The sequence below is a fragment of the Nomascus leucogenys genome, chromosome 20 (assembly GCF_006542625.1).
Source record: "Nomascus leucogenys isolate Asia chromosome 20, Asia_NLE_v1, whole genome shotgun sequence".
Classification (NCBI taxonomy): Eukaryota; Metazoa; Chordata; class Mammalia; order Primates; family Hylobatidae; genus Nomascus; species Nomascus leucogenys.
The window spans coordinates 27,585,890-27,657,978 of NC_044400.1; positions in this window are offsets into that span (position 1 = coordinate 27,585,890).

A 72,089-nucleotide genomic window follows, 5' to 3' on the forward strand; every position below is an offset into this window, starting at 1 on the left:
CAGTATTATATTATTAAAAGGCACAGGAAATGGCACTAGGCAGAGATAGGTCAGAATTCTGTGTTCCCTACTTCTGAGCTGCGTAATATTGCTCAGGCTATTCCATGTTTCTCAGCCTGAGTGCAGTCATTTGTAAAGTAGTCATTGTAGTCAAAGTGATTGGAAAGTAATAATACTATTTGGGGTTGTGATGTGGATTAAAGATAATGTATATAACTTGCCTGACTCTCCAATTCTGTTTGCTTTGATATATTCTTTCCTTTGACATATTCTTTCCCACTACTCCTGAGAATGTCAAATTTAGGACCAGCACTTCCTGCAGAATTTTAGTAATATGCCTTCACCAAAAGCAGGCAACATGTATTTGGTGGCTGGTGCATGAAATGTGAAAGACTCTCTTTCCTAAAGCAGACACGTTCATAATCTAGTGGGCATCTGTCAGCCAGCTACAGTGTTTGAAAGTGGGAGGAGTTTGGACTTTGGCTCCAAACTTTCTTGGTGCTTCTGCTCAGTCTCCCATGGGACAATTTTACTTCCACAATTTTGGACTCTGAAGCCTGCAAAGAAGCTTCTGGCTGCCATATTGTTTTGCCTCTCGTTTCCAAATTGAGTCTCTCATGCAACTAAACTCAATCGTATTCCATCAGAGGCAGCAGAGATTATTTGAATCTGCTTGAAGTTTCCATTGTTTTCTTTTTTACACTCTGATATCTTTTTGCCTCCCTCTTTTGTGGAAGTGATTTTTTTCCTGCCCTCTGAGAAGGCTTTCTAGCTCCAATCAATTTGTGTTCTGTGTTCCCCAGGATGCTTCAGAGTTTCATCCAGCGTTCCTGATATGCCACTGATTTTCTGGAATTGTCTTTTTTGGTTTTCTTTTTCCCTTCACTCTCTCATAATGTATTCCCTTAGGGTGGTCCCATGAGAAAGAGTTCTGTCAGGTATAAGTACCAGGAATAGCTGAGCTTGCCCTGAATATCTGGCTGAGGTTTTATCGTATGGGTATTTCTGGATTATATAGCACTCTTTCACTGGCTGCCTAGAAGCTCAGAAAGCATATTGGACTTTCCCCAAGCAAGTGCACAGAACCCCACAGAATGCACTATGTATAATGTTATCCTTGACTTTATCTTATTTTTGCCATATCTATTTTCTCACATTTATTTTTTAAACTTACTTTCTATGCATTTTTTGTTATACTGCAGCAAGTCTTTGTTAGAATGTGATGATATATATAAGCATCCAAACTAAGAGACTAGCAGCAGAAAATCATTTGCCTGCAGAGGCAAGACAGGCCAGAAATAAATGTAGTTCCACAGAGGCTGAGGTAACCTGCAAAGGAGAGAGCATCATGCTGGAGATTTGAGATTAATCAGGTCATCTCTGGGATGTTGCGAAAGTCCATGATTGAAGTCAGTAAGACATTTGTAGTTTCCTGCAACCCTGTGTGTTCTTTCTGGACCCTGAATTCTAAATTGGATGAATCACAGGACTGACTTCACATGGCAACAGCTCTGATGGATTTGAGCAGTTGCTTTTGTGGATCCCACAATGATTCATGAACCTTGGAGAGAGACATATAGACCAGTATCAAGTCTCAGCTCTGTGGTTTAGCACAATATTCTGAACCTAATTGAGAATTGTAGCCGTGACATTTGTTGCTCGTCAAATATCCATGTGCTCATGTATGTGTCACAGTCTACTTCCTTGCACTGAGGTAGGGATTGGTTCTTTTGTGCTGAAGAATAGAACAGGCATGAGGAAACTGTGCTTGACTTTTGCTGCCTGGATGATAAGGAAGCCAGGGTCCCAGATGGTGAATCTACAAGAGGGTGAAGCCTCCATCTATCTGGGTCCTTGAGTGAGTGACAGTGCAAAGCTCCCACCAACCCATGTTGGACATTACATGAACAAGGACTAAACATCAATTTTGTGAAAACAGTGAGATCTTGGGGTTACATGTTACTGCAACAGAGCCTAGCCCAACCTCACTAAAACAACCCTCAGTATCCATGGTAGTAAAATGAGAATCATTATCATTCCCTGACTTATTTCTTTTTTGAAGTTTAGCAGTACTATGAATGGAATCCCTGGCACCAGCATCTGACCTGGAATAATATTGCAGATGTTATAATAATGAACATTTTAAATTAATTTCTTCAGCAGAGTCTGGAGATGAGGTTGAATAGGACATGGATGCAGGGCAGTATAATAAGATGGAAAAAAGATAATTTTGGGGATCAGACAGACCTGGGGTTATAACCCAACCCAACACTTACTAGCCATGTGATTTTGTGCAAACCATTTAATCACTCTAAGTCTCTTTCTACAACTGTAAAATGTGAATAATTTTATTTAACTTGCAGGCTTATTGTAGAGATTAAAAGAGCCTGTAAATGGTCTAGCAAGTACCTTGGCACACAGATAATTCCTTTCTTTTTGCTTCCCCACATGTTTCCAATATACATTTGGTCTTTGCCTGTTTCCTGGTTTCTTGGCATACAACTCCTAAAATAATTGGAATCTTCAATGTGCTGAGTGTCTTTCTGCATGCGAATGAGTTGACTGATGGCTGAAGCCCCTAGGTAGCTTCAGGATGGGAGCTGGTCACCAGGAAAGACCAAGGCAGGATTAGAGTGATGGGACTTTTAGTCCACCCCTGAACCTACAGGGAGGGGAGAGGGGCTGAAGGTCAAGTTGATCGCCAATGGCCAATGATTTTGTCAATCATGCCTATGTAATGAAGCCTCCAAAAAATCCAAAAGGATAGACTTAGGAGAGCTTCCAGGTAGTTGAATGCCTGGAGGTTCCTGGAGGGATGTGTACCCAGAGGGGATGGAAGCTCCATGCCCCTTCCCACGTAATTTGCCCTGTGCATTTCTTTTTCTGTGTCTTTTGTAATATCCTTTATAATAAACCAGTAAATGCAAATAAGTGTTTTCCTAAATTCTGTGAGCTGCTCTAGCAAATAAATTGAATCTGAGGAGGGGGTTGTGGGAACTTTGATTTAGGTCAGTTGGTCAGAAGCACAGGTAAGACAACCTGTGGCTCGTGACTGGTGTCTAAAGAGGGGCGAGTCTTCTGGGACTGAGCTCTCAACTTATGGGATCTGATGCAATCTCCAGATAGACAGTGTCGGAATGTAATTGAATTGGAGGATTCTTAGCTGGTATCTGCTGTAGAACTGCTTGCTTACTTGTTGGTGGGGAGGAACCCCAACACATTTGCTCACAGAAGTCTGCTTTGATTGTTGTGGTATGAAGGCAGAGGAAAAACGGTTGGTTTTTTTTTCACAGTTTGTGTTTTCCCACTCATTTCCATGATAGGCTGCCTCAAGGAAACCCACAGGCTCCTTCTCATGGAAGTGGCTTCCTTTAGGAACATTGGCTCTGGCCATTCAGCGAAGGACTAAGACAACCATGCTGCCTTCCTTAAGGCTAGGCTTTGCTGATCTCATAAAGACTGACTGTGTCGTGAGTTGTGCTGACTCAAGTTAGTAGGACTTTTGGGTCATGCAGCAGCAAGTCAAACAGATGTTAGCCAGGTGATCTTAGTAGGAAGGTGATGAATGAGGATGGGAGGCAGCAGCAAGCTTTGATGGAGACACATAACGGAACTAATACAAGCCCCTCTCCTCCCCTCCTGTTCTCCCTGTCAAGAGGTGAACGGCTCATAGAGGACTAGAGTCCAGGCTGCAAAACAGACCCCAGGGTCCATGAAAAGGATCTGAATCTGTGATGGGAAGGAGAAGTTCAATTAAAAGATATCAAAGGGCAAAATGTTTCCAGGCTAGTGTTCTTAAAGTCCCTTACATTTGTCTTGCTCAAATTGCCTCCTCTCTGTGCAGGGTTCAGCCTGCCCGGAAATGACCTCTCCTGCCTCTGAGCTCCTCCTGTGTTGGCCAACCACTCAATTCATTTAACGATTAATCATGTCCTATGCTGTGGCATCTCTTCTACTGCTCTCCCAAAGTCCTATTTCTCTCTTGAATTCCTGTTTGAATTTTCAAGTGTTTGGGTCTTAAGTTACACTTATGTTGCAAGTACCTGGATTTCCATGCGTCCCACCATGCCTGGAGTGGTGCAAGGAACAGGTTTTGGGGAAGACCAGGGAACATGATTTTCTTACTGGTTATTTTATTATGCCTTTGTGTACTTCATCTCTGTTTCTGCTTTTCTCAATTTATCTATTTCCCTGAAAGCAGATCCTTGTCATGTTGGAAGTTTAGGTCTTGAAATCTTTACCATTTCTTGTGAAGACTGCTGTTGAAGCACATATATATGTATCTGTATAGACACACACACACATGTGTGTGTGTGTGTGTGTATACATATGTGTTAGTCCATTTTCATGCTGCTGATAAAGACATACCTGAGACTGGTTAATTTATAAAGAAAAAGAGCTTTAATGGACTTACAATTCCACATGGTTGGGGAGACCTCACAATCATGGCAGAAGGCAAAAGAAATGCAAAGGGACATCTTACATGGTGGCAGGCAAGAAAGAACCTGTGCAGGGAAACGCCCCCTTATAAAACCGGCAGATCTCATGAGACTTATTCACTATCACAAGAACAGCATGGGAAATATCCACCTCCATGATTCAATTACTTCCCACTGGGTCCCTCCCACGACATGTGGAATTGTGGGAGCTACAATTCAAGATGAGATTTGGGTGGGGACACAGCCAAACCATATCAACACATATATATATGTATATGGTGTGGGTGTGTGTGTGTGTGTGTGTGTGTGTATATATATATATACAGGGTCCTGTTCTGTCACCCAGGCTGTAGTGCAGTGTACAATCATAGCTGAAACTCCTGGGCTCAAACAAACCTCCTGCCTCAGCCTCTTGAGTAGGCAGTACCACAGGCCTGCACCACCATATCAATTTTTTATAGGTCTAAAAAAAAATTAGAGTAATTTTTTTAGAGGTCTCGCCATGTTGCCAGGTTGGTCTCAAACTGCTGTGCTCAAGTAACCCTCCTGCCTCAGCCTACCAAAGTGCTGGGATTATAGGCATAGGCCACCATGCCTGGCCAAAGCACATACTTTTTATTGGACCATTTCATTCTTTCTTCATTGCCTTCACCAGCACTTGCAGTTGGCTTTCTTTTGGGTGTCGTTTTCCACAAAGAAACAAAGTGGGTTGGGTGTGGTGGCTCCTACCTGTAAATCCAGCCCTTGGGAGGCCCAGGTGGGAGGATGGCTTGAGCCCAGAAGGTTGAGACCTGCCTGGGCAACATGGTGAGACCTAGTCTCAAAAATCAGCCAGGCATGGTGGTGCATGCCTGTGGTTCCAGCTACTTGGGAAGCTCAGGTGGGAGGATCATGCTTTAGCCTGGGATGTTGAGGCTTCAGTGAGCTGTGATCATGCCACTGCATTCCAGCCTGGGTGACAAAGCAAAACGTCTCAAAAAAAAAAAAAAAAAAAGGAAATGCTCATTATTCTCAAAAATTTTTATGTATGTTACAAAGAAAGGCTGAGTAACAATCTTTTTGGAAGAGAAAGTGTTGGCAGTCTGCTCTACCCATTAACTTAGCCATTTTCTCCCTCAAAGCAGCCATGTGGGTGAAATATTCCAATTTATGCCCCAGAAAAATGACAAATGGCCCCTATGTCATGAACCTGGTAAACAGCAAAACTGTGAGGGTAGTTGCCATGATGCCAAGAGCCTCTCAGGTGTCTTTCAAGGTTTGGCTTAGCTAACTTGTTCCAAAAGCAGTTCTAAAACAATCTGATTATTCATTTTCCATTACCTATACTTCTTTTTCTGTTTTCAACTACTTTATTGAGATGTAATTCACATACATACAATTCATCCATTAAACATAAAATTCAATGGCTTTCAATATATTCATCCAGTTGTGCAGCCATCAGCACAATCAATTCTAGAACATCTTCATTTCTCCAAAAAGAAACCCTATGCCTATTAGCAGTCACTCCCCATTCCTGCCCATTTCAATGCCTCCGGCTTTAGGCGGCCATGAATCTACCTTCTATCTCTGTAGATTTGCCTCTTGTAACATTTCATGAAAATGAAAGCATACAATGTGTAGCCTTTTGTGATTCACTTGATTCACTTAGCATAATGTTTTTAAAGTTCATCCATGTTGTAGGATGTATTAGAACTTCATTCCTTTTCATGGCCAAATAGTACTACTCCATTGCAGGGATATGCCACATTTTATTTATCCATTAATTAGCTGATGGACTTTTGGGTGGCTTCCAAGTTTGTCTGTTATGAATAATGCTTCTACAAACAGTTATGTGTGTTTTTCTGTGGATCTCTATTTTCATTTCTCTTGGGTATATATCTAGGGATAGAATTGTTCTGTCATACCATAACTCCATGTTTAACATTTGAGAAACTGCCAGGCTGGGTGCGGTGGCTCACGCTTGTAATCCCAGCACTTTGGGAGGGCGAGGTGGGCGGATCACGAGGTCAGGAGTTTGAGACCAGCCTGGCCAACATGGCGAAACCCCGTCTCTACTAAAAATACAAAAATTAGTTGGGTGTGGTGGCGGATGCCTGTAATCCCAGCTACTAGGGAGGCTGAGGCAGGAGAATCGCTTGAACCTGGTAGGCAGAGGGTTGCAGTGATCCAAGATTGTGCCACTGCACTCCAGCCTGGGCGACAAGAGCAAGACTCCATCTCAAAAAAAAAACAAAAAACAAAAAACAAAAGAGAAACTGCAAAACCATTTTCCAAAGTATTGCACCATTTTGCAATTCCCCAGCATGTGAAGGGTTCCAGTTCCTCCACATCCTCACTAATGCTTGTTTGTTTCTTCTTGATCTCCTTGAGTCAATTCCCTGTGTCTCAGTTTCTTCAGTTTTCTGCTCCTCTCCAAGATGGCCATTGCTATGGTCTAAATGTTTTTGTCTTCCCTAAGTTCATATGTCGAAATCCTAACCTCCAAGGTGATGGTGTTAGGAATTGAGGGCCTCTGGAAAGTCACTAAGCCATGGGGTAGAGCCCTTGTGAATGAGATTAGCACCCTTACAAAAGAGTCCCAGGACAGACCCTTTGCCCCTTCCACCATGTGAGGATACAGCTAGAAGGCATTATCTATGAAGAATGGGCTATCACCAGGCACTGAATCTGCCAGTGCCTTGATCTTGGACTTCTCAGCCTTCAGAACTGTGAAAAATAAATTTCTGTTGTTTGTAAGCCACTCAGTCTGTGATATTTTCTTACAGAAGCCTGAATGGAGTGAGACAGCCATGGAGTGAGGTGAGCTGGGAGGAGACACTGCAGGAACTAGGAAGGGTAGGGATTCTGGGCAAGGTGTTCTTTGGCCCCTGAGGCCTCTAGTTATTACAAGGCAGATTGCAGAGCCACATGCTGGGAATCACACAGATCCCGAAATACAGTCAGGGCTCCCCATGCGAGCTGAACACCTAATCCTGGAGAAAAAGGTGGGGAAGAACACCCAACAGTTTTGCTTTCTTGCAATCTTTCAGGCTGTAACGGGGTGGAATTTAATTCTATTCCTCCCTTGGAGCAGCAACTCCGTGACTTGGCTGTCACGTGCAGTAGGTCTATCTTCCCTCACTGGTGGGGGCTGTGGGGGTCTCCATGCCATGGTCATTCTAGGCTTTGTTCTTGATATACCAAGTCAGAGCTAAAGGAATTAGAAGCCTTTCACTCTCTACCACATCCCATCTTTCAAGTGTATCTCCTTGCTGCAAAATCGTATTTTGCATGCCAGAAGCAGACTACTAATTTCCTCATTTTTTTCCTTTGCATTCTTTCTGTAACACACGAGTCCTGAATAAATGAATAAATGCAGCTGACTGGCTAGGATGAAGAAAATACATTCAGGAAGGCAAAAGAGAAAATTAAATATTTTTCAAAATATTATTCCTATTAAATTGCTATCATTTCTGTGTTTGTCAAATTCTTTAGCCTATGACTCACTGCCTAAAAAGATTTTTGTCTAGCTTTAATACTTTAGTTTGTATTATGATTATAAGGAGTTACTTTGTTTTCCAAGCATAAGACTATTTAATATTCCTAAAGTATTTTAAACTATGCAAGTATTTAATGATCGTATTATGATTGTAAATAAAGTTTACATAAAGCTAATATCTGTCTTCTATACCACCCCCAAATCCAAGACCTCTGAGATAGCTGCACTTATCTCTAGTGTGTATCTTTCCAGATCTTTTCCTTTTGCATTTACATGTGGACACAACTACCTACGGAAACATGTAGGTTTACTGTCTTTCTACTTAATTGTTATTATTCTTTGTGCACTGTCTTGAAGCTTGCTTTCTTTCGACTTACGAAATGTCTTTCCGTATCTGTACAGATAGCTTTACTTTACTTACTTTCTTTATTTTTTTTTTTGAGATGGAGTTTTGCTCTGTCGCCCAGGCTGTAGTGCAGTGGCTCCATCTTGGCTCACTGCAACCTCTGCCTCCCAGGTTCAAGCGATTCTCGTGCCTCAGCCTCCCGGGTAGCTGGGACTACAGGCGTGCACCACCACGTCCAGCAAATTTTTGTATTTTTAGTAGAGACAGGGTTTCACTGTGTTGCCCAGGCTAGTCTTGTACTCCTGACCTCAGATGATCCACCTGCCTTGGCCTCCCAAGATGCTGGGATTACAGACATGAGCCACTGCACTTGACCTACTTTACTTTCCCTTAACAGCTACTTAGTAGTCCCTAGTACAGAAACACCCAAGTTCTTAAGCCAGGTCCCTATGAATGGGCATGGAAATGGGTTCTTACATACACATTTTTATTGCTACGAACTATGATTGAGGGGACATTCTGGTACACGCCTCTTTCTGCTTATACACAAGAGTTTCCCCAGTGAGAGATTTAGATGAGGAATTTTTGGGTCAAAGGGTATTCACATTTAACATTTTAATATGTGCTACCAAATTGCCCTGCTGAAGGTCTGAACTGAGGCTATGCTATTGAGTGTGTCTGTGGAAGAATTTCACATGTCCTCAATCTTGTACCTCTGGAGATGATGACATACTCCTCCACTCCCTCGAGAATCATTCATTCATATTTCAGTGTGAGCATAAGCACTGTGTTTTCTCAACCAGAGAAATCTATGTTAAAGGCTTGCTTCTAATTGTGGAATAAAGCATGTTGTTTGCTGCTGAAGTAATTTCAGGCACCAGTGAGCAAGCAAGGGAGGAATTACAGGGTATGCAAGCCTTTCCGTGCCCCTGAAATTACTCTATCCCAGTAGTTGGCTACCCTGTGGGGCCCACATAAGATCTGCTCTCCTTGTTTGTTTGGGGGAAACTGAATGCCTGGGGGAGCTGGGTCCACAGCCAGGGCTTGGTTCAGAATGGGAAGACCCTCAGAGATTAGATTTTTACTCTTGAGTTTTGGTTCCTCTTTGCAAAGGGCTGTAGTAGACCTGGCCAAATACAGGCCTCCAGGACCTCTGTGGGAGAAGCCCAGAGCCACTGAGAGCAGATGCCATCCCAGCAGGTCCTGAGAGTCCCAGTAGAGGAGGAAGGGTGGGGTCAGACAAAACATTATGTGTGAGGAGCTCAGGCTGAGACCATCCCAAGAGGCTGCTGGGAAGCAGAGCATGAGGCTGGCCAAGGAGGAATGGGCTATGACCAAGATGCTAGCTTTCATCCTTGTGAAATCCTGGACACCTGGCTCAAGGTAGGCTGCTGACTTTGGGGCTCTAGAGTTGTGAATGTGGGTGGATGATGGGGAGTCGAGCAGGGCTGTAACATAAAACTAGAATGCATAGAACTCTCACAAAAACTCTGAGCAATGGATCTTAATGTTGTCCCATTCAGCAGGAGACAGGCTGAGATGTTAGCATTCTTGTGGGCAGAGTCACAGCTTGCCTTCAGATCTGTTAGACACAGAGACTCATGCTCAGCCCCAGGGAGAGAAGGCCACTGCAGGTGTCCATTCATCCGAATGTCTGTCCTGCTGGCCGGTGTGCATGGTTCCCAAGGGCACACAGTGGATAGTCAGCATGTGTTTTGTGAGTGACTGAAACAGAGAACCAGAAGAACTCTCCAGCCATGAAGAGGCCCCATCCGCAAAGGGTGACAGTTGAGGAATTGCCTTCATTCCTATAAACGCCATCTTGAAATTCTTCTCCCAGGGACAGTGCTACTCATATAAAGCCCACTCATGAGAAGCCTCCACCTTCTGATGAGAGCGATTGATCTCCTACAAGTGTGGAGAGCCCACTGCCCTCCATAAGGGGCAGAGCTGGGGTTGGGGAGCACTCAGCTGGGGTATGGGTGGGGGGCAGGTGTAGTGCTGGTCTGAGAGCCGAGGACCAGGTGTCTCCTCCTTTAGAGTTTTGTTAGGAATTAGTCCTGAAACAACATTAACAGCTTCTCTTCCTCCTCCTTTTCCTCTTTTCCCCACGTCCAGGTGCCACCTGCTTCTGCTCCCCTGACACCTACTGTGGCTGCACACATGGTCACCGGCCCTGGGGCATTTGCATGAGGAAGCAGCAAGTTCACAGTGGAGGACGTCGAGGCTCAGAGGGGCAAGTCCCTTCCTGTAGCGTGCACAGATAATAGGGGACTGCACTACCTTTCACCTCCCTCCTGCCAGACTGTGGAAGTTCAGAGTTCTCTGAAGATCTGGTATGAACTTCTGGGTTCTGAGAGAAAATAGAACTCTTCTGGAGGAGCCATCGCTGGGCTGTAATGATGAAGTATATTAACCTCGAGGGCCAAACCTTGGATATAAATCACACTTACAGCCTCATGCCTAGTGACTGTATGAGTAAATGACAGCATCACATTTTCCTTTAGAAATCCCGAGTGCATGCATTTACTTCTGAAAAAGAAAGCTTGCTCTTGGCTCAGGATGGGATCCAAAGATCTGGAATTGGGGAACTCCCTTCAAAGGGAACTAGAGAATACTGACAGTTCAGGGCTCACCAGAACTTCCGTCTCAGGAGGGCAGGGGGCTGGGTTAGAGTTGGCTCTTCCCTCCATCCCTTCCCAGGCACTGAGAGATAATGACACCTTTCATTCAATAGATGATATAATGACACCTTTCATTCGATAGATGATATGACACCTTTCATTTGATAGATGATATAATGATACCTTTCATTCAATAGATGATATAATGACACCTTTCATTCGATAGATGATATAATGACGCCTTTCATTCGATAGATGATATAATGATACCTTTCATTCAATAGATGATATAATGACACCTTTCATTCGATAGATGATAGATTTGATAGATGGCTTCCTGATACTTCTCATCTTGACCAAACTCCTCAAGATATAAATTACTTCCCCCATTTTACCTATGAGTAAACTGAAGTTTGGTGAGATGAAGTGCTTCGCTCAAAGTCACACCATTGATAAGAGTGGGATTCATGTCTTTATACCAAATTTGGCTGGCTCCGAAGTTTGAATGTTAGCCACTAAGCCTTGAAGCTTCATTAAAGTCCTGCTGGTTCTTAATGTTATAGGATAATTTCAAACTCTCCATAAAGGTCAAAGTACCTGGAAGGAAGAGAACTAACATTTATTGAGTGTCTACTATGTACCTTTCGCAAATTTTTTACTCTTCTTTACAACAACCCTTTGAAAATGTCATAGATCTACTTCACTATAAAAATAATTGCCTCAGTAGGAAAAAGGGTTAGAAGTCAGAGAGTTTCAGACTTGCTATTGCAAAATTATTTTAAAAATATATATTTCAACCATTCAGATGATTTTTAATGGCGATGAATGTAAAAGCTATGAACTAAAAGCAACAGAAATATCACCAAGGCAATCCTGAACAGCATATTCAAACCAAACCTAAATTGCAGCAGAGTTCACAAACTCTTAACATACACAAAAGCCTTTTTTATCAGATGGTTACTTGGGAAACAGTCTGTGAGCTCCTAAGCTGCCCACATAATTGATCTTCTCTTATGCCCTAGTGTCAGCCTCAACTGTGACGAAATTATAACAATGAGAGTCTTCATGATGCAAAGTGTGCTTCCTAATAAACGAATTCCCCATTCTACAATTTATGCGGGGAAAGTTGGTATACCTACGTTGATCTTTAGGTCCCCACTTCCTCTCTGGGAGCAACAGCCTAGCTGATGATTTGGTCTGAGGCTTATGACACCTTTTCCTGCTGGCACTTGCCAAACATACCTGGGTTTCCCAGCAAGCATCAGACTCCAGACCATGGGCAGGTAGAGGGGAGAGGCAGCTCTGGAGAGCAGTTGCCGTTGTCTCCTCTGCCTTTAGACGTTTGTTAACTCCTTTCTGTGATCCTTTGATGTGTTCCAACTGAAAAACAAATAACGACAAGAAAAAAATACCCCAAACTCTTTTGCCCTCTTGGCCCTCAAGATAATGTGATTAAATGGGGCAGAACTGGCCGCCAGCTATACCAATAACATCTTGAAATTTTGCTCTTTAACCCATTAGAAAACACAGTGTCTCCGAAGAAAATGGGCTCATTTATCACATCTCCCCAGAACGTTGGCACTGACTGGGCCAGTGAGCAAAGCTCACTGCAGAGAAAGGACAGGAGGAGGAAAACCCTGCACACCTTGTAGAAGCAGAGTCTGTGTTTTCCACTCAGCAATTAATCTCCTTTGGCTCTGCTAGATTATAGCACAGGCAGGACAGCTCTGCTGTAGGAATATGACGGGGACAGTGAGCCCTGGAGCGGAAGGTGAAGCAACCTTGCAAATAATGCCGAAATATCCCAGAGGGGCCCATCCCTGCTGCCCTGTGGCACTGCGCGGCCCAAGGCATGATGGCAGCAGTGAGCACGAGCCCTTGAGGGACATGGGGGGCGGGGGGGGTGGGTTGCACCGCCTCCACACGCCTCCTTCCGTTGCTCTCCACTCTTCCGGGCAGAGCACGCACAGTCGTTCCTCTGTGTGCTCTGATCCCTTCCATCTCTGCTTGATCTGGTGCCTGCCTCTCCTTATTTATTAAGCTTAGCCATGCTGCCTTTCTTTCTGCCCTGAGCACACCCAGCTGGGCTCCAGCCTCGGGGCCTTCACCCTGCTGTTCCCTCTCTCGGTTACCCTGTCCCCAGATCACCACATGCCTGGATCCTTGTCATTCAGGAAATAACTCAAGTCACCTTCACAGGGAGGCCTCCTGGTCTTGACCAGCTGATAGAAGCCACATGCAGCCCCCAGCCCCAGTCTCTGTCACGTCACTCTTTTCACCTTCGTTCCCGCTCTTCTCACCATCTGAGGCTTTCTGCTGAATTTCTTGCTTGGTTGTCTCATCCCTCCAGAACACAAGCTCCTCGAGAGCTGGGGTTGTGACCTGTTTGTTCACTGTGTACACCCAACATCTAGAATAGTGCCTGGCACGTCGCTGAAGCCCATCAACTATCTGTTGGATGAATCTATTCTATGTGCAAGGTTGGATGACGTGGATCCAAATCAGGTGAGAAATGGAACCCAGAGCTAGACTGACCTGGGGCTTTCAGCAATTCCCTCCCCACCCTCAGGCAAGGCATGGGCTACATCAAGGCCTCTTCCTTTAGTGTATCCACGCACTCCTTTAGTGAGTGTCTCCTCTTCCTGTTCCAACTTGCCTCCATCCATTCACTTCTCATTCTTGTCTCTGCTCATCAGTTCACAACATTTTTGTGCCTCTTTTGCTTAGGAAATTGTCTCTGGTTCCCTTTTGCTCCTAACGCTGTCTACTTCCCTGCCTAGCATGGTCTCAGTCAGTGGCCTTCTGCTTGTCCAGGACAGTTTAGACTTCCTTGGGGGGACATTACCCTGCCTACCTCACTCACTTTGCAACTCCTTTGCTTCATATAATAGTCCCAAGCTTGTTGACTATTTTTCCAGAGAGGGAAAATGAACACAAGGCTAGATGTTTGTCGTTCTATTTCTTTTCATCTCATAAACTTTAGAGCATCACTAAGAAGTGGGATGTTCCTTTCATCGTCCATCTCTTTGCTTCAAACATATGTAAAGAATGAACATACGTGACATCTCTTAGTCCATGGCCAGTGGGCCAATATGGTCTCCCCTTGGTCATCCAGTCCAGATGTCACCTGAGCTTCCTGCCTTTTGGAGATGTGGTTGAACCTGACTGAACCTAACTTCTTTGACCTGTGTCAGCCCAGAGCCCTCCTCCCCAGCGCTCCTCCTGCAGATTCCCATGGTTTCTCTTTGTTTCGGCAACTCTGCTCTGCAGAAGACCACTCCACCCTGCTCCCACTCTGGATGCAGAACTCTGTTTCTCCCTAAGAAATCCATGTACACCAAGCCTTTCGTGGTTTTTTGTCAACTGCCATTGACACTTTGGGGACCCCAGGGAGGGGTCATGCTGTTGGCTGTCTTTCCTTTCTCATCTTACCTGCCCCACTTGCCTTCTCTCCTCTCTGCTTAAGCCTCCTCCACTGTCCCTTTGCAACCAAGACATGTCTCTGTTTGTCTTGCACAAGATGGTTTTGGCCAATATGGGAGGTCCCTTTTTGGATGGACACTAATTCACCAAAAGTCAACTCACTGGATGATCAGAGTCCAGGATTATAAAGTGGCATGGCAGAGGTTGTGCTGTGGTGTTTGTGTGGGGATGTTGGACGTCAGTGTTTCATGCCTTTTACATTCCAGAGGCTGAGCTCTATGCTGGTGACCAACAACTTGCACCTGAGTGGGGCGGTTTGCCATCCTCGGGCATACTTATGCCTAAAGCAGACCCACGTACTCTATGTCTGTTACTGAAATGCCAGGGGTTCAGTCTGGGTCCTGCTGCTCACTGCATAGAAAACCAATCTCTTGCCGGGCATGGTGGCTCACGCCTGTAATCCTAGCATTTTGGGAGGCTGAAGTGGGCGGATCACCTGAGGTCAGGAGTTCAAGACCAGCCTGGCCAACATGGTGAAACCCCGTTTCTACTAAAAATACAAAAATTAGCTGGGGATGGTGGTGCACACCTGTAATCCTAGCTACTCGGGAAGCTGAGGTAGGAGAATTGCTTGAACCTGGGAGGCGGAGGTTGCTGTGAGCTGAGATCACACCACTGCACTCCAGCCTGGGCAACATAGTGAGATTCCATCTCAAAAAAAAAAAAAAAAAAAAAAAAAGAAAAGCAATTGCTGAGTCAACGAGTATTGCCAGGGAAGAAGGCTATTTAATTGGGTTCTGCGGCTGGGGAGAAAGGGAGATATCTTAAATCTGTCTGTCTCACTGAATGGTTAAAATTGGGGGACTTGTATAGCTGGGAAGGCAGGAAAACAAGAATTAGGGAGGGATAAGGAAGCAGTCATGATGGATGAGGGGTCTGGCATCTCATTGTCTGGATGAGGTGACCTGATGAATTTCAGTTCCTTGCCTGAGGGTCAGTTTCCTGAGAAAGGAACTCAAATAAGACAAGTGTAAGTTTCAAGTTTTAAGACCAGGGAAGGTCAATTTCTACATTTATTTTAAAAACCGTTACTATGAGTTCTATGGGACAATTGGGTTGGTTTTCTGTCTAGGGTTGCATGGTGTGCCTGCTTCTATGTGGCAGGCTGAGAACACTGTCTATACAGTAGAGAGTAAAGTGGATAAAGTGGTGAGTGAGCAAAGCCATTCTTTCACATCTGGAGTATTAAACAGTTTCAACAACCAACTATCTGCAGTGTGAACTGTGCTTAAAATATTCACTTGATGTAGCTACTTCACACCTCCTTGGTTTATGTGATAGTGAGAAGTCATAGGCCTGAGTGAAAACATGTTAGCAGTCAGAAATCTTGTTCCATGGACCATAGAAGGCATCGCCCAACACCTGAAATCACAGCAATGAGAAATTCTCATCCCCAAAGGTCATGAGACCAAACTGTGGAGAAAGCCGCCAGCACACTTCACTTTGGTAGGATGCAGAGAAACAGCTGTGGCAAACTGCCGAGGGCCAGTTGTACGGTACTTGTCTGACAGTTGGGCAAATTGGTCATTCAGTGAATTAAACATTCAATTTGTGTTTTGGAGAATTAACTTTCTCTGAATTGGCTTTTGGCAAATACTCTACAGCCCATAGCTTCTATCCCAAGTGGCTTACTAAGGAATTTCTTCTAAATAAGTACAGGGCAATCCCTGTAAAGAATTCCTGTGAACACAGTTTGTACCTAGTTCTTTAAACAGGGGGCTTTCCTGCCCTTACTTTCTTTGGTAGGTGCCAGATTATCCCGAGCTTTGGCCTTCCTGATGAAATCCCTTTCCGGATGAAGTCCCGTCCCTTCCCTTCCCTCCCCTCCCTCCTCTCCCCTCCCTCCCTTCCTTTCTTCTTTCCTTTTTTTTTTTTTTTTTTTTTGACAGTCTCCCTCTGTTGCCCAGGCTGGAGTGCAGTGGTGCGATCTTGGCTCACTGCAACCTCCGCCTCCCGGGTTCAAACGATTCTCCTGCCTCAGCCTCCCGAGTAGCTGGGATTACAGGCATGCACCACCTTGCCCAGCTAATTTTGTATTTTTAGTAGACACAAGGTTTCTCCATGTTGCTCAGGCTGGTCTCAAACTCCCAACCTCAGGTGATCCGCCCGCCTCGGCCTCTCAAAGTGCTGGGATTACAGATGTGAGCCACTGCGCCTGGCCCTGATGAGATTTCTTTGATGCCACCTGCTGGGGACACTCACCTCCTGGTTTTTAAGGTGCTCCTTTGGCGAACCCCTTGTGTTTGTAAGACAGCAGCCCCTCCTCTCCCTCAACGGGAGACTTGGAATTTTATGGTGAAAACGTCATTTCTTTTAGCTTCCCCCTTATGTTGTTATGGAATGAAAGCATCTCTTTCCCCGTAGTTTGGAGTGGATGCTGCTTTGATTGGCTTCCCTGTTCCCCCACAACAGGGCTCCGGCATGACGCTGTTATGTTGTCACTTCTTCTGAAGGCTGCCATCACTTGCTTTTACAGCCTGGTCTCTCCTGTCAGGGGGAATTAGGTGGCTTCGCCCCACATGGGCCCTCTGTGTTCATCACTACGGCCTTCGAGGCCAGCCAATGATGGATCTGGTGCTGGCTTCACGGCAGCAGGAGACTGTTGGCTTGTCTGGGTCCCCTCCCTGCCCTTTTTGCTCTGAGCCACTTAGTGGCCTGTGTTAGGAAAGCCTTTGTGAAGGGTCCGGCGTAGGGGACCCTCCCACAGGGCGGCTGCTTTGTCCTTCTCCTGTTCTCCGTGCTGCTGCCTTTAGGAAGGCAGTGCCCTCTGTATCCTTCTAGCGGACCTGCGTCTTTACAACAGCACTGGGCTTCCACTGTGACCCTCCCGTTGTTCAGTGCAGGCCCACCGTGAAAGAGTCAGACCGACTCAGAGTGGGACCCGATTGGGCTCAAACCAAAGACACGCTGGTCGTGGTGACGAGATTTTATTGGAGGCACCAAGGCGACACCAAACGGAGGAGGAGAAGGAAGGAAGAAGGGGCGAGCTGCTTAGGTGCTGGGTTTTTATACTCAGTGGGGCTACGTGGGCATCGGTGATTGGCTTAGGGGTGGGGTTTGAGTAAAAGGCAGGAGATGTTCTTCCCTGATTGGCCTTCTCTTGGCGGGCTCGCGAGGTGGAGAACCGGGAACCGGGGGTGAAGAACCCGGAACCGGCGCCATCTTACTGTGCCCATGTTACCTAACACACCGAGCTTTATTACTGATGAACAGAAGTTTTTTTTTAAAATTCTACCTATAAACTCCACACTTCATTCAATATTTATTGATGGCTTCTTGTGTGCCCAGCACTGTGTTCCATGCTGTGAGAGACACAAAAGAGGATAAACTGGATTCAGTCCAAAGAGGTGACTGTCTCAGTAGGGACATGAGACTAATGGACTGGGGACGTGGAGGTGCATGGAACAGGAATAAATAACGAGCCACGGGTGGAGGTAAACACTGAGGGCTTCAGAGAAAAGGTAGCATGGTAGGTTGTGGGGATCATGGGGATCCTGGAGGCCTGGTGGGGAGGGGGATTGGATTTAAACTGGGCCTTGTGGGAGGGAAGGGATTTGGGTACACTAAAGAGAAGGAAAGGCGACAAGCAGGAATCGGGAGGGTGGCAGGAATAGCCTTGCAGAGGTAGGAATGAGTGTGCCAGGTCATGTGAAGGACTGGGCAGAAAACAATTTGACCTGATGCAAGCTGCTCTTCACAATCATTTGGCAGTGATGATGATTTCGTCGAAAATACATGTCATTTTTTTTTTGCAATTTTTGGTGACATTTGAACATAATTAGGGTAGTTTTGCAACAATTTGTGTGTCCCTGAGAATTTCCTGATTTTTTTCACAATTTTATTTTTCTTACTTTTTTTATTTGTATTTATAGTAAATCTTTAGCCATTCATTCCCTCCTCTGTATTCTTTAGAACAGGGATGATTTGAGTCACTGTAGATGTCCAATGAGAGGCGCTGGAAAAATCTATGAGATAAAAATGGATGCACATATCTGTGAAAGGAAAGGACACATTCCAAATGCTTTACTGATTGTCTCTGAGTGGGTAGAATGAGGAGTATTCTTTATCTTTTCGTTTTGCTTTTCTGTGTGTTCACATTTCTTTCATAAAAGTGGATGGCATTTGTAAAAGGAAAACAACAACAAGAAGAAAGCCAATCAGCAAAAGAAATTGCAAAAGAAAATTATCTGGAATTTTTCAGGGCTTGGAGTTTCTTGTCATACAGTTTTGAATTAATTTAAAGCCAATTATGCCTGCTCTGCTGCTTTGGCCATGCTTTCAGTTTTGTCCACTGTTTGAAGGATTTAAAACTTGCATTCTGGCCAGCCTGCTTTCAGCCAGATTGTTTTCTGCCCAGTCACCAGGGCTGGTGATGGACAGCTAGAGCAAGCAGCCAGGAATGGACAGAGCGGTGGCCACTTCTGCGATGCGATTGGAAAGGTCTTAGTGGGACACAATTCTGCCGTGTGTCAGAATCACCAGGGGATTCCTCCAAGCCCTCAATTGCCTGGAGACTTGGATCCACTAGTATTTTGGGGGATGAATTTTTTAAAAAGGCCACCTAAAGGATTCCCACATGCAGCCAAGGGTGAGACCCACCGAGCTAATTCCTTTCTGGCCCATTCTTCAACTTCTCCGTTGGATCAAACCATTCTGCCTTTTCTAGGGTGAATTTCTCAGTGTGCTGCAGAGACCTTTGCATAGAATCGTCTGGGAAGCCTGCCCAACAGGCAGATCCTTGTGTCCCACTCAGACCCACTGAGTCAAGACCTCTGGGTATTGAACCCAAGGATTTGAACTTTAAAACTCCTCAGTAATCCTTTTGTGCTGTCATTGAAAACTTGGAAACTTACTATAGTCTCCTGTCTTTTACTGGCTCCCTTTTCAATTTTTTTTTTTGCTCTTTCTGTTCACATCCATTTCTACATAGCACATTGATTTTGTCTGTCCTTTATGGGATGAGCATTTCCAAGGCCCAATTTTACATCTGGTAACCACTATTTTTTAAAACCACTTTTCTTCAAGACGCATTATAACAATGTGAAACTGTGTAAATTGGATAGAAAGATATGTTTTTTTAGATTAATATATCTATTTTATAATTGAGGCCATTATTGGTATATATTTCCCCATTATAAAAGTAGTATGTTCTTATTATAAACATTTGAAAAACACAGAAAAGGAGAAATTGGAATGAGAAAATTGCTCACATTCCCACTGCTCAAAGACAACAACTTTCTACAATTTAATGCATTTCTTTTTAGTCTTTTTCTGATGCATAGAACTTCTTTTTTTTTTTAATCGTGATCGTATTGTGGAATTTGGACATTATGGGCTTATGTTTATAGACTGACTTTAGTTACTGAAGGTAAGCTATAATTGTATCTAATAAGAAACTTTGTGAACTTTTACTGTGGTGTTATAATTGCTTTTCTCAATAAGATAGGAGGGGTATTCACACCATTAAAGTAGAAGAAATGAAGACGTGAGTGGGGCACAGGCTTTCCTGGGTCAAGATCCTTCCCACATTACTTGTTGTTAATGAGAAGAAGCAAGGCTGGTGAATTAATGGTTTAGTCACCTAGGTTTGGAAATCATGTTTATTACAGAAAATTGTATTTGTTCACTTAAGTTATAAAATATGTTGGTTAGGGGAAATTGAATTTGCTAACTTAAGCTGTAAAATGACCTCACCAGCTGTGTGTTAATTTAAACCACTGGTATATATACTGAGTGGGTTCTATTGCTGGTTATATAGTCTCAGAAGCTTTGTGATTTATTCACAGGGGTGAAGGAACTGTAAAACATCCCTGTAGCTGTAAACTGCAAAGTTTTATTTCTTTTTTTTTTTTTTTTTTTTGAGACGGAGTCTTGCTCTGTCGCCCAGGTTGGAGTGCAATGGTGCGATCTCGGCTCATTGCAACCCTGGCCTGCCGGGTTCAAGTGATTCTCCTCCCTCAGCCTCCTGAGTAGCTGGGATTACAGGTGCACACCACCATGCCCGGCTAATTTTTGTATTTTTAGTAGAGACAGGGTTTCACCATGTTGATCAGGCTGGTCTCGAACTCCTGACCTCAGGTGATCCACCCGCCTCAGCCTCCCAAAGTGCTGGGATTACAGGCATAAGCCACTGGGCCCGGCCCAAAGTTTTATTTCTTACTCATGCAGCAGTCCATAATGGCATGGCATGGGGTCTGTGTCAGCCCCTCTTGCTCAGGGGCCCAGGGTTCACCATTTGCAACGTCTTCATTTGCCTGAGCTGGGTGAAGGAAAGATGGAGAAACACCCAAGGTTTTAAATACTGATATTTTATTTGCCAATAAATAGCAAGACCCATGGCTTTGCCAACCCTCAAGAGGATGGGTCATAATCCCCTCTATGCCTGGAAGTGGACATTGAACCACACATCAGTGAATAGTAGTCTGTCTATGACATTTGGGTCTCACTCTCTTTGTAGATTGAAAGTAACTAGAGTGCCTCGACAGATTCAAATCCAACACAGCGCAAAGCCTTGTTCTTTCATATTTGTGGTTTATTGACTGTTCTTTCCTGTCTTCCTTATTTATTTTAGACATGTTTAAATACACAAATACTTACCATTGTGTTACAACTGCCTACTGTATTCAGTACAGAAACATACTGTATCGGTTGATAGCCTAGGAGCTATAGGCTGTACCATCTAGCCTAGGTGTGTATGTAGTAGGCACAAACCATCTAGGTTTGCAGAAGAATATTCTATGATGTTTGTACAATGCTGAAATGCATTTCTCAGAACACATCCCTGTCATTAAGTGATAAGTAACTACTACTTTCTATAACAAGATATTTCCAATTTCTCCCTCTAATTCCTTATAACATAATTTTACTTACCACAAGCTGTATCATTATTGTAGTGATAGTATTGTTACCATGTTTGTTACTGTTCTATCATTGTTACTATTGTTATTTTTGTTACTATTATTTTGAACAAAGAATTACTTATTTGATCAATTAAGAATAAGAAAAATAAAATACTTTACCTTCATTTATTCCTTCTTTGGTGCTCTTTCTTTATCTAGATCCAAGTTTCTGATCTATATCATTTTCCTTCTGTCTGAAGGACTTTTTTTTTTTTTAAAAAAAGCTTTTCTTGTGGGGCATATATGCTGGTGATGAATTTTGTTTGTCTTAGAAAGTCTTTATTTCTCCTTAAGTTTCGAAGGATGACTTCCCTGGATCTAGAATTCTAGGCTGGTGGTGTTTTCCTTTCAACATTTGGAATATCTTCCTCCACTCTTCTTGCTTGCATGGTTTCTGACAAAAGGTCTGTGGTAATTCTTACACTGTTCCTTTATAGGAAAGATTCTCCCCAAACTCCTCTGGCTTTTTTCAAGATTTTGTCTTTGTCTTTGGTTTTCTGCAGCTTGAATATGTTATACCTAGTGTAGATTTTTTTTTTTTTTTTAATTTGTCCTGTTTGGTGTTCTCTGAACTTACTGAATCTGTGGTTTGGTATCTATCATTAATTTTGCAAAATGCTTGGCCATTATTACTTCAATATTTCTTCTGGTCCATTCTCTCTCCTTCACCTGGCATTTCAGTTGTGCATTGGTCATACCATTTGAAATTGTCCCACAGTTCTTGAAAATTCTTTTGTGTTTTAAAAATTCTTTTTGGATTTCAGTTTGGGAAGTTCCTATGGACATATCTTTCGGCTCACTGATTCTTCCCTCAGCTGTGTCCAGTCTGTTGATGAGCTCATCAAAGGCATTCTTCATTTCTGTTGTAGTGCTTTTTATTGACAGCATTTCCTTTTGATCCTTTCTTAGTGTCACTATCTCTCTGCTCATATTACCCATCTATTTTGTGTGTTGTCTGTTTTTTTTTTTCATTAGAGCCTTTACCACGTTAATCACAGTTATTTTAAATTTCCTATTGATAATTCCAAAATCTGTGCATATCTGAGTCTGGTTCTGATTCTTTTTTTTTGAGACTGAGTCTCACTCTATTGCCCAGGCTGGACTGCAGTGGCGTGATCTTGGCCCACTGCAATCTCTGCCTCCTAGGTTCAAGCAATTCTCTAGCCTCAGTCTCCTGAGTAGCTGGGATTACAGGTGCCCACCAACATGCCTGGGTAATTTTTGTATATTTAGTAGAGATGGGGGTTTCACCATGTCTACCAGTCTTGTCTTGAACTCCTGACCTCAAGTGATCCACCTCCCTCGGCCTCCCAAAGTGCTCGGATTGCAGGTGTGAGCCACCACGGCTGGCCCTGATTCTTGTTTTGTTCCCTCAGGCTGTTTTTTCTTGTTTTTTAGCATGTCTTTCTATTTTTTTTTTGTTGTAAGCCAGACATGATGTATTGGGTAACAGAAATTGAGGTAAACAGGCCATTAGTGGGAGGTTTTATGTTCATATTGCTAGAATTTGGGCTGTGTTTAATGTTTGCCATAGCTGTGGATTCAAGGGGCTTCTAATTCCCCTCATTTTCTTTCTTTTTTTTTTTTTCATTCATTTTCTTTGGATTTCCCAAGAGCCTACTTCTTAAATAGAATGTGGACCTTACAGCTCTTTCAGTTGTAATCCCTGCTATTACACTGAAGCCCTGTTGCTGTGGTGGTAAGGAGTGGAGAAGGGGAGGTGTTCTACAATTTCACGAATAAATTTCAGTCCTTAGTAGGCCCGTGTCCCTGGGATGTTACCTTCACATGTGTTTCTTAGCTTTTTGTTCCCTCCTTGGGTAAGACAGGAAGGCTAGAGGGGGCTAGAGTTATTTAGGTAAGGCTCTGGTCTCTTCTGCTGGGGAGTAAGTCTTTGTTATGGAGAATTCTCTGGACTATTTAAAAATGGTTACTTTTTGGCTGGGCGTGGTGGCTCACGCCTGTAATCCCAGCATTTTGGGAGGCCGAGGCAGGTGGATCATGAGGTCAGGAGCTCGAGACCATCCTGGCCAACAAGATGAAACCCCGTCTCTACTAAAAATACACACACATACACACACACACACACACACACACAAAATCAGCTGGGTGTGGTGGCATACACCTGTAATTCCAGCTACTCGGGAGGCTGAGGTAGGAGAATCGCTTGAACCCGGGAGGTGGAGATTGCAGTGAGCCAAGATTGTGCCACTGCACTCCAGCCTGGCAAGAGAGCAAGACTCTGTCTCAAAAAAAAAAAAATGTTGTTTTTCTCCTCTGTCTGTCAAAGACATGAGGGGGTCTTTCTCTACCCTTCACACTGAGAACCTGGTAGAGTTCCTGGAAATAAAACCCATGAAAGTGTATCCTCTCAAGACTGCAGTCTCCAGGAGTTTCTTACTCACTGCATCCACACTCAGCCTTTTGGCACCTCTTCAGAATCACCACTGAAGTGCTCCTACCAGTTTATGGCTGCAGCAGCTTCTGCTCCAGGTACGCTGATGTCAGAACACACTCTCAATTCACCTGTCTCTCCAGATTTTACAGTAGCAGTTTGCCCTGCAACCTCAATTCTCTGATAGGTGTAAGAAAAGCCATTGGTTTTCAGTTTGTTTAGCTTTTTTCATGTTGTAAGGATGGGAGGGATGACTTCCAAGTTCTTTACATGTTGGAGTGAGAACTGGACGTTCTTTAAATACAATTTTTAGCATAAAAAAGATAAACAAACAATTGCAGAAAATTATGTGGCATCACATAATTCTTGTAAGAATACCTATATATAACATTTCTGCACATTTATCTCTTTGTATATTTGTAGATAAAGTTTGCTGAGGATGCACATCCCCTTGTCAGGACTGCAATCAAGGTGGGATCAGGGTTGGTGGGGGAGGATTCTACTTTTTATACCTCACAATGTGTGACTTTAAAATAATAAATATATTATCTCAATAAAACCACTTGAAATAAAAGGATTTGGCACCACAGAAGAAGCAAAGGCATGTAATTTGAGGAAAAGCCAGTGAGATAGGTTGGATTGCATGAAGGTTTCAAGCGAGGCTGGAGACTGACTACAGATGATGCTAATGATGACCATTGGCTTTTGCTGCTGTTCATGATGAGGCAAGTCCTCTACAAGGGGTTCTGTGGTCCATCTGTAATTTCATTGTCGTGCTGGGATTCCCATGCCCATCTGCAGATGAAGATCCTGAAGCTCGTGCTGGTGAAGTAACTTGCTCATAATGAGACAGGGAGAAAACTCAAGGGAGTGATGGAAAATTGGGCATCCAGTCAAGTAGGGTGACTGGATCCTTCATCACAGGGTGGAGAATTTGCTGCATTTAAAGCAAAGACATGTGTGCCCAGAGGGTGCCAGACAGCTTCCCCCAAACACTTGACCCTGGGTCTGATCTTGCTTGTGTGTCCCTGCTGAGGTGCTGCCAGCTGGGGGGGGGAGCGAGGAGGCTACTCAGGTGGCACACTGGGCCAGGTACCTGTGGTGCAGGCCAGTGCTTCTCCAGGTGTAGCCTGGGGACCAGCTGCATGCCTGGGAACTCATGAGAAATGCAAATTCTAGGACCCCACCACAGACCTATCAAAGCAGAAACTCTGTGGGTGGCGCTCAGAGACCTGTGTTTTGATCAGCTTTCCAGAGGATTCTGGTGCAGTCTCACATTTGAGAACCATTGGTGAAGATGATGGCCATGGGGAAGCACTGCCTGCAGTCATCTTCAGGCTCAACAAGAGACTCAGGAGGAGGAAAGTCTAGAGGCTGTTCTTGGTGGAAGAGATGAGTGTCAGTTCAGTGAGTGTCGAGGAAAGTCTTTTGTCTTTGGCCTTTTCTCCAGATCAACTTCTTCTTTCTTTAGCTTTGGAAGGATATGAATCATTTATGATACATCATAAACATCTATATAATAAACTACATTTTATATAATATATATTATATTGCATATAATATGTAATGTATATTATACATGCTATAGTTATATATACACATACATTCATACACACGTGTGTGTGTGTAGGTGGTGGGGGTATGCAAAGACTCTCCTTGACCAAACTTGTGTCGGGCTCCTCCGAGCCCCTTCTCAGCTAGGCCCGGACTTGGGTTCTATCCTTGGCCTGCTTAGTCTAGTAGTAGCAAAAATCCTGCTGGGCCAGTTTAGTGAGAATCCCCCACCCTTGATAGCTCATTAAATTCCTCATCAAATTCCCATCCTCAGTATCTGATTGCCCTGGCCTGTCTTCAGCAAGAATGCTTAGAAACTACCATCAGAGTGAACAGGCAACCTACAGAATGGGAGAAAATTTTTGCAATCTACTCATCTGACAAAGGGCTAATATCCAGAATCTACAATGAACTCGAACAAATTTACAAGAAAAAAACAAACAACCCCATCAAAAAGTGGGCAAAGGATATGAAGAGACACTTCTCAAAAGAAGACATTTATGCAGCCAAAAGACACATGAAAAAATGCTCATCATCACTGGCCATCAGAGAAATGCAAATCAAAACCACAATGAGATACCATCTCACACCATTTAGAATGGCGATCATTAAAAAGTCAGGAAACAACAGGTGCTGGAGAGGATGTGGAGAAATAGGAACACTTTTACACTGCTGATGGGACTGTAAACTAGTTCAACCATTGTGGAAGTCAGTGTGGCGATTCCTCAGGGATCTAGAACTAGAAATACCATTTGACCCAGCCATCCCATTACTGGATATATACCCAAAGGATTATAAATCGTGCTGCTATAAAGACACATGCACACGTATGTTTATTGTGGCACTATTCACAATAGCAAAGACTTGGAACCAACCCAAATGTCCAACAATGATAGACTGGATTAAGAAAATGTGGCACATATACACCATGGAATACTATGCAGCCATAAAAAATGATGAGTTCATGTCCTTTGGAGGGACATGGATGAAGCTGGAAACCATCATTCTCAGCAAACTATTGCAAGGACAAAAAACCAAACACCGCATGTTCTCACTCATAGGTGGGAATTGAACAATGAGAACACATGGACACAGGAAGGGGAACATCACACACCAGGGCCTGTTGTGGGGTGGGAGGAGAGGGGAGGGATAGCATTAGGAGATATACCTAATGTTAAATGACGAGTTAATGGGTGCAGCACACCAACATGGCACATGTATACATATGTAACAAACCTGCACGTTGTGCACATGTACCCTAAAACTTAAAGTATAATAATAATAATAAAAAAAAGAAGTGGTTTAGCCAGCGTCCTGGCTACCCCTGAAGTTTCCTCTTAGTAGTTTTTCATCCCCGACCCCGTCCCTGCTTCTTGGCTGTAAGTCCCCACTGATTCTTGTTCTATTTGGAGTTGAGCCCAATTTCTCTCCCCCACTGACAAGCCCTATTGCAGTAGTTCTTTCTTGAATAAAGTCTTCCTCATCATCTTTAAAAAGTGTCATGAATAAGTTTGCTTTGACTACGTATAATCATAAAAGATTCAACACCTTCCAAAGCTAAAGCTGTGTGTGTGTGTGTGTGTGTGTGTGTGTGTAAAACTCCAACTGGTGCCCGGGACAGTTGGATCAGTTTATTCTTCTGCCAAATATGTATTACATTGCCCATCTCATTACATCTTCATTGAAAATGAGCATTTTATGCTAAATTTTTATACCAAAACGTTTTCTTCTATTGTCTTAATTTATATTTATTTGATTCCCTGTGGAGGTATTTTCCCATATGCTTATTTATTAATTACCATTCTCTTTCTAAACTGTTCACATTCTTTGTGCTTTTTTCAATTTGTATCAGTTTTAAATATTGTGGATTAAGCATACTTATTTCATTTCCACTACATATATTTTCAGTAGGATATTCTCATTTTTTTCACTTCTGAGTTCCTCTAAACTTAGAAATTTCTTCCTTTTTGTATGTTTAACACATGTTTAGTTCTGTTTTCTTGTAGTTTATCACTGTTTTGCTTTTAAAATATTTACTGTTTTAATCTATTAATTCAGTTTTCAGTTTCTCTACCTTCGTGGCTTTTATTTTGACAAGTATGTAATATCTTGGAAACATGCATCTAAAAAGCATAAGAAGATTTTTTATTTGAGGAAATCCTTCAGAAAATAAATATTTTATAATGCAAACACGATCTCTCCTAACTTGTGTGATTTCCACATTTGGATATTTTCTGCTGCATTTTCACACTTAGAAGGGGCACAGAGGAGGAGGCAAACCTGGTATGAGAGTGGGCCCTGCTGCAGCCTCCTGGCTGCAATGGGGATCCTGGCACCTCTCCCTTTGGCATCAGGGTATTGAGACAGTGATTATGACAGCACCTTGGCAGTGATAAATGTGCCATAAAAATTGCAGGGGGTTGTGTTGCTGGCCCAACAGGTGCTGGCTACTGCAGGGGTGAACAAAGCAACCCTATAGGAAGGCCCCCTCCCCGCCTTGAGGATGCTGCAGTCATTCTCCCTCTCATTCCCATCCCCAACTCACACACCAGCTAAGAAGCAGTAAACATTTGGGGGAAATCTGGCTCATGATTATGCTACACTGAACATAACAGGATGCAGAGAGCAAGTGGCGTGGGGGATGGGGGAAATGTCAGCGGCTAAAGTCTTCACCCACACGTGGCAGGAAAAAGCTTCCACAAAACTCCCCTTTCCTATCCTCACCTCCCCTAACACACTCACAAAGCCAGCTTCCGCCTGCAGGCAGAGGTCATGGTTTTTCCCATGTGAATCAGCTGTTCTAATGGGGCATATGAAGGAGAACTTCATTCCACGGGCACATCCTCAGATGCTCAGGGACAACAAAGCACTCTCTTAACCACTGGTTGGAGGCAGGAATTTCAGCCGACATTTCCTGCTCTGCAGAGGCTGAGGCCCTGGGCCCTCTGTGGGAGGCAAGAGAAAGGTCTACATTATTAAGTGGTGGCTGTGCCCTGCAGCCCCTTTCCCAGCTGCAGACTACAAAGAAAGGCTCAGATGTTCACATGCCTTTTGAAGCTATCAGTGGGGCCACGGCAGAGAAGTTCAATGGAGACAGTGAGCCCTTAAGATGGAGGTGGCTGTGACTGAGTTGAACCAATGGAGGCAGATGAGAAGTCAGATGGGGCCGGGGTGCAGGAACAGCATCAGAATGATGGGGCACAGCTCCTCTCCACAGAGGCTTACAGTGTAATTGGGAGGACCCAAATTACATAGCAGAGATGGTACGAATGTGCCGAGGTACCATGTGGAGGCATGGACTCTAAGGGGCTGACAATTTAGACAAGCATGAGAAAAGAATGAGGAGGTTTTCATGTTTGTGATTCACAGTTTACTCCTCTTTAAAAAAAATTATTGCTTTTTGGTAGTTCTAGTTGTTCTTCCATGTGTCTTCCTGACACTTACCAGGTGCGACTGGTAATAAAATTCAAGGTGTAGAGGGAGAGATGGAGAGCGTTTTAGCAAAATGATGCTTAAATATATGCTAAGAGGAGGCAGAAGCAGTCGGAAGGGTGTGACTGTGATGGAGAGATGCCCCTCAAAGTTAGGCTCAGGGGGCTTCCTTTCTCTTTCCTCCTCTCCAACTGCAGAATCTGCTCACTTCTGTCTCCAACTGACCCATCTTGAGCGGAACTCAATGAGACCAAAGAACTCACACCTGAAAAGAGCTGGGAAAAAGGCTGGGAACCAAAAGGATTCCAGAAAACCTCAGGGCCATGGGGAGAGGGAAGAGTGAGAGGTTCCACAAGGAGTAGCTTTTCCTGCACAGCTGTGGGGGAGAAGACCCCGGGCTTCTGAGAGCCAGGAGGAAGGCTTGGATGGAGGCTGCAAGAGGAGGTGGCCAGAGGAGACTGGACGCATCCCCACTTCCCACCCCTGTGTACTCTCAGTTAGAGAACGCCACTAGAATGTGAAGCGAAGAACTGCACTGTCCCTCTCACTGTACCTGTGGTTGTGCCAGGCCAGTGACCTGCAGAATTGCTTCACAGAATACCGAGAAAGGGAACAGCAGCCCCGGCAAGAGGGGAGCAGGCCTTGGTGTTCTCCCATTGACCATAAACCATGTCGCAGAATGCCAGCTTTAGACAAGGCCACTCTGTGACTGTGATGGATCAGGGCAAAAACAAGACCCCTCCTGCATGAGATAGGAAAAACAAAACCCTAAACTGACAGTTTTCTTCTACTATCCTCTCAAGACAGCACACCACACCGCTGATACCTGCTGTGTGGGAGTTTCCCCATACACCAAGCAATTCTCCATCAGTCACCAACAGAGTGTTCTGCAACTGAGCTCCATTCTGACATCATCTACCGGGAGATAGCATCAGACCGTACAAGTGAAGGGCTCAGTCCCACAAGACTGCCCCTGCTTCAGATACCAATTGCAAATAGTAGGTTACCCCAACTTCTGTCTGACTTGACTCATTGGAGGTTCCCACGATACCTCCTTAGGTTTGATTAATTTGTTACAGCAGCTCACAGAATTCAGGAACACTTAACATTTACCAAGGAAATCAATGATATGATAAAGGATACAGGTGAACAGCCTGGTGAAGGTGTACACAGGGTGAGGTCTGGAAGGCTCCTGAGCACGGGCTTCCATCCCTGGGGAGCTGAGATGTGTTGCCCTCCCTGCAAATAGATGTTTTCTGCCAGCCTGGAAGCTCTCCAAACCCTGTCTTTTAGGGATATCTATGGAGGCTTCATCACATAGGCATGATGGATCATTAACTCAATCTCTAGCCCCTCTCCCCTCCCCAGAAGATCAGGGGTGGGGCTGAAAGTGCTAGGCTTCTAATCATGGCTTGGTTTTTCTGGGGACAGACCTTATACAGAGCCCCATGGAGAGTTGCTGCATTAGAACAAAAGATGTCCCGAGGACCCAGGAAATTCTAAGGTATTAGGAGCTCTGTGTCAGGGACTGGAATAAAGACAAAATATTAGGACAAAAGATGCTCCTAGCACCCCCATTGCTTAGGAAATTCCAAGGGTTTTAGGAGCTCTGTGTCAGGAACTGGGGACAGAGACCAATATACACATATATCTTATTGCACGCTCTGTAATCATGTCTGAACTCAAAAACAAGAACATTGTCCAAGTCACAAAAATATCAAACATCCATATATCCTGGCTAACATGAGTGACAGCTGCTTCTTTACCAATTGGACATTTAGCCTCACTTCCTCCCACCTTTCAGTGAAAATTCAGTTAAATCTCCGATTATAGAATTACCCCTGCTTCTCAACAGCTTCCAATCCTGCTCAAAACCCAAATCACCCAGCCTTTCAAACATCTTCTCACTGAGGTGCCCCGTGGTTCCCCATGCTGTGCGTTCTCCCTTGTCGCACACACTCGGTAAACCCAACTTTGTTCGTCAGACTGGAGGGCACCCACAGGACATCCCAGACCTCACTTCCACCATGAAGAGTGCAGCACTGGGGACACCCATCATTCGTTTGTTCATTCAGCCCACTGAGCCCGACACCTACAGGTACTGGGACAGGGCTGGGATGCAACAGTCAATGAGACATGGCCCCTGCCCTCAACGACCTGGGTCTTTTCAGCAGACAGACAAGCAAAGGAGCAATTACTGTGCAGCGTGCATGCTAAGTGCTCAGAGAGGCAAGGGCGGGAGATACGGGGGCTCAGGAAGGCTGTAACTGAGTCTGGGTGAATCAGAGAAGGCCTGAGCCACAGCGCCCAGCCTATTCTGGGGGGGTTTCTCTGGACAGGGAGGGGATTGGCATGCACAGGAGCTGGAGGCCCAGGAGGGGAGGATGATTTCAGGGAGGGCCAGGGTGAGAGCCGAGGCTGAAGGGGGCCACCACCAGAAGGCACAGGGCCTGGGAAGCCTGGGGTTCTAAGGACTACCCTGGGAGCCATGAGAAGCCACTCAAGCCATGAGAGGGAAGGGGCAGCACCAGTATTGTTTTTTGGGAGGTTCACTCTGGCCGAGAAGTGGGGAAGTTATTATGGGGTCACTTGCAGCCGTCCAGGTGCCGGGGATTGTGGCCTGTGCCCTGGCTATGGGGATGCTGAGAAGTGGGTGGATTTGAGCTGATGAGACTTGGTGGTGGGTGGCATGCAGCCAGTGAGTGGGGCCCAGGGAACACCCAGCCTCTGGCTGCTGTGACTGGTGAGTGGGGGCCACTTTTGAGGAGGGTGTGGTTCCAAGACTACTATGCTGATGCCTGAACAATGTGGAAGGAGGAAGGGCAGACATTGGGACTGATTGTCATGAGAGGGGTTGCTCTGGGCGGGCAGCCAACAGAACATGAGGCCACTGACCTCGAGAACAAGGAGACTGAGCTGGAAGGAGTGAAGGTGCCCAGAGAGAAGCCACACCAGCAGCAGCCAGCATGCTCCAGCGTGCAGTCCCGAGCAGTCTTCTCACCTGCGAAGTAGGAGTTGTAACTTCTACCCTGCAGGGCGCTGGTGGTATTACACAAGACCATGTGGAGAAATCAGCTAGCCCCAGGCCTGGCACACAGGAGGTGTTGAGAAGTGTCATTGGTATTTTCTTCTTAATTCTTAGCTCTGGCTTGGCCTATTGTTATGATTATTATTTGCTTTTGGTTTACTACTTTTTGAGCATACTGCGGCTTCCTTCTACATTCCCAAATTCTCTCCTGCTCTGTTTCTGATAGGAGGACAGAACCTCACACATGCTCCACTCCTGAGATATCCCCTTCCTCCCTCCCTGCTCAGCCTCCCTAGAACTATTTGGGGATGAGCAGACCCCAACAACTCTGCAGTTTCAGGCTGGCAGCTGCTCCCGAGCTTCCCAGCTCCTCAGGACACAGGTTCATCAGAGGCCTGAGCCTCCATTATTTGGAATAGACAATCTCTTTTGCTTTGCTTCAGTTGATTTCAACATTTCTATATAGAAACTCTCCCAGAATAGGCTGGATGCTGTGGCTCATGCCTGTAATCCCAGCACTTTGGGAGGCCGAGGTGGGTGGATCACCTGAGGTCAGGAGTTCAAGATCAGCCTGGCCAACATGGTGAAACATTGTCTTTACTAAAAATACAAAAAATTAGCCGGGCGTGGTGGCAGGCGCCTATAATCCCAGCTACTCGGTAGGCTCAGACAGGAGAATCGCTTGAACCTGAGAGGCGGAGGTTTCAGTGAGCTGAGATGGTGCCAATGCATTCCAGCCTGGACAACAAGAGCGAAACTCTGTCTCAAAAACAAAACAAAACAAAAAAACAAAAAAAGGAAACCCTCCCAGAATAAAAAATGGGCCATGCCAGAGCTGAAGCAGTGCATGGCCCAGGCCATCCCAGTGACCCCAACCTGGCTTAGTCGTGAGCCTGCTCCTGACTCACCCTCTGGGAGGCTGCGACCTGGGGGACTCCTTTCTCCAGGAGAAGCTCTGCAGACTCTGTATTTGTCATCCTTGCTTTTCTTCTAAGACCCCAGGCCCTGTCTGTTTGGGCTCCTGGGCCCATGTTCTTTCAGATGGGTGTCCTGGCCGGTGGAGTAGTGATGGCTGCAGGCAGACAGGTCAGGGAGCAATGGAAACACAGGTTTTTAGGGAGACCCAACAGGGTGGTGCTGATGATGTTGAAAAGAAGCTGGTGATAGTCTAGCCCTCCACCTTAGGATTCGGTCTTTTCCCACTCACCCATCCTTCTCTGTCCCTGCTTCTCTTCTCCCCGGGTCTTTGTAAGTGTCACTGTCAGAGGCCAGGCTCTGGGAAAGGAGCACACACTTCCTTGTTCCTCTCTAATCCCCTTTCTGGCCATTATGGTGCTGGGCTTTATAAACTTGAGGATAGTAGGAAACTAATCCTCAAGTCCTTCTTCACATTTAGACATGAGTGACCCGTTATTACTTCAGTGTCAACTTATTCATAGGAAGCTGCATTGCTACCAATATTTAATGTGAAGTAGGTAAAATGTGCTCACTAGGGAATGACTTCTGGCCTGTGGGATGCCTGCATATCAGTTCGACTCTGAATTGGGAAACTGGGAAAGCTAGAGTTAGAAAGCAAGCAAGAGACTGCTAGGAAAGCATAGAGTTCTGGGGCCCAGGAGGAGGTGGGGGAAGCATCAGAGACGAAGGAAACAGTCTCTGTCCTTACAGGACAATCTCCAGAGGCAGAGGAGGAGCCTTTAGCCTGACTTAGTGGGCTCGAATGACAGGGGTGTGGTGGATGGGTGCCTGGGTTTGGTGGCAGCAAAAGGAAATTGCTGTGGGCCTGAGCTGGACACGAAGGTAATGGAACCTCCTGGGGTTGCGGGTGAGGGCGAGGACCAGGGAGAGCTAAGGGAAGGAGTAGAAGACAGCACAGCGAGAGGCTGAGCGAGGCCCATCTGGCTTCTGCCAGGCACTGCCTTCAGGAAAGGAAACCCCCCAAGCTCTAGCTGGCTTTGATGGACCCAGCGGGGTAAGAGGAGTTATTCACAGGCTGTTTTGAAGAGCTGCTGGGGTAATGTAAGTTAAAGCATGCAGCAACCAACCAGTAAACCAGTGGTTCCCAAACCTCATTGCGCATCCGAGTCACCTGGAGGGCTCTCAGAGCACACCTGGCTGGGCCCCACCCTGAGTTTCTGAGTCTGCAGGTCTAGGGTGAAATTCACAGCTCTAGCAAGTTCTCAGGTGATACTGATGCTGCTGCCCCGCCCTCCCCCCCATCCCCCAGGACCACACCTTGAGAAGCACAGTTGTAAAGGTTGGAGGCTGGAGAAAGGGAAAGTGGTATGGCCCTCCCTATCCACGGGATTCGCATCTACAGATTCAACTAACCACAGATTGAAAATATTTAAGAAGAAAACAATAAAAAATAACAATATAGGCCAGGCGCAGTGGCTCACGCCTGTAATCCCAGCACTTTGGGAGGCCGAGGCAGGCACATGATGAGGTCAGGAGATTGAGACCATCCTGGCCAACATGGTGAAACCCCGTCTCTACTAAAATACAAAAAATTGGCCAGGCGCTGTGGCACGTGCCTGTAGTCCCAGCTACTCGAGAGGCTCAGGCAGAGGAAGCGCTTGAACCCGGGAGGCAGAGGTTGCAGTGAGCTATCACGCCACTGCACTCCAGCCTGGCGACAGAAAAAGACGCCGTCAAAGAAAAAAAAAAAAGACAAAAAGTAGTGTAAATATAAACAATATAGTATAACAACTATTTCTATAGCATTTACGTTGTATATGTTATAAGTAATCTAGAGATGATTTAAAGTATGCAGGAGGATGTGTGTAGGTTATAAGCAACTACTACATCATTTTATTTCTGAGACTCAAGCATCTTTGGATTTTGGTATCTGAGGGGGAGAGGGTGTCCTGGAACTAATCCCTCACAGATACCAAGGGATGACTGCATCTATTTAATGTTTTTGTGCCATTAACCAAATTCAGTTTAAAAGACACACACTGTTTTTTCCTCTGTCTAGTTATTGTACCAGATAATTACACCCTTAGGAATAAACAAATATGGACTTTTGGGATCAATTTACCCTAAAGTTTTTGCATCATCAAGTAGAGACTAAACTCCATTTTGGTGGCTAGTAACTGAAATCCACTTCAGTTGGCTTAAGCTTCGAAGGAGAATTTATTCTAAAGACTGTTCATCTCCCCTCTGTCTGCTCTGTAGACCAACTTTCTCTGCTTCCCAGGCCATACGGTGGCAGGAGAAGAATTCTCATTGGCTTAGCTTGGGTCAGTTTTCCAACCACTGCCCCATCAACCACCTGTGACTAGCAAGGGTGAGGTCTCATAGAATCTATAAGTCAGCTCTCACTGTAACCAGGGGGATAGAAGGTGGGGCTGGGGGCAGATGAAGCAAGAGGAAGACTGCAGATACGAATACAGTGGGCTGTTCTGGTTGAAGGACCTGGCTTCCTATGTAGCCCAGCGCTGGGTACGTGGGCTTTGCTAAATGTTTCGTAAATTAAATGCAGTTATCCTTAGAAAACTCTTGGGACTATGTGTTGGGCATGTTTTTGTGCAAAGAACAATGATTTAATAACTGTACTGAACAAATGCATAGATGAAAAATTCCAGAGGCAGGTTTTCAACTTTGTGTCCATCACTACGACTTACTTAAGTGCATCCTTAAGAATCCTTTTCCTAAAAGCGTTTTGTTTTGGTCCTCATAGCTGGTTGATGGATCAGTCAGTTCAGCCACACACAGGATCAGTAACCGGTAGGTCCAATCAAACTCTAGAGTCTGTGTGTGCATTTATCAATGGATTGAAGCAGCCACATCTCTCCTTAAATTTCCTTTGCTGTGTTCTCCACAAGTGGAAGGATGGGTGTGTTTGCAGCTCCAGTGTGGACAACTTGCAGTTTCCAAAGGATGCTTTTGGGGGTGCTACAAATTATGATTTTAAAGCACATCTCTGTGAGAGACTCTCACCTCCTCAAAGTGATCTGGGGGCCCTGTATGAATGTTGACATCTGGAAATATTTTCTTGTGTTGTAAAACTGAGAGGTGACAATGTGCTGGCAGCCCTCGCAGCCCTCACTCGTTCTCGGCACCTCCTCTGCCTGGGCTCCCACTTTGGCAGCACTTGAAGAGCCCTTCAGCTGCCCTTCAGCCCTTCACCGCTGCACTGTGGGAGCCCCTTTCTGGGCTGGCCAAGGCTGGAGCTGGCTCCCTCAGCTTGCAGGGAGGTGTGGAGGGAGAGGTGCGAGTGGGAACCAGGGCTGCACACAGTGCTTGCGGGCCAGCTGGAGTTCTGGCTGGCCTTGGGCTTGGTGGGCCCCACACTCGGAGCGGCCGGCTGATCCTGCCGGCCCTGGTTAATGAGGGGCTTAGCACCTGGGCCAGCGGCTGCGGAGGGTGTACTGGGTCCCCCAGCAGTGCCGGCCCACCCGCGCTGTGCTCGATTTCTAGCCGGGCCTTAGCTGCCTCCCCGCGGGGCAGGGCTAGGGACCTGCAGCCCGCCATGCCTCAGCCTCACCCCCTCCGTGGGCTCCTGTGCGGCAGGAGCTTCCCTGAGGAGAACCGCACCCTGCTTCACGGCGCCCAGTCTAGTCGACCACCCAAGGGCTGAGGAGTGCGGGTGCATGGTGCGGGACTGGCAGGCAGCTCCACCTGCAGCCCCAGTGTGGGATCCACTGGGTGAAGCCAGCTGGGCTCCTGACTCTGGTGGGGACTTGGAGAACCTTTATGTCTAGCTAAGGGATTGTAAATACACCACTGGGCACTCTGTATCTAGCTCAAGGTTGTAAACACACCAATCAGCACCCTATGTCTAGCTCAGGGTTTGTGAATGCACCAATCCACACTCTGTATCCAGCTACTCTGGTGGGGACTTGGAGAACCTTTGTGTGGACACTCTGTATCTAGCTAATCTACTGGGGACTTGGAGAACCTTTGTGTCTAGCTCAGGGATTGTAGATGCACCAATCAGTGCCCTGTCAAAACAGACCACTTGGCTCTCTGTAAAATGGACCAATCAGCAGGATGTGGGTGGGGCCAGATAAGAGAATAAAAGCAGGTTGCCCCAGCCAGCAGTGGCAACCCACTCGGGTCCCCTTCCACACCGTGGAAGCTTTGTTCTTTCGCTCTTTGCAATAAATCTTGCTGCTGCTCACTCTTTGGGTCCACACTGCCTTTATGAGCTGTAACACTCACTGCAAAGGTCTGCAGCTTCACTCCTGAAGCCAGCAAGACCACGATCCCACCGGGAGGAACAAACAGCTCCAGACGCGCCGCCTTAAGAGCTGTAACACTCACCACGAAGGTCTGCAGCTTCACTCCTGAGCCAGCAAGACCATGAATCCCACCAGAAGGAAGAAACTCCGAACACATCCGAACATCAGAAGGAACAAACTCCGGTCATGCCACCTTTAAGAACTGTAACACTCACTGCGAGGGTCCGTGGCTTCATTCTTGAAGTCAGTGAGACTAAGAACCCACCAATTCCGGACACAAAACTACTGTACATGTTTGGGGGCAAATGCAGCAGGAGCTGTAATCTCAAACTTCTTATTCAAAGTATTTTCTAGCTACTTAACAATTTTGGCATTTTCATAATAATTAAATAGGCTGTGAGGATTGCTAATGAGTTTCTCCCAGGGGTTCCTTCTTTTCAAAGGTGTCTGGCAGATTTAGGTCATATGTTTTCTTCCTTTTGTGCTGAAAGGGAAAATAAGGAAAAGAAATAGAGAATTCCCAGTAAGAGTCTTTTCAGCTACTTCTACATTAGCTCAAACCAGCAGAGGTTTGCTCTGCCCGCAGCTGTGGGAAACCTATTAGAGTCTTTAAGGACCTGAGTGAGGAAGGGAGTTCCTGCCAACGGGATCAGCCATTAGAGCTGGCTCTCGGTGTTATTAGCGAGACCCTTATAGGGAAGCCACGGGGGCCCTGGCCTGGGTTGGAACTCGCCTTTAGCCCAACATTAATCTTCACTTTTCCTGGATTTCTTTGGTCCAGGGAAACTTGGAGGTGAAACCTCCTAGATAGAATCAGACTCAAGCAGAGAATCAATCCACCAAAATGCCTGGACTTGGGATCGAGCAGAGTTGGGTTTCACTCCTGGCTCTGCCACTTGCCAGCTGTGGTACTTTGGGCAAATCACTTAGCTTTTCAGCCTCACTTTCCTCATCTGTATACTGGGAATAATCATTTGTCTCTCATTCGGTTGTTGTGAAGAGTAAATAAAAACATAGGGAACCTAGCAGAGAGAAGATGCTGAATAAATGGCAGCTATTATTAGGATTAGTATTGCAAAGCTTCTCAACCCATTATCATAAACACATTTGCCAACAGTAAATATTTGAGCATCTCTTGAAATGATGACTGACCTTTCCAAAGAGAGTTCACATCCATTCCTTCATTTATGTCTGGAGATGGCGCTGAGAGGTATTCTGGCCTGCAGCTATCTCCAGAGGTTACCTAATGGCTCAAGGTCATTCTGCTTACAGTAGCAGTGCGGAGACACTCGGGACCTGCTATAGAATTTGGAGGCTCCAGGGCAAAATGAAAATATGGAGCCTATGTTCAAAAATTAATTGTTGTAAGATTGCAACAGCAGAGCATTAAACCACGGATGGAGTCTTCTACAAGCAAGCCCATGAAGCTGGTTCCGGGTAGACTAGGTGCATCACCTCCAGGGGCTCTCATGCTGACCCCAGTCTGCCACCTCTCTGCCTACTCCCAGATGCTGCTGGGGAGCACTGTTGCCATGAACTGGCAGATTCTCTGGATTGCAAGGGTGAAAGGCTGCTCCCAGCCTGGGTGCTTGGGAATTCTTTTGCAGCATTTCTGCTGGAAGCAGCACTCTGCTCAAGGCCTTCTCCTGGGAACTCTAAGCACCGTGGGAACAACTTGCTCCTTCCTGACATGACCTTGACTCTGCCTGTTTATGACCTCTGCCTGGAGCTTTAGTGACAGGCCCCCAGAGCAACGCCGCGGAAGTCGTTTATCTCTTCCTTCCTGCAGCCCTTTGGGTATCTGAAGATGGCTCTCCCATCTCCCACTTGTGTTTCTTCTGCAAGCCGCGTGCTGCCTTTCTCAACATGTGCTGAGAATAGACATGGCTTTCCAGGTATGGTCAGTGTGGGAGGATGACTATGTCAGGGGTCATTCAGATAGCAGTGAGCACCCGCTGTGGCTGAGGTGCCAGGAACACAGAAACAAATATGAGGACTGGCCCTCGACCTGCAGGCTGGGGCCACAGGTGTGAGTGCTCCCAGCATGGATGGGAAGAGCATGAACAGGGAGCTGCGGGAAGTGGGCTGGGGTGCAGAGGGCTTGGGAGTGCATCTCAGAGGCATGAGCACTTGAGTGGGGCCTGCATCGAGGAAGGGGAACTCATGTGCAGAATGTTCTGGGTGGTGAACACGGGGCAGAAATTGATGTGGTGGGGGTCATAGGGTGGGGTGTGGGGGAGCTGGCCTGTGTGAGTTTATCTGAGGCAGACAGAGGCCAGGGACTAGGTTGTGAAAACCTCTGCCTGAGAGCCTGCCTGCATGCTAGAGTCACTGGGAGCTGCAAGAACTTTCCAGTGCCTGTGCCCATCCCAGGCCAGTTAGATTGGAATGTCTGGGGAGGCCAGGGATGGGAGTTTTGGAAAGCTCTTCAGGGGCCTCTGATATTCAGCACCACGTAGGGCAGGAGTTCTCAAAGTGGGGCCCTGGACTGGCAGCATCAGTATTGCTTGGGAAGGTGTTAGAAATGCAAGTTCTCAGGTCCCACCTCAAACCGAGGAATCAGAGACTTGGGGGCAGGGGGCGCGGAGGCCCAGTCAGCTGCATCTTAGCCCCCTGGGTGACTCTGATGCATTAATGAGTTTGAGAACCATTATCCTCAGAGCCGACACTTTTGGGACAGAAGATCCAGGAAGACTTGCTGTTTTTTCTGTTTTCTGTCCTGTGGCGCACCTTCCCTGAGGCACTGAAGGACTGAATCAGCCACTTGCTTGGGCATGGGGCGGGAAAGGGGAAAATGTAAGGAGGAGAAAAATCCACACATGAATGTCTCAAAATATTATCCAGCCATAAATAAGCTTCCGGACCTTGCAAAGGTGGGCAGATTCTGTGCCTGTAGCTCTCACAGTGACTTTCGTGGGAGCATGAGGGGACTCATTGGGGCCTGGGCTGCCATTCTAACAGGGACTGGGGTGAGGGTGCAGAGGTCTCCCTCCAGCCTGTCCGAGTGCACAGATCCTGCCTCCTGGTAAAGTGCCTGCTCCTTCCTGCAAGAGCTGCTGGGCCCAGGCCCTCCAGGAAGATGGGACGCTTTCTGTCACTGCTCCCAGGAACATCTGAGTCCACTGGTGCCCAAGGTGCCGTCTACCCATCCCTGGAGGCTAAGCCTGTGAGGCTATCTCACAACTCTCAGAGGTGCTGAGGACATAGGAAGGAAGGGAAGGACCTGACTGTTTTGGAGACAGTCATGGTGTGGGTTGAGTGGGCACCCCCTGTCTAGGGACCAGTGACCCTCAGAACCCTCTCACCTCATGTGCCTGCCTCACTCCTGTTGGCACCATTGAGAGCTTGGCTGCCAGCACCCTGGACTTTTGGCAGGTTACTTTGTGTTCCCAAGCCTTGGTGTCCTCACCATCCAACCGGACTCTGCAGCTTTGGAGAGAGAGGATGCATGGTTTACCACTGACTGGGGGGCTTAGTCTACGGAAATGTATTCGCTTACAGTTCTGGAGGCTGGAGGCCTGAATTGAAGGCATTGGCAGGGTGGTTTCTCTTGAGGCCACTCTCCTTGGCCAGCAGGTGGCCATCTTCTCCCTGGGTCCTCCCATGGCTGTCTCTCTTCTTCTTGTAAGGACAGCAGCCATATTGGATCAGAACCCACCCTCATGAGCTCACTTTACCCTGTTACCTCCTTAAAGACCCTGTTTCCCAAAACAGTCCCATTCTTCCACCAAAGAATTTTGGGGGGACACATGTACAGTACAACGCATAACAATGGCAAGTAACTAATTGTTTGCTAAATCCAGGCAGCTGGTACAATTCTGTGACTCTCAGTTCTCTGGGAAGCCCTGGCTGACTCCACAGGCTAGGCCATGGGGCCCCTCTGTGCTCCCCCAGCCCCTGGGTGCCTTCCCAAGGGCAGTGGTCACACAACTGGCCACCGTAGGTTTATGTGCTGGTTTTCTCCCCTGGACCTGGAGTGCCTACTGACAGCATCTGTCTTTGTCTCTGTGTGGATCCAAGTACCAGATCTCATTGCTGGGGCCTTTCCATGCTCTCAGCATCCCCACGCTGCCCTCCATGCTGCTGGGAGGTCGTTGCTTCCTCCAACCCTGTCATCCTCTCTGTCTAGTCCCTGTGTCTCCTACATCACAGCTAACAGCAGCAGGGGGATGGTGGGGATGCGGGAAGGGGAGGAAGAGGGGGAGATGGGCATTGAGGGATGGGCAGGGGATGATGGATGGCAGGGTGTGCAGTGGTGGAGGGGAATGGGTAGCAGTGATGCCAATTACAACAGAATATCTGCGGGTGGGGTTTGGGCATTGGTATTTTAAAGAACACTCGGGAGATGCTGATGTGCAACCAAGGCAGAAGACACTTACTGTTGGACTCACCCCCATCAGCTGCAGATGGGGGAAATGCCTCTCTGGCTTTTGGGTCCAGAGACTAGGGACTTCCTTTCACCTGTGAACAAACAGCCTGCATTGGTTGCAGCTGAGATCATTTCCTTTCTGAGTAATGTGATGTTTTAAGTGACTGCGCAGAAAGTCTATCGTTGCAAAACTGAGTATTACTGATTAGTGATTAAAACACTAGCAGCATCTTAACATTATTTTCATGCTTATGAATAATTTATTTTTTATCTTAATGTTGCATTAATGTTGCTATGCATATCATTACCTTCCTTTTTATTTCAAGGAAAAATATAGCAAAATACTTGAGTTGTCAAAAGGGCCTGGGATTCTCATAACTGGGGCCTCAGACAGGGGAGTGCTGATGGGGAACAAATGTGACTGTAAGGCCTTTATTTGAGAAGAGCCTGGGCACTGATGGGGAGGGGAGGATGAACTGGGCAGCACAGCTGGGAGGCTGATGGGAACAACCTTTGAAGCCAGAGTTGAAAATATTTTTCAGGGTTTCACATACCTCTGATCCATGATGTCAGCTAATCCAAGAAATTGTTCATTCTCAAAATCTGAGTTTGTTTGCACCTTGAAGTCACAGAGGCCCTTCAGTCTGTGTGTGTTTTTTTTTTCCAGTTGTATTTTGGATCAATTTGTCTATGATTGGCCCCTCAAACATGAGGATGGGGCGGGGCACGGAAAAGCTCTGTTTTGGTGATTTTATGTATGAGACTCAGCCCTTGAGGAGCTGAGAATCCTGTGCAGAGGAACAGACATCAATTACAAACAAAGTTTAAACAGAGAAAAAGATTAGGAACATAGTGGAGGGATATGTAAACTGGCCTAAAGAGTGGGAGCATCTGTAACACTTTCTAAGGAGAGGTCACATTTCATTTGGGGTTTTGAAGGATGAATAAGAGTTTGCTAGAAGAAGCAGGCAGGGGATAGTGGTGATGAAAATGATGATGAAGAAAGGCAGAGAAAACAAACAAAGTTGCATTTCTCTCAGTGCCCAGGGAGTGGATAGGGCTGACAGGAGTGAGAAGAAGCTGTCAGGAGGTCCAGCTTGAGTGAGCCTGACGGGTGCTCCTGACTCTTTCCTTGTGGGGCCAGGATGTGGCCACTTAGTAGGAAGAACCTGGACTTTGGGGTTAAAGAGACTTGGTATTGAATCCTGGCTCTGCCTTTGCTAGCCACAAGGAACCGGGCATGTCGTTTTTCTTCTTAGAGCCTTGGTTTTCTCATCCTACTTATTGTGGTTGATAATGAGACTATGGCCAGAGCCCAAGGGGTTAGTCCAGAAGCAGGGGTCATCCCGGTAGGCCAGTGCCTGTGAACATCCCAGGCAAGGGCATCAGGCGGAGATGGTGGGCAGAGGCAAGTTTGTGAATGAGGCTCTCTGTCGGAGGAGGGAGAGGGGCTCCAGACCTGGGGATCCCAGAGGATTCCTAGTGGGGAGGCCATGGTCAAAGACACAGGCCTGTGGTCAGAACCCCAGAACCCAATAGGGAAGCCACTGTAGAATGGCACCATGGCAGTGCCTGGCACTGTTCTGCACTATCCATAGCTGAGCCCATCTGACCCTCATACCTTTCCCATGAAGTAGGAGCTATTTTATCCTTTATTATATAGGATGGGAAATTGGGTCTTAGAGAGGGGAAGTGACTTGTCCAAGGTCTCACAGACAGGGGTGGGATCTGGACACAGGCATTCCGACTCTGGGATCTGAGCCTGTGCCTGGTGACTTTTGGGGGCAAAGTCACCTCTGCATCTCTGATCGTCCTCCTCATGCCTCTCTGCGGTAGCCTCACTGGGTCTGCATGTTCTGAACTGGGGGTTGGATGATGTAGGATCTCCATTAGGAACTGGGGGCTTTGTAGGCCTCAGCTGCTGTTCGTGACTTTTCTCCGCATACCCTGTGAAGGTAGGAGCCCCGGCTGCTCACATCCATGGCCTCATATGAATATATGGATTTAGAGCTGGCTTGTCTTGGAGGCCACGATAGAAACTTTAAGCAGGGGCCGAAAGAGTGGTGTAACAGGGCGTGCTGAAGTTAGGAAGTTAGAAGAGAGAGGGGGCCCAGGGGCGGGGGACCAAGGAAGGCTTCCTGGAGGAGAAGGTGAGGCTGGAGAGTGACTTTCAAGGGCAGGAGGACTTGAGGATAAGCTCAAGATGTAATTATGCCAGAGAAAGGTATAAATTCCCCAAGTAAGATGAAGCTAATTGAAATGTCAGCTCCATCACCTCTGCTCTCACACAGAGCCAGGCTCTGCTACGCTTCATAAGAGCCCTGCTGGAAACGATGGCCATGAAGTGTTTTTTTTAATTGGACAAGGCACTGATTTAGACAATGCCTCTCCTGCGTGGATTTTAAAAAAATGTAAATTACTTAATCTTGGTTGTCTTGATGAAGCGAATGCTTCTAAGGGGGCTGTGGGAAGAACTGGAATTTCTCTTCACCCCATTGGGCTTGCCTAATAAGAAATCAAATCTCATCAAGGCCTTTACCTGCTGTGGCAGAGGCTGTGATGAGGGGCTCCCAGCATGCCCTGAGCAACGTGGGTCCAGGCAACCTCCCTGAACTTCTAGAAGCAGAGGGGCGAGGAGGGGCGGGAGAAGGGGCAACACTGGAGGAAGTGTCAAATTGTCACTCCTTGAGGAAAAGTGGGGGACTGAGGCTGAGTTCCAGGGCCAGATTCCTAGGCTCTGAGACTCTGGCCTGCACCTGAATAGATGACCTTGTGCTGATGGGTCTGACACATGCCCAACACCTCACTTGGAATAATAACTACCACTACTGAGCATCCATTCCAGGAGAGACATTTCACCTGTTACGTTCTCACCACCATCCCATGCAGTAGTTAAGGGTTATCTGCATTAAGTGATGAGCAACTTGAGGTTTGGGAAACACAAAGACACCTGACCAGGGTTATACAGCTAGTGTGTAGGGGCCAGCGTGTGCTCTGGGAGCCTCTGAAGCTCCGCGTTGCTTTTTGTGGGTTGAACCGGATGGGGTCCCAGGGCCCCTGGCAGATCCGCTGTCTGCATAGTCCTCTTGGTTTTGCCCCTCATGTAATATACAGGTGTCTTAAGTCTGTTTGGGCATCTATCACAAAATATCATAGACTGGGTAATTTTGAAACAACGAAAAAGTATTTATCACAGTTCTGGAGGCTAAGAGGTCCAAGATCAAGACGCCGGTGGATTTGGCGTCTGGGGAGGGTTCTCTTCATGGTTCACAGAGGGCACCTTCTTGCTGTGCTCTCACATAGCAGAAAGGTGAAGGCAGCACTCTCAGTCTCTTCTATAAAGGCACTAATCCCACTCGCAAGGGCTCTGCCTTCATGACCTGATCACCTCCCAAAGGTGACACCGTCTTCACACCATCACAGTAGGAGTTAGGTCTCAACAAGTGAATTTCGGGGGGACATAAACATTCAGACCATAGCAATAGGCTCTGGGGGGGCTTCTGGGCACCCCACCACTCATGACAACACTGTGTAGGCAGTAATATGTGTTTTCACTCCCCCAGTGGGTCATCAGGCAGCAGATAATGAGGGTCACCAGGTGCCAGGATGGGTGCCACAATTGTTCAACAATCAGCCAACTTTACAATCCAGCTTCAGAAACTTCCAAGTTGAACATTTAGAATAAGTTAAAATATTAGGATCTAGCTCTGGGAAGTGAAGTTTATAGGGTAAGAACTGCTTAGAAGTTTTGATTCCAATAATTAGACAGAATTATAAACCAAGCCCCCATTTCTTACACTATTTTAGCACCATCAGGCTTGGCCAAGAAACCCGTTGGAGCTACAATTTGCACTGCCTACAAAACAGACTCAGAATGATCTCAAAATCAAGCCTCGAGACCCGATTAGCTCAGCTGGATGTGATCTGGAATGAAGACGCATCAGACACTGGGGAGTGCTTCTTTTTTTTTTTTTTTTTTTTTTTTTTGAGACGGAGTCTCGCTCTGTCGCCCAGGCTGGAGTGCAGTGGCGCAATCTCGGCTCACTGCAAGCTCCGCCTCCCGGGTTCACGCCATTCTCCTGCCTCAGCCTCTCCGAGTAGCTGGGACTACAGGCGCCCGCCACCACGCCCGGCTAATTTTTTTTTTGTATTTTTAGTAGAGATGGGGTTTCACCGTGATCTCGATCTCCTGACCTCATGATCCGCCTGCCTCGGCCTCCCAAAGTGCTCGGATTACAAGCGTGAGCCACCGCGCCCGGCCTGGGGAGCGCTTCTTGAACAGGCACTGGGCTAGACAGCCCAGACCTCGCAGAAACAGAGGGGAAGGGGCCGCTCCTGGGGATTTTTTTCCCAGCCTCCCTGGGCGGGTGAGGGGTCCTGGCGTCCTGAACTGGAGATGCTGCTTAGAGGGCACTGCTTCAGCCACCCCTGCCTTAGCATACGTACGGGTCCCGCCCGCAGGGGTCCTTCCACACCAGCTCATCGTCTGGGTTCCGCCATCCACCCACGCACTCATTTGGCAGATGTCAACGGAGTATTCACAGTGCGCTGCTCCACTGTGTTAACCGCGGAGGATAGAGTTGAGGCCCACACGACAGCCCCTGCGCTCACAGAACTGATGTCTCTAAAAGAGTCTTCCCCCAGTGAGAACGTTCTGATTTCTAGAACATTTTTCCTTCTGATGAGTGAACAGCCTCACTGGAACTTCCCCATCCTCCTGGCTTGGTTCCTGAAGTGGCCCAAGGCTGCCTTCTCCCTCCGGTGGGTGAACAGGGTCACTGCTTCCTCTCTTGTCCAGGCCCCCTGGCCTTACCCTGAGTTCCGGGCATAACGGCGTTGTTAAGCCACCACAACCCCAGCCAGCGCCTTCCTCTTGGCCCAGGGGCCCTCCTGGGGACAGTGTGCAGGGCTCCCCAAGGGAGCCTTGCTGTGCAAAAGCAGCCCCTGCCGATGCTGCGGCTCCTGTGGATGGAGCACTGCCGTGGGAACAGAGTTGGAACTTATCCAAAAGGTGTCATTTAGAATTACCTCTGTGGGGTAGGGGAAGGTTGAAGGAAGGTGGTGAATGGGGTTAGGAGAAACAGAGAGACGGGAAGGGGGGCAGCTGCTGGTGCCTCCACCCTTCCTTCTGTCCCTTTCTGCCATCTTCCCGGCCAGGTGCACTGAGGCTTTCCACACCCAAGTCCAAAGGGTGTTGCTGCTTTCATTCTGTGTCTGGGTGCCAGCTGTTATGCCGGGCGCCAGGAACATGCGATGCTGAACACTCTAGCCCCTCTCCTCCCGGAGCCTGACTCTCTGAGGGAGCCAGAGCCGATCAGATGTCTAGGAATGTGGTGAGGGACCGGGCAGAGTATGCACTCGGCACCAGGAGCACAGAGGAGGGGATAGTTTTTGCGACCTCAGGGTTTGGGGAAGGCTTTCTGGAGGAAGAAATGTGAGAGCACAGAAGCAAAGTAGGTAGGGGTCCTTGGTATAAGAGAGCAGGAGGGAAAGTCACAGCTGGTGCGTGGCAGCTCCAAGCAGTTTGCTTTAGTGCTAGGCTGCTGTGTGTAGAAGGGCATGGGGCACGAGGCTTTATTCTGCAGAGGACTTGGGGCTCCCACAGGAACTGGAGGTGCTGAGGAAGGGATGGGTTGGGGAGTAGGCTGCAGGACTTTTAGTTACAACCAGGTTTCTAAGGAATTCTGAGGCTTTGGGCAAATAAAACACAACCCTTTGAGCCTCAGTTTTTTTATTTCATCCTTTCACCCTGTCTCCTCCCTCCCTCCTGCTTGATGCTGGCCCAGTTCTGGGAGCTGGACAAGATGACTGGCTTTCACCTTGAATGTCCACGGCAGGAAGGAAGACTTGGGTGGTGGAGGTGTATAGTGGGCCCACCCCACTGCTGGTGTGTTCTGCAGCCTGTCATGCGGGTGTGTGGCACCCCATTCGTTCTTCGGGTGTCCCAAGGCTGCCAGGGCTCTCTGGAGGGCATGCAGCCGAAGGTCATCTCTGCCTCTAGCTGGTCCCAGGATGGATAAGCACAGTTCTCCAGCTGGAATGCTTCAGCCAGGTTTTTAGAAAAATGGTTAAGTGGGCTCTGGGATCCTCCCTTCTCTTTGTGGGACCCAGCAGGATGGTGGAGCTGGGACCATCTTGGAGGAGGCAGAGCCTGGGGCAAATCACCTAAAACGTTAGACACAAGTCACACCAGCTAACCTACGTGATTGCTTTAGATAGATTGCAGTGCCTAGGGGCCAGACTCTGTGGGACTTTGAGCAGGTTGCTTCACCTCTGTTGAGTCTCGGTTTTCTCTTCCAGAAAATGGGGATGTTAACAGGACTCACTGCACAGGATCAAGCTGGTTCATGAGCTAAGCCATGCTGGATGGTTAGCACAGGGCTGGTCCATACAAAGGCAGCATAGACGACCCTGACCTTGAGCAGAAAGGTGTGCCCTCTGCACACCAGCTGGAGACAAACTGCAGAACACAGGGCCCGGGCTTGAGGGCAGCCAGGGCACAGCACACGGCTCAAACCCGAGGGCAGTGAGAGGGAGAAATTAGTCAGGCCACTGTGAATGGAACTATATTTGACTGCGGTTGGATGCTCTGGGTATGAGTTTGGAGCAGGCCCTGGCCAGCCTGTCTGACCCACGTGAATGTGTAACCTTTGGAGACGATCAAGCTTTTATGGGTGGAGTGCGGATGTAAAGTTCTCCACTGAATGTTCTATAAATGCTTTTTATTAGCCACCACTTTATAATGTGAGAGCCACTGAATTAGGCATCCATCAGCGTCTACTCCCTGGGGAAGCAAGGATGCCTTCCCGAGGCATCCTTGGATGCTCTGGGGCTGGTTCAGCTTGGCAAAGAAAACATCCAAGTGATAGGTGGTTCTGGACTCAGGCAGGCAGTCTGCTCATATTTCTTCGTGTGTGTGTGTGTGTGTGTGTGTGTGTGGTTGCCTTGTCAATGACTAGAATCAGAGGGAAGGGGACAGGCTTCTGGGTGACTCTAGCGTAGGCAGAAGGCTGGGCAGGGCCTCTGTGTACAGTTGTGCAGACTGTGCGCTGCCCAAGGATACATTTAAGCGAGCATTGTTTATATCATAGAAACCATAGATTTTATAGGTCTAGTATGACAATTCTGGGAAATTTAAGTGAAGTGTTTCATTCTAATAAAAATCAGAAAATGGTGAGAGTTTAAAAATGAGTAGAAATGAAGTGTCTGTGAAGGGGAACCTTTTGATTTTGTGCAGAGTTGTCATATAGACTCCTAGCATCCCTGAGGTAGGGCATATGGGCTGGGTCAGTCCATGGTAGACAGGGGAAGGAGGGGGACCTGGGGTCAACAGGGGCATGCTGGGCTCCTCCCTGGTACACCCTGATATACCCAGCCGCACAAGGCTCTGCCTCCTGCCTCCCTTTGGACGATGCTGCCACGGTTTTCACCAGGTCATGGGTGCCTCCCTTATGGGGACCTGCAGGTGGCTGGGGCAAGGCAGGAGGGGAGAGTGGTGGCATTAATACCATGTCAGAGGTCATGAAAATTGTTTTGGTGAGAGGTTGGCAGGGGGCAGCAGGTTTGGGGGATGAGGTGGGCTTTTTGTTGAGTGAATTCAGGGCTTGAGGCAAGAGACAAGAGATGGTGCAGACGGCAGTGCCTGAACAAAGATGGGAATGTGGGAGGACCGGGGACTCCTCCGAAGCTGGAACCTGGCCACATGACTCTTAGTCGAATCCAGCAGGTTTTTAAAAATGGGACTGGTGAGAGAATGCCGTCATGATCATGTCGAAGGGTGCTGCGATTTCCAAATGGTTTTTGGTGGAATATCAATCCTGAGATACATTTGACAGAGAAATCAAACCAAACCAACCTTCAAAATATGCTCAGGTTGAGCGAGGTGGAAACACCGCACATGGCATGCTGTGCTCAGGCCCAGAATAGGTTGGTGCTGAGAAGTTCTGTCTAATGAGACCAGGCTTGCATCACTGCAGCCAGGATTTCCTAAATATGGCTGTAACATTTGAAAAGAATGAATACCTTTTAATTTCCCCAGGAGCTGGTATTCCTGTGTCATCTGAATACAGAATGGGGCCTGCCCAGGGGTCTCTCCCTGTGTCCAGAAGCCCTGCCGAGCTGCGTGGAGCAGATTGTAGCTGCACCCGCGCCCCCACCCCTGTCCCCCTACCCGCCCTCCCCCGCCCCGCCGCTGCCTTCCAACATCCCGAGGCTCGGAGGAGCTGGCAGCTGCTTGCCTCCAAGACTTTCCAGAACCCTCTTCAGACAGCTCTCCCTCTAGCCAGTCTCCACTGAATAGTATTCTGTTGTATATATGTACCACATTCTTCCATAGATGGGCACTTAAGTTGCTTCTAAATCTTGGCTACTGTGAATAGTGCTACAGTAAACATGGGAGTGCCCATGTCTCTGACTATCATATGATGGTTCTATTTTCAATTTTTTTTTTTTTTTGGAGATGAAGTCACTCTTATCGTCCAGGTTGGAGTGCAATGGTGTGACCTCAGCTCACTGCAGCCTCCACCTCCCAGGTTCAAGTGATTCTCATGCCTCAGCCTCGTGAGTAGCGGGGATTACAGGCGCCTGCCACCATGCCTGGCTAATTTTTGTATATTTAGTAGAGACGGAGTTTTGCCATGTTGGCTGGGCTGGTCTCAAACTCCTGACCTCAAGTGATCTGCCTGCCTCAGCCTCCCAAAGTGCTGGGGTTACAGGCATGAGCCACCGCACCTGGCAGTGCACATTTTTTGTTTTTGTTATTCTTGGAACACATGAGGAAATGTTGCCATGCTTTGCAATTTCAAAGTACCTTTACCTGCATTGTCTGATTTCATCCTCACAGTAACTCTGTGGGAGGTCTTCAGGGGAGCAGTATTCACAAAGTTAGATAGAAACCTAGATTCCAAGAGATTAAGTGTCTTTTTCTAGGTCTCAGCCAGTGGCATGGCTCAGTCTTAAACCCAGGTCTCCTGGTCTTTTCACATATGTATGGGGGTCTGAGAGATGCCCAGGAGACAGCTGATGTGTGGATTTGGCTCACAAGGCAGAGGCCTAGGCTGCAGACAGAGAGATAAGTCTCACCAGCAAATGTACCTTTTGCTTTTTTGATAAAATGAGACGTATGCAGCTGCAGCTGGCTTTGCCCATTTCCCCTCTCCTATCTTGAAGGCAGGTGTGATGTCTGGGGCTGTGGCAGCCATCTTGTCACCAAGAACTGGCAAGTGATGCCAGAGGCCCATTCACCAAAGATTGTGGTGTGGAGGCACAGGAGGTGCCAGTGCTGCTGAGTAGCTGAAATCCCATGGGTATCTGCTTACCTCTGGACTTCCTGTGATGAGGAAAACAGGCCCTGCTTTTCTAAGTCCCTATAGTCAGGTTTTCTTTGCTTGATGTTTCCCCGGGGGATGTGACACCTAGAGGGGTAGCATGAAAGAGAAAGAGCAAGTACACTAAAGAATGCAGTCAGTGCTGCAAGCGTAGGGAGGCTGGATCTTCAGTGACCTGGGATCAACCTTGCACCCGCTACCACCAGGCTGTGTGAGGTAAACGGGAGCTGTCCTGGTGTGTTAAGCCACAGCTGGTCAAGTTTCTGTTACAGGTAGACAAAATTATTCTTAATTGTTACACCTTTCTTCCTTGGGTAAGATGCCAAATTGATTTATGAAATAAATTATATAAATGGACATACACACACACCCAGACACACCCATACACAGAGACAGTGTTGAAACAGAGGCAGAGGCGAGGGTGGGGTGGAGGAGTAAAGGGCAGTCTGGCTGGGACCAGCCTTCCCGGGCAGGGGTGAGGAAGGCACAGCCTTGGGTCTCGAGGGAGCAGCTCCATCCTGGGGGCTCTGCCAGGTGCTGTAGGCACCGCGTCTTTCTGCCCTGCGGCTCCCTGCTGCATGCTGAATGCCATCGTGCCTGCTGCTGCTGTCTGGGCCTAGCTGTCACCCCACGCTGTCCTGTGTCATGTTTCCGTCGTGGCTGACTTGCCTCTGCATGCTGAGCTGTGTGGCAACTTGTAACAAAGCAGGAAAGCCCTCTCTCCCCTTTCTGGGACACCCTGTAATGGAGACCTGAGCTGAGTGGCTTGTGCACCAGTGAGGTGTCTCCTTTTGGTTTCTCTCGGAGCTGTCCCTCTGTCCTGAGCTAGATGCAGGTGCAGGAGGCTGGGCTGTGGGAGGACCAGAGAAGCAGCTGCAGTGCTGGGCTCAGAATTCCTTTTTCCAACCAAAGACTGGGGCTTAATGCCTTCTTTTCAGGGTGAGCTGTTTTCAGGGAGGCTCCTCAGTTCCTTGGTAACAGGCATTGTCCTTTGGGCACCCCGTTGATTTGTCAGGTTCGCTGGTTCACGTCCGGCTGGGTCTTTCTCAGGAACCTCCTTAGCCTCCTAGGGAAACAGACTCCATTCAGCACCTCCTTGTCCACTAGACACACATTCCTGGGCCATCAGAAACCTTTTTGGCCACAACCCATGCCCAAGATGCACTCCTGATTCCAAGGTGGAGAGAAGGGTCAGTGTGGGAACACCTAACACTGTCATTTTTTTCAAAGTTTGGGCCCCAGGCCTGCAGCTCTGTTCCCTTCTCCCGGACGCAGATTCCAGATCCTGCCTACACTCCTCCTAGAACGCGTCAAGTGGCTACCTGTGCAGAAGCTTCTTAGGGGCTTATTTGTAGAGCGTGAATCCCAGAATAGACACTTCCGTATGAAGGAACACAGATAATGCGAAAAGAAAAATGATACCTCCTTACTGGGGCAGGTTTGCTTCGCCCAAAATAGCCCTGTAACCAACATGCTTCTGAAGTGCCTTTTGAAATCTAGGAACATTTGTAGTATTTTACATTCAGCTTAATAATTTATTGATGTTTAATATTTCACAAGAGTAAGGCCGAAAACCTGATAAAATTTTCATATCTGCTATTATAAGCTAAATGGAATGTGAGGCGCTTCCGAATTGGCTGAGGCCCAGGGTACGCCCCACACCCCCTCCCATCACAGCAGGTCCAGGCAGCCAAAGTCAAACGCCTCCATCCATTAGTTTTCCCAAATGTCCCGTGCACTCGGGAGAGCTGGAAGCCTGGGAATGTCATGAAGTTTGGTTGAGCAGCAAGACCTGCTTATGGTGTGATTTGATTAGGGCCAGACATCTCCCTTTTCCCCCCAATTTTTCCTGCCGACCTGTTGTTGATGCCTGAAATGTCCATCATTAGAACAGATTGCACTCCTTGCAGGAGCATCAATACCTATGAGAAGCGTAGCTTATAAATAATAATAATAGCAAATCTATGTAACTGTTCTCATATATAATTCATTAACTTCTCACTAGAATCCTATGAGGTAGGAGCTCTTGTTATCCCCATTTTACAGATGAGAAAACTGAGACAGAGAGGAAAAGCTGATTTGCTCAGGATCATGCAGTAGCAATGAGCTGGAATTTGAATCCAGGCAGTCTCACTCCAGAGTCTGTGCTCTTAATCATTACACTGTTTTTCTTCTCTAAGTACAAATCAAATCAACAGTTGATGGTATCTTCTCCAGGCACAGAGCTCTGGGCCACACACTCTGGAGGAGATAAAAATGGAGACTTCTCATCTGAGTGATGAGCCCAGTAGCACAGATGTGCTCAGAAGGCACTCTGGCCCTCCCCTTGCTAGCTGAGTGACCCCGGGCAAGTTACCCGATCATTCAGAGCCAAAATAATATCTGCCTCACAGGTTTACCTGGAAGATGAAAGAAGATACATTAAAAAAAAAAAAATTACTCTAGAGCTGAGTCAGCAAACTCTGGAGAATGGGCCAAATCTGGCCTGTGGGCTACTTGTTTTCTTTTTTCCCTAAACGGTTTATTGATATGCAAATCACACACCATGAAATTAACCCATTTTAGGTGAACAATTCAATCATTTTTAGTGTATTCACAGAGATGTACAACCATTGCCACAGTCAATTTTAGAACATTTTCATCATGTCGAAAAGAAGTCCTTTAGCTACCATCCCTACCCCTTAATGTCTCCTCATTCTGCCCCTCCTCACCAAGTAACTACAGATGTGCTGTCTGTCTTTATAGACTTCCCTGTTCTGGGCATACCATTTGAATGAGTGGAATCGTGTAATACTGGGTTTTTTTGTAACTGACTTCTTGTTTTTAGCATACTACTTTCTAGGTTTTTTCCATGCTATAGCATGTGTCAGTATCTCATTCCTTCTTATGACCAAATAATATTCCATTGTATAGATAGACCACATTCTGTTCACCCATTCCTCAGTTGATAGACACTTGGATTGCTTCTGCTTTTTGGCTGTTAGGATGCCTACTGCTTTTGTAAACAAGATTTTATTATGATACAGTCCTGCTCAGGCCTGGGATTAAGGTGAGACAAGCAAGGTGTCCAGGGTTTAACAAATTAAAGAGGCACTCAACTACTGGGGTCCTGCAAGTTCACAGCCAGCCCTGGCCACACCTATGTGTTTACCTATGGCCCGTCGCTGCTTTTGCCCTAGAGTGGCAGAGCTGAATAGTTGTGACAGAGATGTCTGGCCCACAAAGCCTAAAATATTTACTAACTGGCCCTTCACAGAAAACATTTTGTTCACCCTGGTTTTTAGGTCTCTTACTCTCAAGTTTGAGGTAGAAGACAAAAATGAGGACTTAAAGGGCCATCTAAGACTTAGCATAATATCAGCCTGAGTATCAGCCTTGTCTTTGGCTGTGTCTGGATGGGCATTGAAAATGATGAAGTGGTTTTAGGCTTGAAAATACCACTGCCAGGATGAAAGTGTTTCTTTCAGAGCCATAATGTTCTAAAGCTCCCTCCCAGAGCGTGCATACTTTAAGCACAGAACAATACGGCTTCCCACTCAACATAAACTACCCTTTCCCCAAATGTCCTATCTAATCAAAATTGGAGTGCTCAAGATTGGATTAAAAACCCCTAATGCCTGCAAAACTGTTTGCTATCCATTCAAGTAGGGGTGTTTTATTTGTGTTGTCAGAGTCACAAGGAGTGACAGCTCTCCTTGTCAAGAGTGCACTTTTCTAAAGATCACTCTGGAAACCCACCCTCACCCCCTGCCTCCCACCTTGCCATTATCCTGCTTCCTTGGGCTGGAAGATGTAGTAGAAAGAACGCTGATGTTGGAATCCACTTCTTTTGATAGTAATTCTGACTCTGCTGCAAAATAGCAAAGTAGCTGTGACATTGGGCAAGTCACTTAACGTCCTCTATTAAATAGCGGACATGATGCCTCCCTCACTCGGGTGTCATAGAATGAAGTGCCAGATAAAACAAGGACTGTGCATCAGTACAATGTCATTGTTTGTTGCTGACTGAAAATTGTGGGCTAAATGATGAAGAAAATGAAGGATGGCTTTATACCTATCTCCGCTCAATGCCCCTTCTCTTCTCTTGGATGGAATCACCACCTCATGATAATCTCTGGGGGTCCTCCTGGTATTTCTTCTTTCTTATACTCTCCTTTTGCAATCAAAGAAAGAATGTTCTAGAAAAGACCCGAGCCACCAAATTCATACCAAGGTACTAATGACTGATAAAACTTTCACATATTAAAAGCCTCAGAGATGTTTGCCTTACATCAAGAAGATTTATGCTAAAAAAAAAAAAAAGAAAAAATCTCATTTTGCAATGTACAAAATGTAAGAAAAAGAGAGTGACAGCATGGGATTTGGGGATGAGGCTTTCCTGGGTCCCAGGAGACAGACTTTCTTTGTGTCTGTTGAATCACACCATGTGGACATTGTCTATTCTGCACACACAAATGGCCGGGCTTGCATATATGCCTTAGGAACTAGGCCAAAATGAACCGAAAATGGGAGAAGAACTTCTAAAATTGCCCTGTGACCCATTACCTTATTTTTTTTTCAGAGTCTATCCTGGTTCCTTTAATCTTTGGGTACTTAATTTACCTAAGTACTTGTAGTGGACATTTGTTGTTTTGTTGCTTACACAAGGCCCTTCCTACTTGGGAGTATTTCTGAGCCCTACTAAGGAAGCTGTGTTAGGTAGCCTTTAAGGTTGCACCAATACCAGCCTTCTGGTATTCACATTCTTGTGTAATCCCTTCTCCTTGGGTGTGGGCTGGATTTAGTGAAGTCCTTTTAATGAATAGAGTACAGCAGACATAATGTCGCCTCTGAGATTAGGCTATAAAAACATGGTGACTTCCCTCTTGGGGGCTCTCTCTCCCTCTCTGAGATCCCTTGGTTGAGAGACTGAAGCTGGCATGTTATGAGCCACCCTCTGTGTCCATGTAGTGAGGGATCAAGACTTGCCAACAACCATGTGTGTGAGCTTGGGAGCAGATCCACCTGATCTGTCACTCCAGTTGGCCTTTCAGTTGAAATGGCAGCCATGACTGACAGTTGACTATTGTAACCTTATGAGAGACTTCACCCTGTGGAAAGGGGCACAGTAAGAGGAGGATCACAGCAGGCCTCCCTATGGTATAGAGCCTAGTACAATAAACCTGGTTGCCTAGGTCTAAGAGTGGCTCTGAATGTGCCCCTCAGAGGGCCTAGACATTGCTTTTCTTTTGTTTTGGCAGGGGGTATAGTCTTGCTCTGTCACCCAGGCTGGAGTGCAGTAGCATGATCTCGGCTCACTGCAACCTCCACCTCCCGGGTTCAAGTGATTCTCCTGCCTCAGCCTCCCGAGTAGCTGGGATTATGGGCATGTGCCTCCATGCCCAGCTAATTTTTGTATTTTTAGTAGAGATGGGGTTTCACTATGTTGGCCAGGCTGGTCTTGAACTCCTGACCTCAAGTGATCTGCCTGCCTCACTCTTCTTTAAGGCATTAAGAGAGACATCTGTGCTGAGAGGAAGGATCAGCATCTTTAAGTATGGTACTGGGATTGCTCTGTATACTGGTAGGAGACATTGTAGTTGGAAGGGGCTCCCTGGTTTCAGTCTGGGTGAGACAATTCTGGAACAATAGAGGCTGAAGATTCACACTAAAGAGAATCAAGATGGTTACCAAATTATGGCTAGCGTGTAGTTAGAGCAGTAATCAGAATGTTCTGACCCACATGGATCTTTGGGGGCTGGTTAATTTTAGAGACTCTAGAATTGAAATTGGTATGCAACCCACTAATATTCTACTTGATCTATAAAATAAACAAAATAAATATCCCCTATAGATCTAGTGATCAAGTCATGTTCCTTCCCTAATACCTAAACCTAAGTCAGCTGCCAGACCCAGCTCTTTGGATTGAAGGAAAGACAGGTTCCCTTGAGGAAAGATCCTGCAATGTCATCACAAATATATACTGTGAGTCCTTCTCAAATCTTTTGCAAAAGGACTGTGTCTATTTACTAAAGTAACCAGGTACTGGGGGCAGGGAAAAAGCAAGTCTTTTTGGGGATTACTGAACACTAGTTCTGAAATAAGTCTAATTTCTCTAGGGACAGAATGTCATGCTAGTCTAGTGGTTTTACTGAGAGCTTACAGGAGTCAGGTTGTGGATTTCAGCCTGAGTCTCCTTTATAATAAACTACATCCTGAGATTATTTCTTCATATTGTGAGTTTAAAGTTAAAATACAAACACACACACATGCGCGCGTGTGCACACACACACACACACACACATACACTCAGCAGTTGCTAGAATCCCTGTGTTGTCTTTCTGATCCATGAAGTCAAGGATATTATGGGAGAAAGGGTAAAATAAAGTCCTTTTTAAAGGAGTTACATGTCCACGTGTGCAGGGAAGCTTAGGGATAAGCAATACCTTATTTGGAATGGCTTTTCCCTGCTCTGACTGCTGTAACAGAAGGACCATGACTTGATCACTAGATCTATAGAGGGTATTTGTTTTGTTTATTTTATAGATCAAGTAGAATATTAGTGGGCTGCCTACCTATTTCAATTCTAGAGTCTCTAAAATTAACCAGCCCCCAAAGATCCATGTGGGTCAGAACATTCTGATTACTGCTCTAACTACACGCTAGCCATAATTTGGTAACTATCTTAATTCTCTTTAGTGTGTGGCTCTTCACTACTAAATGGTAACCCAAAGCAATACTACATTCCAGGGGAATTTCAAAGATTAGCGCCACCATAAAAATCTTGATTTCTATCAAGTTTGACTGGTGTGGAATGTAAATATGACTTAAAACAAAGACCGAATTATTTTAAACTTAATAGTGTAACTATAATTGGGTCTCATAGCATAATCTAGCATTATTTCCCTATTTTAAGGTAATCTAATTAGCAACCTTAATTCTCCTTTGCCATGTAACCTATTTACGTGTTCTGGGAATTAGGGTGCATGGGTCTATTACAGTACCTCGCACATATGGAAACACCAGGAAGCCCTCTAATGGCCACTGTAGTTTATCCCATACACCTTCTTGCCCTCATTGGGTAGAGCAGCATTAATTCCCCTTAAGAGTATCAATCATACCAGCTAACATTCTAGCTTCCAATTTTGCCTGTTTCAGGCATGTGAAACAAGAAAAGTTCAGGTAGCAGCCTCTGCTACAATTCAGTGGAACAATTGTTGTGTTCTCTGGTAAATCATCCCTCCCTTCAATACGAAAACTTCAAAACTGGCGTGTTCCAGACTCGTGGGGATGGAAATTGGTATTCTAGACCACTGGACCCTGGAAACTGTATTGAGATGACACACCCAAATATTTTCATGGTGTTTATCTCTGACCCTTTGTTACCAAATCATCCAGTACGGCTGCAGCCTTCTGATTTCCATATTCCATAAGCCTGGCATTGTTAGTATTGTGGCTGAGTATAACATCCTGTAGGATGATGGTGATACAGGAAGTACTCCTGTGGATGAAGTATGGCACAGAGCTGACGCTATAAAATATTCCCAAAAGAAAGACAGCAAAAGTGTGTTGTCTTTATCAGATGAAGCAAACTACTTTGGGTTTAAAAATTTCGTTTTGATTTTCTGCTTATTGAAATAGAGGAAAAGGCATTCTTCAGGTCGATAGCTGCATAGTAGGTGCCAGGGGCTATGCAAGAGAACACGTATTGAGTGATGCAGATTGAGAGACATAACCGCCATGTTTTCAGAAGCATGGATGGCTACTCTATTCTTTCAGGTCTTTTAATGTATACATTAATATATTTTAATGAATTTCCTTTCATTGTTGTCTCTAGTGTTGATGGTGGTGGTTTTATAATTTGTTACCTAGGATACAGAATATCAAGATAGAGTGGCAACCATGAAAAGAAATTCATTAAAATATATTAAGTGGAATGGACATGGTCTGGAAATCTGGGCTAGCTGATGTAATGTGGGTGCCTCACCTTGAGGAGAGTTGAGAGCACTTTCACCATGTTAAAGGATAGTTGTGCTATGTTAGGAACACTTTTAGAAAGTTCCCATTATGGGAAGACTAGTGTGAGAAAATGTTGGGGAGCTGAAGAGATTGACTGCAACAGGCTGTCCATTACTTTTGGCTGACTAGTTTCCAAATAACTCACTTCAGAAAATGAGGGGGGATGGTTATCACCTACCCTGGCTTCTTGGAAGCTGGGGTACAGGCTTGTGACCTAGCCTACGTCAACTGGATGTTTCTGCCTAGGACTTTGAAATGTGAGTGACAGAGTTGCACAGGCTGAGATAGAGATTGCAGTCCAGTGACAATGGTGTCAGTGATGGTATGTGTTTTAGTCTGCTTTGACTGCTGTAACAAAATCCCAGAGGCTGGGGAGCTTATAAACAACAGAAATTTATTTCTCACAGTTCTGGAGGCTGGGAAGTCCAAGATCAGGGTACCAACAGATTTGGTGTCTGGTGGGAGCTCTTTTCCTCGTGAATAGATGGTGCTTTCTAACCATGTTCTCATGTGGCGGAAGACACAAGGCAGCTCTCCAAGCTCTTTAATAAGGGCATTAGTCCCATTCACCAGGGCCTGTAATTACCCTGCTAAGGTCCCATCTCATATCATCACATTGGGGATTAGATTTCAGCATATGAATTTTATGGGGACACAAACATTCAGACTATGGCTGTGCTGCTAAGAAAACTGTTCTCACAGTGTGATCTTCTCAACACCTTATTTTCCTTAGCTTTTTTCTCTTTTCTGAACCTGATTCCCAGATAATTTCAATTGAATCTGTGGGCCAGCCAATGCACTACAAATGAATTTCTTTTCTGCTTAAGTTAGCTGGAGTTGTTTGCCTCCCAGAACACTGATTGTTAGAGTACTCAATACTGTTCAACCCGTGTGTGTATGTGTGTGTGTGTCTGTGTAAATCTCACTCAGAGTATTGGAGAATTAGCAATGGGGACTTTCTTAAATGGAGAAAGAAACAAGTTCGGCCGGGCGCGGTGGCTCATGCTTGTAATCGCAGCACTTTGGGAGGCCGAGGCGGGTGGATCACGAGGTCAGGAGATCGAGACCACGGTGAAACCCCGTCTCTACTAAAAAATACAAAAAATTGGCCAGGCGTGGTGGCGGGCGCCTGTAGTCCTAGCTACTCGGAGAGGCTGAGGCAGGAGAATGGCGTGAACCCAGGAGGCGGAGCTTGCAGTGAGCCGAGATTGTGCCACTGCACTCCAGCCTGGGCGACAGAGCGAGACTCCGTTTCAAAAAAAAAAAAAAAAAAAAAAAAAGAAACAAGTTCATTCACCTGTAGACATTATCCTGAGATAGCTTGTGGCAGAAATATTTGGTGGAATGCCTGGTGGAATGCATGGGCTCAGACCTGGGCTAACCTTTAACCCAAACTATGATGTGGGAGAATTTTGTTTGAAATGGTTTCTATTTTTATGCCGTGCCCCGCATCCCCTCGTCCAGCATTTATAGAGAATGGGGGCTGGGGAATTGTACTGGCGTAGAAGCTACTTGGAAAATAGATTGACTGATTAACTAAGAAGAGGAAAGATATTGAATAGTATTTCATTTATGTATTCAGCAGACACTTACTGACTTAGTTCCTAGACCCCAGCCTGGCTGCCAGTGACTGTCCCATAGCATGATCTAGGGGCAGGGCACTCAAGGTAAGATACTTATCATCAGTGACCTCACTTTGCCACCTGATCCAAATCTAAGTGTGGAGGTTCAAAAAACCATGGAAATGAGTGCATTAGTATGCACGTGGATTTAAGGTAGCTTTTTAAAATTATTATTATACTTTAAGTTTTAGGGTACATGTGCACAATGTGCAGTTTTGTTACATATGTATACATGTGCCATGTTGGTGTGCTGCACCCATTAACTCGTCATTTAGCATTAGGTATATCTCCTAATGCTGTCCCTCCCCCCTCCCCCGACCCCACAACAGTCCCCGGTGTGGATGTTCCCCTTCCTGGTCCATGTGTTCTCATTGTTCAGTTCCCACCTATGAGTGAGAACATGCGGTGTTTGGTTTTTGGTCCTTGCGATAGTCTGCTGAGAATGATGGTTTCCAGCTTCATCCATGTCCCTCCAAAGGACATGAACTCATCATTTTTTATGGCTGCATAGTATTCCATGGTGTATATATGCCACATTTTCTTAATCCAGTCTATCATTATTGGACATTTGGGTTGGTTCCAAGTCTTTGTTATTGTGAATAGGGTAGCTTTTTTAAGGAGTTACATGTCCACGTGTACAGGGAAGCTTAGGGATAAGCAATACCTTATTTGGAATGGCTTTTCAGTCCTAGTGAAAGCTGAATCAAAACCAAAGTAAAAATTTAAAACACCCCGTTACTCCCAACCAAATACAGAAAAACGTTTCTTCTGTCAAAACAACTCGTATTTGGAGTAATGGATTTTTTTTCTTTCTTTTTTTTTTTTTTTTTTTTGAGACGGAGTCTCGCTCGGTCGCCCAGGCTGGAGTGCAGTGGCGCGATCTCGGCTCACTGCAAGCTCCGCCTCCCGGGTTCACGCCATTCTCCTGCCTCAGCCTCTCCGAGTAGCTGGGACTACAGGCGCCCGCCACCACGCCCGGCTAATTTTTTTGTATTTTTAGTAGAGACAGGGTTTCACCGTGGTCTCGATCTCCTGACCTCGTGATCCACCCGCCTTGGCCTCCCAAAGTGCTAGGATTACAAGCGTGAGCCACCACGCCCGGCTGGATTTTTTTTCTTGTGCTTGTCAAATGACCTCACGTGACTTAACCAGGGTGGCTGCAGTCTGGGAATGCTTGGCTGTAGTGGGAGTAGCTTGTGTGCATTTCTGCCCTCCCTCCTTCCCCATAAAGTGCCTATCATTCTCATTCATGCCCCTACTCCCCATAGCCATGTCTGTGACAGCACCACCACAAGCCTGAGCTCTGCCTGTGCCTCTCCTCTCAGCCGAGTGGTGCTAACTGCTGTACAAACCACCCCAAATCTCATTGGCACAGTCCATCCCATACAGGCAGTTATCTTTCAAGGGGTGACTCAGGGACCCAAGCTGCTCCATCTCATGGCATTGCCATCTTGTGTTGCACAAGGTCGACCTGGAGTCACCCAGGGAAGGGGTGTGGATAATCCTGCACCTAATGCTTTACCAGGTCAGCCTGGAACACCTATCACTGTCACTCACATTCTACTGCAAAATGTTTAATTCCAAATGCAGGGAAGCTGGGAAGTGCAGTCCCTGGTGGGCTCCCCAGCAGCAACCTGACTATGGAGTGGGAGCATGGTCCTTTCTGGGCTGTGATCATCTCTACCATACCATGTAATAATAAACCTCTTCCCCAGCAACAAGCTTTTGACTCATCTCCATGGAGTAAGAAACTGGAGAAACCAATTCACCCTCTGCCACCAATATTTGATGACATTTTATTTCATGACCACTTCCAGAATATTTATATCTTTAAAAAGAGGAAAAAGAAGGTAGTCTGCCTGAAGATAACTCAAGGCCATGGCTTTCAAATGCTGGGGGGAGTAGTTTGGCAGGGGAGGGGAATTCCTGCTATCTTCAGATAATTTGCAGAGGACACCCATTCACCTATGTGTTAGGGAGATTCAGCTTCGAGTCTCAAAGGCTGATCATATCAGAGAGGGGACAGAATAGATGCCTTTTGGAGATTTCCAACCAAATTCCAGCCCTGCTGTGCCCTTATTGGCTCCGTAAGTCTAGGAGCAGAGTGGTGGTGCTCGGCTGGCAAACAGCTTGAGGAGTGGCGTGGCCCAGCTCTGTTTTAGTTGGGAGTGAGATTGGGGTGAGATTGATGGGTGCCTCATTCATTTTCCAATGCTGATGGATTCCCTGACTCACTCACTGGGGCCAGACGTGCATCTCCTGCCTGGCAGTGAAAATGCCAATAACCACTCTCTTTTTACTCTGCTTCTTTCCAAGCTGGGGATGGGCTTTCATTAAATCCTCAACCCGTGCTTTTTTGGTTAAATCAAATTTACAGCCACTGGAGGGATAGGATGTCAGCTATATTTACCTTGCCCTCAGCCAAGTATCCTGGACTAGTTTTTTCAACAACTTAACGTATCAGTTTCCAGTTAAAGCCAAGCGCAGGCCCTAAGCTTGAGACCAGGAGAAGCTGCTTCACCTTCTGTGTGGGACTCAGGCACCCTAAGAACTGGAGGGGAATGGGGACATTGTGGTGAGGTGGCTGACCTTGGGGTGAGGGAGGGTGACATCAGCAAGAGAGTGGGTGACATTAGTGAAAAGACAGGTGACAACTGGGAGAGGCTGGAATTGCTGACTCTTTGGTCAGTTAATTTAAAGCCAACCATATCGAAATGTCTGTCACCCTCTAAGAACACAGCTGATAGACTAATTAACATTCAAGCATCCAAGATTAATGATAGCGAACATTCACTGATTGCTTACTACATATTGGTCACTGTGCTAATCAACTTCCACATCACCTCATCTAACACTTCCAACAAGCCAGGGAGGAGAGAGGATGATGATTGTCCTCATTTCTCAGCTGAGGAACTGGACTCAAGAAGATAAATGACCTTCCCAAGGTCACAGAACCAGTTACATGGCAGAACCAGGATTTGAACCTCCAAACCTGGCTTGAGAGCCTGGCCTCATAACTGCTGCCCTACACTTGGTGGTAGCAAGAGCTTCTAATGTCATTGCTCCTGAAATGGTGACATTCTAAAAGAGCCCAGAATTGGGCCTAAGAAATAAAGCCATAATGGTAGCCCTGTGATGGGGACATGAGGGAGAAGTTCTTAGCCAGGAGGTTTTTATAAAGTCATCTTTCCAATCATACCCTGCTTTCGGTAGAACATGCTGCCCATGGAGAAGCCCAGCCCAGGGCCACATCTAAGGGGAAGATGCCATCCTCAGGTGTCATCTTCAGCTGTGGTGTTGGAGGAGAGATCAGCTATGAGCTGCTCATGAGCAGAATTAGAAGAAACTAAGAGGAATCCAATCATTACTCTTTATTCTCTGAACTCACATTTTCCCCATGACAGAGTTGGTGCATTTTCATTTTTTTAAAAATTTAGTATTGGGTTAAATTCTTCAATTTGGGCTTACATGGGACATCCTTTCAAATGGAAGTTGCCACCAGGTGGCCCTTCCTGGAAGAGCTTTCACAGCTCTGCAGGGGCAGAGAGGTCTTGGGGTGAAGTCCCCCTGGGGAGCCTTGAGCTGTGGGCCCACTCCTCCTCCCAACCACCCCAGCAGCCTCCTGGGGGATTCCCTTCAGTCTGGTGTGGAATGACAAAGGCAGGGAAGAAGGGCACTATCTGTGGGTCAGAGGAGTCCCCAGGCATAGGCCAGGCTGAGGTTCTGGAGTGGGGGGTGTGGAACATGGCTTGTACCTGCTGGTGGGACCAGCGTTGGAGCTGGTGTTGGGGGAATGAGGAGGAAGTTCAGGGAACACAGGAGCTGTCCTTTTCTCTACCGCTACTGCCATTCTCTGCCATCTGTGCAGCCCTGGACTGAGATGAGAAGCCAGCCTTGGGACAGGTGGTCAGGGGCTTGTTCAGAGCTCTGCATGTGGTTGGGCACAAGGACATGCGTCCCCAATCCCCGGGCCATGGACCAGTATCGGTCTGTGGCCTGTTAGGACCCAGGCCACACAGCAGGAGGTGAGTGGTGGGCAAGCGAACGTTGCCACCTGAGCTCTGCCTCCTGTCAGATCAGTGGTGACATTAGAATCTCATAGGAGCACAAACCCTATTGTGAACTGTGCATGTGAGGGGTCTAGGTTGCTCGCTCCTTTTGAGAGTCTAATGATAAATGTAATGCTGTAATGTGTTTAAATCACCCCCAAACCATCCCCAGCCACCCCCTAGTCCATGGAAGAGTTACCTTTCATGGAGCCAGTCCCTTTTGCCAAAAAGTTTGGGGACTTGCTGCACAAGGACATCAGGCCAAGAGGCATGGTAGGACTGTGCTTGCCCACCTGTGCACCCTGGCATTGGGCTGAGTCTGTGTGGAGGAAGGAGTGCCATCTTCTGATGACCATAAAGACACTGTCTGCTCACTCTGCTGTGTGTCCCCAGGGCCGTATTGACCAGAGGAGGGCCTTTTTTCTAATTCACACAAAGGCTCTACGTGGGCTAGCTGTGTTCCTGGGTTTGGGCATTCCTGACTGCAGCATGTTTGAAAGGGGATCCCAAGAAGTGATTGAACATAAGCAAAGAGAGTTTCCGTGGTTTCTGTTGGCCCCTAGATGGAGTGGCCATTTTTGAAGAGTGAAGAAGCTGTGTGTGGCAGTGAAGAATGGGAAGTACTTCTTGTGACGTGGAGAAGTGTGAACTGCTGATGTATCAGCCTGCTTAGGCTGCATAACAGAATACAGCAGACTCGGGGGCTTAAACAACAGACACTTATTCTATCATGGTTCTGGAGGCTGGAAGTCCAAGATCGAGGTACCTGCAGGGTTGGTTCCTGGTGAGGCCTCCCATCCTGCCCTGCAGAAGGCTGCCTTCTCACAAGGCCTTTCCTCTGTGCACATGCACTCCTAGTAGCTCTTCCTTTTCTTATGAAGACACACATTCTATTGGATCAGTGCCTCATCCTAACAAACTCATTTAACCTTAATTACCTCCTTAAAGACCCTATCTTCAAATATAATCACATTTGGGGGTGGGGGTGGGGATATAATTTAGTCCGTAAGAGCAGGAAATGCCTACAATTCTGCAGTTGGTGTTTTAGTATCAATTGTGTGTGTGTGTGTGTGTGTGTGTGTGTGTGTGTGTGTGTGTGAGAGAGAGAGAGAGAGAGACAGAGACATCCCAATTGGATCACAATCTTCTGAAGCAAGGTCTTTGTTTAAAAAGTCATTTTCTTTTTTGGCTGGGTGCAGTGGCTCACGCCTATAATCTCAGCACTTTGGGAAGCCAAGGCAGGCAGATCACGAGGTCAAGAGATGGAGACCAGCCTTGCCAACATGGTGAACCCAGTCTCTACTAAAAATACAAAAATTAGCTGGGCGTGGTGGCGCACACCTGTAGTCCCAGCTACTTGGGAGATTGAGACAGGAGGATCGCTTGAACCTGGGAGGCAGAAGTTGCAGTGAGCTGAGATCACGCCACTGTACTCCAGCCTGGTGACAGAGCAAGACTCCATCTAAAAAAAAAAAGTATTTTTTTCACCCCTGTCCTCTTAGTCCCCCAGCCCTCCACCACAGTGCCAAACACAGGCCTTCTGCCCATTAGGCACTAGAGAACTGTATGTGATGCAAGCCCTGAAGGAGCTTCCTGGTGCACATGTGCGGGAGAGAAGAGCGAAGCCAGCACTTCATTCTGGGAGATGCTCTCAAATCCAGATAGGAGCTGATGGAGGGAAGGCCCCATCAGCTCACTCTCTGAAGAATGAGATGGAATTTTCAGAAAGGAAATGAACTCTAATTTCAGCCCGTTCACACTCTAATTTCATTTTGTTAAATAACATTATTTATTCAGTAACCTTTGGAATTCACATGCTCCATATTTAATGGGTCCAATTATACCCTTTCTGGCACGCCTGTGAAACATGCCGTTTTCACCATTCGAATGTTTGTTTGACACGATTTCAGATGTTATATTACTCCATAGGGTAATGTGCCTTAATAGCTCCAAACTCCATTAACAAGAAGGATTAGCAGAGCAATAAGCTTTTATCCATCAGCATAACTCCAGAATTGCCGCCCACAAGAGACCCTGAAGGCAGCAGATCTCGTATTTACTCAAAGCCTCTTTTGAAAAAAGTGAAAGTGGCTCTTTAAAAAAAATGATAAAAATAATATATGCTCATTAAAAAAGTGTAAACAATGAGAAAGATATAAAAGTAGAGAAATTACCCATGGTCCTGCCACCCAGGATAGCTCCTGGACTCTTTAATGTGTTCCCTTTGGTTTTCTTTTTTTTTTTTTCCTGTCTTTTTTGTTTTTTTTGATATGGAATCTCCCTCTGTTGCCCAGGCTGGAGTGCAGTGGCACAATCTTGGCTCATTGCAACCTCTGCCTCCCAGGTTCAAGTGATTCTCCTGCCTCAGCCTCCCGAGTAGCTGGGATTACAGGCATGTGCCATGATGCCTGGCTAATTTTTGTATTTTTGTAGAGAAGAGGTTTCACCAGTTGGCCAGGCTGGTCTTGAACTGCTGACCTCAAGTGATCCACCCACTTCAGCCTCCCAAAGTGCTGGGATTACAGGTGTGAGCCACCGCGCCTAGCCTGATTTTCTTCCTGAGCTCACTCTCATGTCTGTAGGTGTCTGCTGCACTCTTTTCCATAATGGGATTATACTAAATATCCTGTTTCCCTACCCTCGCTTTAAAAAGTCTTTTTTATCATGAAAAACTTCAAACATATACTAAAATGGACTGAAATCCATATTGAATCTCCATTTGTGGTGCCTCTTGTTTCATCTGAACTGCAATTTACCCCCAACCTAGAATATTCTGAAGCGAATCCTAGCCATGCTCTCATTTTATCAGTAAATATCTCAGCATGTCTCTATAAAGGATAAAAACTCTTAAAAAATGACAATACCCTTTTCACAGCTTAACAATTAGCACAGTCTTAATATCCTTAAATACTCAATCACTGTTAACTTTTCTCTAATTGTCTTATTATTGTTTTCTTTCCAGTTTATTTGAATCTGGATCAAGGCATACTTACAATAGGTTCCTTTGGTTGATACATTTCTTAAATCTTTTTTTTTAACTATTATTTTAGGTTTGGGGGTACATGTGAAGGTTTATTATATATGTAAATTTGTGGCATAGGGGTTCGTTGTAAAGATTATTTTGTTACCCAGGTACTAAGCCTAGTACTCAATAGTTATTTTTTCTGCTCTTCTCCCTCCTCTAAACCTCCACCCTCAAGTAGGCCCTCAAGTAGTGTCTGTTGTTCTCTTCTTTGTATTCATGACTTCTCTTCATTTAGCTCCCACGTGTAGGTGAGATGTGGTATTTGGTTTTCTGTTCCTGCATTAGTTTGCTAAGGATAATAGCATCTAGTTCCATCTGTGTTCCTGCAAAAGACTTGATCTCATTTTTTAATGGCTGCATAGTATTCCATGGTGTATATGTACCACATTTTTTTTTAAAGTTAACAGGGACATTTTTATTTTTATTTTTTAATTTGTATTTTAATTTCACGGGTAGATGTGCAGGATATGCAGGTTTGTTGCATAGGTAAACATGTGTCATGGGGATTTATTGTACAGATTATTTCATCATCCAGGTATTAAGCCTAGTATCCATTACTATTTTTCCTGATCCCCTCTCTCCTCCCACCCTCTGCCCTCTGGTAGGCCCCAGTGTGTGTTGTTCTCCTTGATGTGTCCAAGTGTTCTCATCATTTAGCTTCCACTGATAAGTAAGAACATCTGGTATTTGGTTTTCTGCTCCCGTGTTAGTTTGCTAAGGATAATGACCTCCAGCTCCATCCATGTCCCTGCAAAGGACATGGTCTTGATCTTTTTAATGGCTATATAGTATTCCATGGTGTATATGTACCACATTTTCTTTATCCAGTCTATCATTGATGGGCATTTAGTTTGATTCCATGTCTTTGCTATTGCCAATAGTGGTGCAGTGAACATTCACATGCATGTGTCTTTATGGTAGAATAATTTATATTCCTTTTGGTATATACCCAGTAATGGCATTGCTGGATCAAATGGTATTTCTGTCTCTAGGTCTTTGAGGAATTGTCACACTGTCTTCCACAATGGTTGAACTAATTTACATTCCCACTAAGTTTATCAGTGTTCCCTTTTCTCCACATCCTAGCCAGTATCTATTATTTTTTTACTTTTTAGTAGTAGCCATTCTGACTGGTGTAATATGTTATCTCATTGTGGTTTTGATTTGCATTTCTCTATTGACCAGTGATACTGAGCTTTTTTTCATATGCTTTTGGCTGCATGCATGTCTTCTTTAGCAATCTTTTAAATCTATAGGCTCCTCTTCTATCTTTTCCCCTTATAGTTTATTTGTTGAAGAAATGCAGTCATCTACTCTATCAAGTTTCTGTCTGGATCTTGCTGATTGCTCCCCTGTGGTGTCTCTATGCTGTCCCTCTGTCCTGTGTAGTTCCTGTGCGTTGCTAGTTAGACCTGAAAGCTTGATGAAATTCAGGCTCCTTTTTGGCTAGTCACATCTATTAATACTTTATAAATGGTGTCGCGTACACGCTCCAGGAGGCATCGTGTCTGGTCTCTTTTATGTTACTTAGATCTGTTACCTACATCTACTAATTCATTACAAGGTGTAAAATGGTGATACTGTAAACCCATCATATCATTTTTGTTCATCAGTTGGAATACTTCTGTAAACATTAATTTCCCCTCCACAACTATTTGGTTACCCAGAGGCATAACTTACACAGTAAGGGCAGGATAAATGCTTGATTCTTTTCCTTTCTGTACCAGTTTTCGAAATAATGGGTAGGTTTCTCATCATCCCCCCACTGAACAATGAAATATTTTCTCTCTTTTGTTTTCAGTATTATTATGAACTTGTAGATTTAAAGATATTTGATATGATTTAACATACCTTGTTCCTTAAATATATCATAGGTATTTTTGTTTGTCAACATAATTCTAAATGATCAGTTATAATGGCTGCACAATTTTCCCTTACATGAATGTATCAGAATTTACATAACCATTTATTATTATTGGACATTTATGTTCTGCCTCTGTAGATTTAGCATTTCTACTCTAGTTCAGTCTCGCTTTTATAAATATATGTATTTTTTTCCTGAAGTAAGGTAGTACTTTCTCTAATATTATTTGAAAAGATAAAATTAGTAGATTAATTTTTAATGATGATCATGATATGAAAGGGAGTCTGATTAGTCGAGTAGCCTTTTTATTGAAGTTTGAAAGATATTTTCTACTTTACCTATTTAAAATATTCATACCATTAGTGAGGGAAAATATTCCTTTTTTTTCCCTCAAGGGTTGAAGAAGTTCTTCATCAAGGACAAAAGATAAGACTATCAATTCAGCTAAGATAGTAATTAAAAGTATAAGAATGATAGTAGTAAGGTACCTTTTGCTACTTCCATATTTGATGGAATGTTTTCATAAAAAATACATTTTCTAGCTTTGAAAGAAATCATATTTGCCTTTATTAATTCACCCTAATGGCAGGAACCGTCAGATGCATGACTGAATTTTGTGTATTGATGCACAGGCTAGTGCCAGTGATGAGTCAGGTGACATTCATCCTGATGTGCCTGTGACAGTGCCTGTTTATATCTGTTATGAAACTATTATTAATAATCTTCCTGGCCGGGCATGGTGGCTCATGCCTGTAATCCTAGCATGTTGGGAGGCTGAGGTGGGTGGATCATTTAAGGTCAAGGGTTCAAGACCAGCCTGGCCAATATGGTGAAACCCCATCTCTACTGAAAATACAAAAAATTAGCCAGGCACGGTGGCACATACCTGTAATCCCAGCTACTCGGGAGGCTGAGGAAGGAGAATCGCTTGAACCCAGAAGGCGGAAATTGCAGTTAGCCGAGATCGCACCACTGCACTCCAGCCTGGGCAACAGAGTAAGACTCTGTCTCAGAAAAAAAGAAAAAAAGTTCCCTAGTGCTCTCAAAAGAGTCCTGGTGGTTTGGACAATAAATTGTATGATCACCCTAGATACTAACATTTCTGTTTTCCTCCTACTTACTCAAGTTTCTTCATGTCCCTTATTTCAACTGTCTGAAAGATAAGAGAGGGATGTCAAAGGATGACCTTCTTCTTCCCAACCCATCTGGACCTCCGCCCTTCCCACAATCCCATGGCCACGTTTATCTTTCCCCTTTTCTTGCTTATTTTTTTATTTAAGCAAGTTGCTACTGTGTCTCTTCCTCTGCAACCCCCATTTTTACTACAGTGCCCTTCAGTAGGACATGAAGTGGTCAGAGCAGGGAGAAAGGCACTGTGTAACAATAGTAGTTCAGTCCAGATGAATAGGATTCAATCCAGATGAGAAGACTGAAGCCAGAAGGGACATCTGGGCCATGGCAACACAGCTAGTTAATGGCAGAGCAGGACGAGGAGCAGGGTCTATAAATTCTCTGCTAACTGACCTTTGCTAGTTAGTTCTTTTCATAATTGCCAGGACTTTGGAAGAGTTTGATGTTTTGAGGACGGTAGGACACTAGCTCCCTTCCCATCACTTTGCTATCAGGTGCTAAATTATAATGAAAACAAGTCTCGGATCCAGTTCTGCCACACACACTACATTTATGACCAAGCCATATTTATTGGAAGCAGGCAAAGAAGAGTTCTACAGTCTCTTTCTCCAAACTTAGGTCAAGTCCACACCCAATTATTATGTTGTTTGACAAGCACCTTGTATGAAAGGCCCCCTGGTGCCATGCTAGAAGCAATGCTATTCTAGTGGTAGAACCAGACAGCTGTCTAGTCAAGTCAGCTGACAAAACCTTACGTTAAGTTGAAGATGGTGGGAGAATACACTCTAGACCTGGAATACTCCTCTATCAGTGAAACCTGTTGGGTTTGACAGATTCATTTTTTTTTTTTTTGAGATGGATTCTTGTTCCGTCACCCAGGCTGGAGTGCAGTGGAATGATCTCGGCTCACTGCAACCTCTGCCTGCCAGGTTCGAGCAATTCTCCTGCTTCAGCCTCCTGAGTCGCTGGGATTACAGACGTGTACAACCACGCCCGACTAATTTTTGTATTTTTATTAGAGACAGGTTTCACCATGTTGGCCAGGCTGGCCTTGAAGTCCTGAACTCAAGTGATCCACCTGCCTCAGCCTCCCAAAGTACTGGGATTTCAGGCGTGAGCCACCACACCCAGCTGATTACTTCTTACATTTTATTTTTGCAAAGGCAGTAAATCCTGTAAATCTTTTTAGTCAGTCATATTTTTTGAGTTCCACTCATTTAACCAATGAAGGGGACTTCTAATGTTGTGAAAAGAATGGTTAGTAGCAGTCCCGCAATTTATTCCTTTCCCTTGGATAAGGTTGCTGGGATGCCTCTGGGGAAGGAAGAAGGAAGGCAATCTGATTAAGTCTCTTGTAAACGTGTTAGTAACAGGCCTCCTGGAAAACCACTGATGGTAACTCTAATGCTAACCAACAGTAGCTAACAGGAGAGTCCTTACCTATGGAAGGATTTTTAGCAGGATGTATTTGGTCTTTATAGGATTGCTTATGGTAAGTGTCTTAGTTCTTTCAGGCTGCTACAACAAATTTCCATAGACTGGGTGGATTAAGCAACAAACATTTTTCCTCACAGTTCTGGAGGCTGGGAAGTTCAAGATCAAGGTACCAGCACGTCCTGTGTCTGGTGAGGATCTGCTCTCTAGTCTGGTGAGGACCTGCCTTCTGGTTTGCAGAAGGTTGTATTCTTCTTGTATCCTTACTGGTGTAGAGCAGAGAGAGGAAGCAAGCTCTCATGTCTCTTTTTATAAGGGCACTGATTACATTCATGAAGGCTCCACCCTCATGACCTAATTACCTCCCCAAAGCCCTATCTCCTAAAACCATAACATTTAGGGTTAGG